Below are 72,089 nucleotides of genomic sequence, written 5' to 3' on the forward strand. Positions count from 1 at the left end.
GTAAAGGCCATGACAAACAAAGAAGTAGAAGGCCGAAGCTCAGCTTTGAGGAACTTCTAGCTAAATATGAGAAGATAGGAGAAGCAAATGTCACCAATCGGCCAAAGAAGGTCCATTCATCAAAATTGCCTCCAAAGCGCAAGTCTCAATAGTAGAATCGGCAAGGAGATAAACCTCACGCAGCAGTAACATATTCTCCTTTTATGCAGCCAATTCCCATGTCGTATGGACCACAACCCACATATTTTTATCCTTATTCATCTTTCGGTTGGTTTGATGAAGAAGCATATCACTACAGCAGACACATGCTTTGTCGAGTGTAATTGCACTCGGCAAAGAAGGCTTTGCACTCGGCAAAGCCTTTGCCGAGTGCTGCACTCGGCAAAGAGCTGTCGGCATATACCCTCACGGCAAAGGCTTCTTTGCCGAGTGCCGCATGTCGGGCACTCGGCAAAGAATTTCCCAAGTGCCACGACGGCACTCGGCAAAGAAAAGCCGCCGTGATGGCCAGGTCACAGTGACGGCCCCTTTGCCGAGTGCCACACGTCAGCACTCGGCAAAGAAATATGTTTTTTAGTTTTTTAAAAAAAATGCTTTGCCGAGTGCCTGAATCTGGCACTCGGCAAATCTTGTTTCTTTGGAGTTTCTTTGCCGAGTGCTGTAGGTAGGCACTCGGCAAAGCAATTTGTTTTTTTTTTTTGAATTTTCTTTGCTGAGTGCCTTGACAATGGCACTCGGCAAAGCTGGGAAGCTTAGTGTCCCAGATTCCCAGCTTTGCTGAGTGTCATGGTCATGACACTCGGCAAAGAAGTGAAAAAATTCAATTTTTTTTGGTTTTTAGTCTTCCATCGTTGCAAATAAGATATACATCATATATATATAACACAACTATATATCACACAAATATATACAAATGTATATCACAATCCACCACAAACACAAACATAGCATACAAGTATCACAATCTCGACTCCCAAGTCCAAAGTCCAAACACACAAGCATAGTTCACAAAGTTCACAAGTGCATTATATCACAACGGCTGCCATTTGAAGCTCACAGCGACGGTCCGAGCTGGGATGGCCCAAAGTGCGATCCCGGCGACCCTCCGAGGTGGTTCGACGCCGCCCCCGATTGATGCTGCACAAAATAGAAGAGATTGCACGTGAGCAACAAGAGAAGAGATAAATATGCAAGATAAATATCCGCCACTACCACCACCACCACCACATCACCGCCATCACCAACACTTCACCACCAACACTTCACCACCACCACCACATCACCATCATGACCACCACCACACCACCACCACCACCATGAGCACCACAACACCGTGACCACCACCACCAACACCACACCACCACCACCACCATGACCACCACAGCACCATGACCACCACACCACCACTAGGTTTCCCTAGGTTTCACTAGGTTTCTCTAAGTTTTAGCATAGAAAGTAAAACTTCATACTTATACTCACCAGGGTAGAATCAGGACGTTGTGGAGGTGGATCTGGAGCAAGCAGCGTCTGTGGGATCGCCCAACCTTGTTGCTGGCCAATTTGCTACATAAACTTGATCATCTCAGCCATCTGCCGCTGATCTTGCTCCCGCTGGGTCTCCAAAGCCTGCAGCCTTTGCTGCTCGACCTCCCGCTTGGCCTGCAGTTCCTGCACCTAGGCCTGCAGCATTTGACCCCAATGTTTCAATAATGCATAGGTAAGATATGTAAAAGTCAAAGAACAACGAATGAAACAGGAATGCTTACCTAGAGTGCCGACACCACGGTCGGCCGTTGGCGTATGGACACGCTTGAGCTCGTGCTCGCTGCTCGGAGCTGGTGGAGAGGAGGAGTAGAGGCCGTGTCGAGGACGCCGTCGCCAATCCAGAACCGCCCATGCTTCTTGCCTTGCCCCACCGTCATCACGAGCTGAGGATCAAGGCGTCCTTGGTTCTTGGATCGTAGCCCAACCCATGGACTGACCTTGCCGCCTCCATGTACGAAGAGAGGCGGGTGTGGACGCTGGAGTTGGTGTACGCCTGAACCGGGGCATCTGGATCGTACTCGATGTCGGCCGTCGCCTTGCCCATGTGAGCCAGAGCATATGCCTTGAGTTGACCAACTGGCTGGCCACCGTGTGCATCCGACTACGAGAAAGACAACAACATGTGGTTAGAAATGATGCAAAATTGAGCGTGGCTAGATTAGAGCAACGGCGGAGACTTACATATGCCTTTGCATATTTGCTGAGGCTGCGGCTGCCCTAATGGTGAGGTACACCTGGCATCTGCAAATGCCTGTCGTGGGCCTCCTCGTGCTTCTTCTGCTAGTCCCTGTCCAACCAGGTGTCCACAATATATTCCTAGCAATCGGGGTGGGTGGCGCACCAGCTTGGAATCGCCTATAGGACATCAAGTAGACGACATATCAGAAGATCAAATTAGGCATACTTAATCTCAAAAGAAATGAATATTCATGTTTTGTATTTACCTGTATGTACAACTCCCTTGTCAGCGTCATCCGTCTTGCCTCCTCTTTGTTGACACGCCTGAGTAGGAACTTGGCGTTGTAGTCTATGCGGGCCTGGATGCGGGACTCGTAGTGCAAGTCCGTGGCGCGCCTTTTACAGGAAGCATAAGCCACCTGATACGCACTTTCCTCCTGTCCCTCCTAGATTCTGAAGAAGTCCTACATAAAGACACGAGGTATCCATTATTTTATTTCAAGAATGTCCAATGAATGCGAGGAATTGAGGAATGTAGTGCAAGAAAGACTTACCCACAACTCCCTAATCACCCGATCTGCCTTGTTTCTACATCGGATGCCATTATGATCTGGAGCATCTTGCACGAGGGCATAGTGGTCGAACGTCCAGGCTGGCTCCCAATCCTGATCTCCTTTCCTAACCAGGCCAGGGAAGTGTTCCTTGCATAGAAGTCCCAGGATGCCATTCTCATTGTGTGACGGGGCCGCCTGGTCCACAAGCACCCTGCACAAGTGGTCCACAATAGTTATTAGTTGTCATTATGGTTTTTCAACATATCAAATGAAGAACATATGAAGTTACTTACTTATCGCCCTCGGGTGCAATCAGTGGGCGCCTCTCAACAGGTATCGGTCGCTTCGGGAGCTTTGTGGGACCTCGCTGGTAGGGCTTCGACGTACCAGAGGAAGTGGAACCCCCTACCGTTGCCGCCTCCTCGTCCTCCGTCGCTAGAACCGCCTCCTCATCCTCCGTCAGTGGACCCCCGTCCCCGTCCACCGTGTGCTGAAGGTCGTCGTCGTGCACAGGGTCGCATGAGGAGCTGCGCCCGTGGTCAGTCAACAGCTCCTGCCTGGGCCTGCCTCTCGGCCTCCTTGGCCTCTCTGACGCCTCCGCCTCCTCAGTCGCCGCCATGTCCCTCCGGTTGGCGTAACCCGAGGGGCAGCTCCTCCTAGTGGGCCCCATCACCTGCAATTAAAAAGAGTAAACCAGTAAGTACAGATAAACGAGACGTACTTAGTAAGAGATGCAAAATAAAGAAAATGTAATTACAAAATAACATAGTATTACATGTATTTCTAATATTCTTCATGATCGGGATTATCTGGACGATAGGTATCGTCATCACTATCAAGATTGTCCAAATCCTCAACAACCTTATCCTCATCGTTGTCATTGTCTAGTCGTAGTCCGTCAAGTATTTCCAAGTCCATTTCGATCTCTCCGGTTAAGTCTATCTCAAGCATCCCTGGTAGCCCCTCTTCTTGTTGATAGAACTCTCCGTCATGCGTTTACACACTATGCCAAGCATCCCTGGTACCACCATGTGCGATAAGATCCCCAAGCATCCATAAATGAATTCATCCATTTGTACATATCCATACCATGCATCTACACACTATGCCAAGAAAATTTTTTAGAGCATCCCTTTTTTCCGAGATGACTCTACAATAAATCTTTTCTAAAAATTGTTTCAAAGATAACCTATATCTATTAACTAAAAAAGTGTTATATCGGGCCAAGGTAGCCACGAAATAGAGCCGCCGCCTAGGGTACAGCCGCCGCCACTTGCCTGCTCCTTGCTCCGCCACCACCGCCGTCACGCCTAGGGCCCTCTTCTTCCTCTCTGGTGCGTCTGTCGGAGACCAAAAGGGGAGGGGACCCATCCTTTTCTCGTAGTTTTCTATTGTCTTAGGGTTGAATCCAAATAATTTTTCAGCGAAATCAGATGATTTTCAGTCGGGATCATGTGTCCTGCGATGATTTCCGTGATTGCCATGACGAGATCGCCGTTGCAGACGTCGATTTCATGGGCGGACGGCCAATTTGAGGCCTTTTATCTGTAGGGGGAGGGGTGCTTCTAGGAGCCCCATACGAGGACAGCGACTCCAAGCCATCGATCTCATTGTCAATGGCCGCGGAAAAGAAATCAAGGTCTCCAGATGATGATTCTGCATCCTATGTCGCACCCGACGATGCAACTGTCGATATTGTTTCAGCGATTTAGATGTGTTTTCGACTGGTTCCAAAACGTTGGATCTTGCGGCAAGTCCAATGTTTTGGGGTTTGTCGTTGGATTCGGCATAATGACTGTACTTTGGCTCCGGCATTCGAAGGAAGCTATTGGGGAAGAAGACGATGGAAGAATCTAGAAAGAATTATGCATTTTTTATTTTTTATTTATTCATGTGTAATTTGGGAATGTACTGTGCCAAGATTTAATATAAGTTCCCTTTCCCTTCGCAAAAAAAGATAACCTATCTCTAGAAATTGATTTCTAGATGAGGTTGATGTATATAGCCATCCCTAAAAGTGCCATATATTTTGAGAGGTGGTTGAAAACACTAACATCCTGTAAAAATCGATTTTCAAAAGTTTATTTTTTTTGTGTTGCTCCTCTTTTAAGAGACTGGCCATATTGTCTACCGCTTCTAAAAAAGTCGAATGAAGACAAAATTTGTATCAAGGTTGTAGAGCTTTTGAAAAATCAAGTCCAATGAAGACATCTACAACTTTATTGTTGATGACTTTTTCGTATAAAATCATTTAAGCTTTCAAAATTATTTTTCTTAGATTTTGAAATTGATTTCTTTGATTATGAAATTTTTTTTTTTTTGCATTTTTCAAACCACCTCAGAAGGAAGCACACCCTAAACTAAAGTTTTAGTGCTCGATGAATCTAAAATTTTATAGTTCATTTTTTTCATTTAAAATTGTTTAGGGGCTGAAGTATTCAATAGGTGGAACCATGGAAACTAGTTTAAAAAAATGTATTTTTGGAACCTGAATTTTTTTAAAACTTGATATATATCTAGTGCATCTATATATTTACTCACATGCAAAACTTAGATTTTGTCTTCTAGTATACATGCACATGAATTTTGTTATTTTCATATTAACTTTTAAAAAATGACTTTGCATCTCAACATTTTTTTTAGTTCATATATGGATGCACTACATATGTGTTAAGTTTCAAAAATTTTAAAGTTACGTAAGTGTATTTTTTAAACTAGTTTCTATATTTTCAACTAATAGGTCGGAGATTTTCCTCATGTATTCCCCCGGATAAGGAGAGTTCCTTCAGCCACGGATAAGGAGAGTTCCTTCAGCCACACCATGCCTTCGGAAGGTCCTACTCGGACGTCTGAGGGCATGCGTGGTGCCAACCAAGACATGCTGTCTGGAACAACCAAACAGCCTGATCTCCATTTTTGCAGCATGTGGCACGAAGTTACTAACCAAGACACTGGTGGTGTCATCTTCGATTCGATCGGAGGAATGTGCCGATCGACGTTGACAAGAGCACTAGCATAGAAGTGTGCTTACGACCAAGGGTTGACGACTCTTGACGTACAGCTGGGCGCATCAAAAAAATGTGTGCTACGTACATGACGGGCGGAGCCCGCGGTGCCGCCACTGACGATATCGGCGTGCGCCGTGCGCGTACCATCCCGGGTCCGGACTCCGGACGCCTCGAGCAGCAGGCCCTGCTTCACTCACGCGCGCACCCGGCTGTTCCGGTCAATACACGACGACGACGCAAAAGGTACCAGATAGCACTTTGGAAGTGGCTCGTTCTTTCTGCCTTGCTGTCTCACCGTTCTGGTCTTCGATTCCTTGACATACGGCTACCGTTGGTCGTCGCTCACCTGCTTTATTTTCCGGTCAAAGAAAAAGCCTGATCTAGCTACACGATCGTATTAGTGCCTATGTATCCACCACGGGCAGGGGAGACATTCCATGCAACCATGAGAAACATCTAGCAAAACATACTTGCACAAGTTTCAATAAATTTAAAATGGCGCACACTTATAGTACACACACACACATATATATATATATATATATATATATAGAGAGAGAGAGAGAGAGAGAGATATACGTTCTCACAAAAGTTAAGATACAAAGTCATTTTGTCGAAATTCATACTAAAGTAACAAATAGAAGTTTCAAATAACGTTTGGACATGCCTTAGGTTAAGATGTGTATGGTTTCCGCCGAATATTTTGCCGTGTACCCACACCTTTGATGGTTGTTCACACGCAGCACTACATGATCTAGTCACGACAGCACAAAAGCATTTCTAGAAGTACCTCGATTAGATTTATAGTGATCATTTTATCAACAGCCTCTAACACCAAACATATATAAAAACTAACCATTTCCAGGGTCGGCTTTACAATCGTTCCTAATAATCGATTTCCATGGATTTTCTATGCTAGATCGAATTTTAAGATCGGTCGTCCCTTAAAAACGTATTTCTACAAACTAAAAATCGGTCATACAAAATAGTAAAAATACAGGAGAAACCCTATTTCAACCCCTAAACGATCTTAAATAGAAAAAACTTCATCTACAATGTTTTGGATTTTGTTAAGCACTACAACATTGATATATGATATGTCTCTATATGATGTTATTTGAAAAATTCAAAATTTTGAATTTCAAAATCTAAGACTTTGATATGTATATTTGAGCACCTAAATGGTCTCAAATTAAAAAAAAATGTCAACTATAAAGTATTGGATTAGATCTCATTGATTCTGCAACTTTGATATGAAGTTAATTTTCATCGTACTTTATTCTAAAAAATATGATTTTTTTCCTCAACACCTATTTCTATAGGGGTGATTGGAAACGCTAGCTGTCCTAGAATCTAGACGTGGTTGGTGACAGAAATCTGATTTCCAGAGACGGTTTGTCTCTGAAACCATCTCTATTGATCTAACTGCCTCTAAAAAATATTTGTGTAGCAACTGAGTATATCTAGTTCGATGCACGCGGCATGGTAGCAATTCTAGTATGGCTAGTGATGAGAAAAAGACAAATGCTTTCCTTAATCTTAAGGACAGTTTCATTGCTTCAACTAGAATATGGCGCTATATTTGAAAAGAGATGGGGAAAAGAAAAAACCAAGTCTCATATAAGAAAAATGTTTTTTTTTGCTCATATAAGACAAATGTTTTGTGAAGAAAACAAATGGACTAGACATTACCCGATTTCACATTGGAAGGGGTGGTGTCTTCCTGATAGAACAGAGAATCAAGTGGCTAATAATTCAAATCGATTAGGCTAGCTTATTCGATCTTTACTATTCACAATGCCATGAACTGAAAAAATATTCTCCAAATATAAAGCAACAGTGCCATAGTCTAAATTTTAGCTACAACACCACACCTTGAATTGGAGCTATATCAATTTTAACATGAGCAGTCTTCACACATATGAACCCCAACAATCCTGTCAAAACAGTGTCGAAAATCAAATCTGAAACTGGAATCAAGATTCAACATTCTTTACCTTTGGAAAGCCACAAATTCCCCAGGTCTCTAAAGCAAAGACTACAAATAAAGTGCACATACATGTACCTTGATGTGGATTGAAGTAGAGTCAAAAACTTTGAAAAGTTTTGGCAGTAGCTCCCCTCCAAGCCACGGTCGCAAAAGAACAGAGTTCCTCTATACTCATGTGCTTCCAAGGTGGATGAAGACGACCCTTCTTTGTGACAGCAATAATAATCAGTTACATGAATGGTACTCCATTATAAGTATTTCAAAATCAATTAAAATGTTGTGGCATCATAATGTGTTGCCTCTTCCTTCTTGCATGCATGGTACTCCATTATAAGCAAAGTAACTTGGATTGGTTGGTACTCCATTATCTTCGCTTTCTATCTACTTTCATAAAGGCGGACGATCGACCTAAAGTCTTTGGTCCAAAAATTTAAATAAACTGATGACTACTCCACTACTATAAATCTCCTGTGTTCAGCATGACTATATATATGCGCAATGCAAGCTACTCTAGCAACTACTCCATAAGCATCATCAGCTAATTAAGAGCGCATGCATGCATAATACTGCTTTCTGAAAAGAAAACAGAGCTAGCTACCTCTTGGCTCTTGCTAAAAACGTCATCCTAGCTAACATGATGGCCTCGACGTCTGCTTACACCAATCCACCACTGATAAACGCCTTGTCCCTCGTTGTTATCATGTGCTGCGCCACAAATTTGCCGTACGCAGCGATGGCGGCGGGCGGCCGCCGTGAGGCCTCTACGGTCTCCGGCGGGGACGACGTCGCCCAGGACATGGCGATGAGGGCGCGGTACGAGAGGTGGGTGGCGAAGCACGGACGCACGTACAAGGACCACGCCGAGAAGGCGCGGCGGTACGAGGTGTTCAGGTCCAACGCCGAGTTCGTCGACTCCTACAACGCGGCGGCGGTGGGGGCGCGGGGCAAGAGCAGCAAGTCGAGCCCACGGCTGGCGACGAACAAGTTCTCCGACCTCACCAGCGAGGAATTTGAGGCCATGTACCTTAACGACAACGTCGGCAAAGTCGGACGGCTCATCAGTAAGCGCATCAATGGCAGCATACCGGGGTTCATGTACGGGAGCCTCTCGGAGTCGGACGTTCCGGCTAGCAGGAACTGGACAGCCATGGGAGCCGTCACCGCTGTCAAGGACCAAACCGATCAGTGTGGTCAGGACAGAGGATCTCTCTCTCCATATATATATCTAGCTATAGCTAGCAATTTCCGTTCATAATAATCTTATTAGCATGTTCGTAACAATCTTTCTGCATGCAATGTAAACATGCATCAGCGTCTTGCTGGGCGTTCTCGGCGGTGGCGGCCGTGGAGGGCATCCACGCGATCAGGACCGGCCACCTGGTCTCCCTCTCGGAGCAGCAGCTGCTGGACTGCTCCACCGGAAGGAAGAACCGCGGCTGCAACAAGGGCGACATGGAGGAGGCCTTCCTGTACATCGCCGGGCAAGAGCATCGCCGTCGTCGGAACCACAGCCGCGTCGTCCCCTCGGCCACCAGCGGTGTGTTCTGGAACGGCGGGCTCAGCGAGGAGTCCGCCTACCCGTACCTAGCCGTGAAGAGCAACTGCAGAGCGTTGACGAAGCCGGCCGTCGCCGCCATCCGCGGCTTCCAGTACGTGCCCGCCAACAACGAGACCGCGCTCCGGCTGGCCGTCTCCAGGCAGCCTGTGTCCGTGGCGCTCGACGCCACGGATTTACTGTTCCAGTTCTACTCGAGTGGGGTCTATGCTGACGCGGCTGGCGTCGTCAGCTGTAAGAATAGTAGCCTCAACCATGCCCTCACCGCGGTGGGGTACGGCACAGATGAGCACGGCACTAGGTATTGGTTGATGAAGAACTCCTGGGGAACCGGCTGGGGCGAGAGGGGCTATGTCAAGATCGCAAGGGACGTGGCAACCGATGCAGCAGGCGTTTGCGGCCTCGCTGTGCAGGCCTCCTATCCCGTCGCCTGAATGCCTGATTGATGATGATGATCACATATGAAATCCCATTGGGCATGGGGCTAGACTATCCCTAGTCAATGCATAGACGCCCACCAACAAGGATAATAATAAAAAAAAAGACCAAAAATGTCATTACTCTGATACGGCCCCAAATTAACTTAAAGGTGTATTTTTCTTTTTAATTAACATAAACTGAAGTTGTTGGTGTCACTGTCGAAATGATTTGTAGAGATACCTCTGTCTCTATAAATCATAGATTTATAAAGATGACTGGACCGTCCCTACACTACGGGAGAGACAAAATTCCCCGAGTGTCGCTGGCTTCCCCGAGTGCTAAAAATCGGGCACTCAGGAAAGAGAATCTTCCCCGAGTGTTGCACTCGAGGAAGAATTGCACTCAGGGAAGAGAGGCTTTCCCGAGTGCCGCAGAGATCTTGGCACTCGGTAAAGATCAGCACTCGGCAAAGGCCCTCTTCCCCGAGTGCAACACTCGGGGAAGATCGGCACTCGGCAAAGAAACATGTTACTTGACGGTTCACCCCACCCACGCCGTTAAAACTTAAAAAAACAAAAATTCTTCCCCGAGTGCCAGGGAAGGCACTCGGGGAAGAGGCCCTTTCCCGAGTGTCAGAACAGGACACTCGGGGAAGAGGCTGCCTTCCCCGAGTGCTCTGTCCTGGCACTCGGGAAAGGGCATCTTCCCCGAGTGCCAGGGAAGGCACTCGGGGAAGATTTTTTGTTTTTTTTTTTTGTTTTTTCACCTCATTTTTTTGTGAGGCCTTCCCACATTATTTGAAACTGTCTGTTCAAATTTGGGACAATTTTCACTTTTTTTGTTATATTTCGTTAGTTTTTTTCGTTTCGTTGAATTTTTTTGCATACTTCGAATTTGAACTGCAGGTGCATGAAATAATAGAATTTGGTGATTCAAAAAATTATATTAATGATATTTGGTGTATGTTGATGCCTTATCCAGGAACTCGCATGAAATGTCGAGCATCTTGTTGACGTAACATGACGAACAACTTGCGGGAAAAGTGTATTTAAATTATATAAAATCCGAACGAAGTCCGAAAATCGCGAAACTTGTCTGGGCGTCGTGTTATCGCATGTAGAGGCTATGATAAAAAAATCGAAAAGGTTTCGACGAAGTTGCGATGTCGGATGCCTAAAACCCAGACATCTCCGCATGCCTCTACAAGTGATCACATGCGGAGATGTCTAGGTTTTAGGCATCCGACATCGCAACTTGCTCGAAACCTTCTCGATTTTTTCTCGTAGCCTCTACATGCGATAACACGACGCCCAGACAAGTTTCGTGATTTTCGGACTTCGTTCGGATTTTATATAATTTAAAAACACTTTTCTTGCAAGTTGTTCGTCATGTTACGTCAACAAGATGCTCGACATTTCATGCGAGTTCCTGGATAAGGCCTCAACATACACCAAATATCATTAATATAATTTTTTGAATCACCAAATTCTATTATTTCATGCACCTGCAGTTCAAATTTGAAGTATGCAAAAAAATTCAACGAAACAAAAAAAACTAACGAAATATAACAAAAAAAATCAAAATTGTCCCAAATTTGAATAAGGAGTTTTAACTAATGTGGGAAGGCCTCACAAAAAAAATTATGCACAAAAAACAAAAAAAACAAAAATTCTTCCCCGAGTGCCTTTCCTACCACTCGGGGAAAAGGCCCTTTCCCGAGTGCTAGGACAGGGCACTCGAGGAAGACTTAAAAAAAAAAGCCCAGCAGGCCTTATCTAAACCTAACCGGCCACCCCACACCCACACCCGCCGCCGCTGCCGCTCGCTGGCCCAGCGCCACCGCGCCCCCGCAGCCCCCGCCGCCGCCACAGCTTGCCCCCCGGGCCGCGCGCCCCCCGCTGCTGCCGCAGCTAGCCCCCCGCGCCGCGCGCCCCCGCAGCCCCCGCAGCCCCTGCCGGCGCGCGCTCTCTCTCTCTCTCTCTGCCTGCGACGACTGGGCTACGCCTCCGCCGCCGCCGCCCTGCGTCAGGAGCCAGAGGTCTTCGTTGGACCCTTCGCCCACGACGAGCGTCCGCCAAGTTTTCCCGCTCGCACCATTTCCCTTCTCTTCCTGATGTGCTAAACCGAGCACCCAAAACCTAACTTAATCGGCTGTGCATGTGCACACCCATGTCCTTCACCGGTTCCATCCCTGTCCGTAGGCTGACGGCGACGGCGATGGCGGAGGCGATGGAGAGGAGGAAGTGCGCGGCAGTCGTGGTACTGGGCGACATCGGTCGCAGCCCGCGGATGCAGTACCACTCCCTCTCGCTCGATAACCAGGTCCGCTCCTCCTAAATCCACCATCTCGTTTTAGCAGTGTTTCGGTTAAATTGGGCAGGGCTGCACTCGAACCGTCTCTCCAGCTTGCTGCGCGCAGTTGATTGCTTCCGCAGTAGCAAAAAATTATCTATTGGCCATGGAAAGATTTTGGAGTGACGTGAAGGAAGGAATAGTCCTTACAGTTACCTATCCGATGTTCAGAACACCAAGCATGCAATACAGGAGGGGAAAGAGATAGCCATGAATGACACGGCAACTAATGCCAAGAAGTTTGAGGAGCAGAGATGTCTAAATCATTGATACAAATTATACAACACATTTCTTTTCTTTGAGTGCAAAGATCTTGTAGAGTTCCAGACATCACAAATCTCTTACTTAGTAAAGATAATTTTGAGCATACAGTAATCCAAATAGACCTCCATACATTATTATTTTTTACATTCATCAGAGGTATATTTTTCTGAAAAAAATAAAGATAGTCATATGATAATTTCATTAGTGAGAGAGATTAATCAAGGAAAGAGAGAGTACATATATAGGAATAAAGTACTGCCTATGAATTAGCATATACCTGAAAATCAACAACTCTGTGTAAATATAGAAATCATAGAAAGGAGGGAGAGAATCCAAGGTAGCATGTATCGCTTGATTGACATGGAAGAAGTCACATTATAGTCAAAATATATTTCTGGTAATCCATTTTACCCTGATCGTTTATCTTCTGTTAAGATTAACATAACATATATAACTTGGTATTCCAGAATTTTGTTCCTTTACTTGAAAATATGTGTTAATATAGTAACTTGTTCTGTATTCTATAGGTTTGAGAAGCACTTTGGGCAGATGGCTGATGGTGCCTTTTGTGTTACAAAAGCAATGCAGCATGAGCTTGCTCAAAATTGGGGAATCAGGTAGACTGATCAAACTTAAACATAGTTTTCTCCATATATATGAAGGACTGCTGTTCACATTCTCTAGTCTGCAATTCCAGGGCGACAGTTCTTTATGATCAATCTCCTGATTTTTTCCACCCTGCTTCATTGATGGAGAAACATGGGGTGAGCATTTATTTTGAGTTTTCATTCCTCCTTCCAGTACCACATGTGACCTGAAGACACGTAATAGTTGTTTAGCAGGCTAGGGAATTCCATCTGTAGTGCTATGGGCAATGCTGATTGCATATCAGTGGGTATGTTTTTTCTTTAGTTAACCAGAGCATTTTGATGTTTTGTGCTTATTTCACTTCAATTTATTTCTTGTTGCCTGATCATACCACCACCACCACATCGTCTAGAGTCTACTCCGGTGAGTATGAGTACGGATGTTTTACTTTCTTTGCTCATGCTTAGTGTCAAACCTAGTGATGGCCTTCGTGCCGGATTTGTTGATGTGCCGGCCTTCGTGCCGGAAATGTGGTTGTCGGCCTTCGTGCCGACGTTTTTCTTGCAGGTTTTGGAAACCTCCCCGTGCAGGGGAGGTGCTGCCGAAATTTTCAACTTTTCTTTAAACTCCTTACATTTTTATCTTGTCACTCACGTGCAATCTCCTCTCTTTTTTACAGCATCAATCGGGGGCGGCGTCGAACCATGTCGAAGGGTCGCCGGCATCGCACGTCGGGCCATCCCCACCTGGACCGTCGCCAGGATCGCACGCTAGGGCGTCCCACCCCTCATAGTCGCCGTGAGCCGCCTTCGGAGTCGTTTTTATGTATTGAACTTGTGAACTTGGAATAGTGTGTACTTTTGAACGTGTGGTTTGTAATATATTGTGGATTTCGGACAAATTTGGTCGTTTGTGATATATAAATGTGGTTTGTGACATATTGGTGTTGATTTGTGGTTTGTGATATATATATATATATATGCTTTGTTGTTTACATGGAAAAGCAAAAAACAAAAAAAAGAATTTTAGAGGTGGCTTCCCCGAGTGCCTGTGCTGTGGCACTCGGGAAAGAGGGAATTTTTATAAAAAAAACAAATTTCTTCCCCGAGTGCTTGAGCTGTGGCACTCGGGGAAGAGTATTTAAAAAACATTTCAAAAATCTTTCCCGAGTGTTGCACTCGGGGAAGAAAATAAAAAAAAAACGACATCGGCCGTCGGCCAACGGCGTTTAAGTCTTCCCCGAGTGCCAACACGGCACTCGTCAAAGCCTTCCCCGAGTGCACGATTTTTGACACTGGGGGAAGGCGACTTTCCCGTGAGAGGATTAGCCGGAGGCTCTTCCCCGAGTGTTGCACTCGGGGAAGGCTTCCCCGAGTGCAACTGGCACTCGGGGAAGCCAGCAGTTCCTGTAGTGCTAAAAATCAAATTTTAGAAATCACAACTACCGGAAACTGGCACTTTGCCGACACTACTGGAGGCCGCGGCTTTGCTGAGTGTTTTTACACTCGGCAAAGAGCCCTTTGCACTCGGCAAAGGCTTTGCCGAGTGTAGCACTCGGCAAAGTCCGCTCGGCAAAATTTTTCTCAGCAAAGGGTCTTTGCCGAGTGCTTTTTATCGGGGCACTCGGCAAAATAAAAAACAATTTTGCCGAGTGCTTGGGGCGGCACTCGGCAAAATATTTTCGGTCGTTCCACATCGGCCGTTAACGGTTATTTTGCCGAGGGCCTGACCCAGCACTCGGCAAAAAAAATTTTTTTTTTAAATTACTTTGCCGAGTGCCCAAGTCTAGGCACTCGGCAAAGTTTTTTAATTATTTTTTTTAAAAATTACTTTGCCGAGTGCCCCTGTCCAGGCACTCGGCAAATTTTTTTTATTTTTTTTAAAAAATTACTTTGCCGAGTGCCCCAGCCCAGGCACTCGGCAAAGAATTTCTGGATTTTTTTAAAAAAAATACTTTGCCGAGTGCCCCTGACCGGGCACTCGGCAAAGTTTTTTTTTATTTTTGTAAAAAAATAATTTGCCGAGTGCCCCAGCCTAGGCACTCGGCAAAGAATTTTTGGATTTTTTTAAAAAAATACTTTGCCGAGTGCCCCTGCCCGGGCACTCGACAAAGTTTTTTTTTATTTTTTTAAAAAAATTACTTTGCCGAGTGCCCTAGCCTAGGCACTCGGCAAAGAATTTCTGGATTTTTTAAAAAAATACTTTGCCGAGTGCCCCTGCCCGGGCACTCGGCAAAGTTTTTTTATTTTTTTTTTAAATACTTTGCCGAGTGCCCCAGCCTAGGCACTCGGCAAAGAATTTCTGGAATTTTTTTGGAAAAAACTTTGCCGAGTGCCTTGTCCATGGCACTCGGCAAAGACCCCGAGAATTGTAATTTTTTTTACATTCCATTGTAACAGACAATATATATATATATATATACACACACACATCAATCATCACATCTATATCACCAACATGCATTATATATCACAAGCACACGCATATTTAATAAATCCATCACAAATTCACCAAAGTTCAACATCACAAGTTTATTATTACAAGTTCGACATCACAAAGTTCAACATCTCTACTGCGGCGACGGAAACTGCAGGTGTGGCTCCCTGGACAGCGGTGAAGGACCGGACTGCGGCGAAGGGTTGACGTGATCAGCCGCCGGTGACACGCTAGCGGGATTGTTTGAACCCGCCGACGGAGGCTGCACAAAAGAGAAGAGATTGCATATGTTAGACTAAAAATTGAAAATTTCGGCAGCACCTCCCCTGCACTGGGAGGTTTCCAACCTGCAAGAAACAACGGCATCCGACGTCACAATTTGCTCGAAACCTTTAAAAATTTTTACCACAGCCTCCACATGTGATAACACGACGCCTCGACAAGTTTCATGATTTTCGGACTTCGTTTGCATTTTATATAATTTAAAATCACATTTCCGGCAAGTACCTCGACATGTTACGTCAACGAGATACTCGAGATTTCATGTGACTTTCTGGATACGGCCTAAACATACCCTAAATATCATGAGTATCAATTTTTGGATGACCAAAGTCCATTATTCCATGTACCTGCAATTTAAATTTGAAATATCCCAAACAATTAGACGAAACGAAATAAACTAATGAAATATATCAAAAAAGTCAAAATTGCCCCAAATTTTAAAATAGAGTTTTAAATACTGTCACAAGGCCATAGAAAAAAATTTGGGCCCAAAATCAAAAAAAAAATTTGCCGAGTGCCATGGGGGGGCACTTGGCAAAGTGGGCTTTGCCGAGTGCCGGCCCAGAAGGCACTTGGCAAAGCTGATTTTCAAAAATAAATTTTTTTTTTGCCGAGTGCCTGACGCTGGCACTCGGCAAAATAAGTTTTAAAAAATTAAAAAAAAAAATTTGCCGAGTGCCCAAGGTTTACACTCGGCAAAATAAGTTTTTAAAAATAATAAAAAAAAATTTGCCGAGTGCCATCCGTTAGGCACTCGGCAAAGTCTGACGGTAGATGCCCGCCATCACGGGCCGGCCACCTTTTGCCGAGTGGGACTTTTGCCGAGTGCCGCGGCACTCAGCAAAGCCTAGATTTGCCGAGAGCCAGGCTTTGCCGAGTGCATGGCGCTCGGCAAAGCCACCTTTGCCGAGTGCTTTATTTTGCCGAGTGCGGCACTCGGCAAAATTTTTCTTTGCCGAGTGTCCCGATAAAAAGCACTCGGCAAAGTCTCAAGCACTCGGCAAAGTACAGTTTTTTAGTAGTGCGAGTGCCGGAAGCTTTGCCGAGTGTATTTTATCGGGCACTCGGCAAAGACGGCTTTGCCGAGTGTTTTTTTCGGCACTCGGCAAAGATGGCTTTGCCGAGTGTTTTTTTTTTGCACTCGGCAAAGATGTATTTTGCCGAGTGCCATTTTTTGGCACTCGGCAAAATGCGTCTTTGCCGAGTGCCTTTTTTCAAAATACGTCTTTGCCGAGTACCTTTTTTGGCACTCGGCAAAGAGGCATTTTGCCGTGTGTATTTTTTTTGGCCCTCGGCAAATTATTTTTTCAAAGCAATTTTGAGGCCCGAAATGAATTCAAATAAAAAACTTTTCAACTACAAAGTTGCATTAACTTCTCAAGATCTACAAAGTTTATTTTGATCATTTCTTCATTTGACAAAACGACAATAACGTTGTTCATAAAATCTACATCTCTCTCATATGTCTCATATTAGTTTCATGAAAGTAGAAGAGGGATATATAAAATTTGTAAATAATGTTACTACCACTATGTTGGATGAACAAATGACCAAAATAAACTTTGTAGATCTTGAGAAGTTATGAAATTTTGTAGTTGGCAACATTTTGATTTGAAATCATCTTGTCATGCAAAAACGGCGTTTGAATTTGAAAATTTAAATTTTTCAAAAGACCTCGGATGGAAAAACTTCCTAAACGAAAATTGTAGATCTCCAAAAGTTATGAAACTATGTAGTTGACAACTTTTTGATTTGAAATCATCTTATCATGCAAAATTACGTTTGAATTTCTCAAATTTAAAATTCAAATTTTTCAAACGACCTCGGATGGAAAAACTTCCTAAATGAAAATTGTAGATCTCGAAAAGTTATGAAAGTTTATGGTTGACCACTTTTTGATTTGAATTCGTTTAGGGCCTCAAACAAGCAATTTACTCTTGATTTAGTATAATATACGATGATAGATAACGGAATTTAGACACAAGTGACAGTGTAGTGCAGTGGTAGAGCAGCAGACACGCGAGGGAGAGGTCGTGAGTTCGAATCCCACCGGCCGCGTTAGCCACGAATTTTGTGCAAAAAATGCAGCGACTTCGATGGCCGGTGGCGCTAGATGGACGAGCGCTGGCCGATGGCGGCCTTCCCTGAAAAATTTTTTTTGCTATTATTTTTTGGTTTTTTCGCATTTTCATTTTACCGAGTGTAAATCTTTGCCAAGTGCTTTTCCGGCACTCGGCAAAGGCTTTACCGAGTGCCCGACAAAAAGCACTCGGCAAAGGCTTCTTTGCCGATTAATTCTTTGCCGAGTGCGGCACTCGACAAAGCCTTTGCCGAGTGTATTTCGGGCTTTGCCGAGTGCCACAGACACTCGGCAAAGTGCCGATTTCCAGTAGTGCAAGTAGGAAAAAACATTTTTTTTGAATGTGGAGAAACCCAACAGAAGTAAAATGGTTACGTGGTTATATCTCACAAAACACGCATACATGCTGCCGTGGGGGTTCAAAATCGCAATTTCCAGCATTGCGCGTACCTCTCCCAACCACTTCCACCCTAAAGTCACTTTTGACTAAAGTCTAGATACGTTATATTCACTTTATTGGATTTTGAAATAATTTCTGAAGACCTCAAACGAATTCAAATGAAAAAAGGCTTCAATTGAAAAGTTATAGATATTGCAATACAACTTTTTTTTTGTTTCTCTATCCGAGGTCGTTTAAAATTTTTGAATTCCAATATGTGAGGACTTCAAATTAATTTTTGGGACCATAGATTATTTCAAATAAAAAGTTTCTCAATTGTGATGTTTTATATCTTTTCAAGATCTATTACTTTGGTTTTCATCATTTATCCATATGATGTCGTTTGAAAAATAAAAAAATGAATTTTAAATGTGAGAATTTCAAATAGAATTTGTGGGATTTCAATGATTTCCTATGAGAAAATTGTCAACTACAAGGTTGTAGATCTCTTCGACATATACAAGTTTAATAAAGTTTCTCTTCATCTAACTTCATTGGTAAAGGTTATGAATTTTACTATATGATGCACGTATTTTTTGAGATGACTGTACATCCATTCTCCTCAAAAATTTGATTTTTATAGGCAGACCGGCTTGGGAACCCTTTTTAGAGGCGGGTTTTAATGATAGAGTCGACTCTGCTAAAAAAAGCCTCCATTACTAAAAACCAATTGTGTAGAAGTGAATACTTGTACAGGGTATCCCTTGTAAACTATATATTGTCCTGGTCAACCATGCCCTCTTCCTAGTCAGCCCTCCACTCTCCTTACCAGTCAACAACCAGAAGCTCGCCCCTTTCCCCCCTGATCTCCTCAACCATAACAAAGTGCCACCTTAGCCACAACCCTGTTATATTATTGTGCTACTCATTCCTAATGTCTGAGCCACCCTTCTGGAAAGGGGATGTCTATCTAGATTTGAGTCTTTTGAGGGTTGTTGACACATTTGTTTGGCCCAAATGATATTAATCCAACGGTGCCTACTACATTTTCCAGTTGCGATGAGCTCACTGTCATGCAACTCATACCTCCCCGCTGCTAGAAACCTGCCATCTCCACAACCCTCTCCCATCACGCTCACGGGGCGGCCTTAGTAGTAACACCACCCAACTAGAATCCTCGACACCACAAACAGTCTAAGCCTATCATGGCATTGCAGCCCTACCCACTAATCGTTGCATCCATCAGACTATCCTGCCACTGACAACCTTCACATAATCTTATGTTGTTCAGTGAAAAGCCCACACGAAAAAGCCACCCTCTAAATTCTAAACCCTGACCAAACTAGTTGAGAGTTTGAATCACACAAAAACCAAACGATCAAGAGCTCGATGTTGAGGGTCATTCAACATTTTGCTTGGAAAAAGCTGTAGTTGTAGCCCTGTTTTGTACATAGCGCGTGGATGCCACCCGTGGTGAGTTGTGTCATCCCTTCTCCTTATGATGCCATACCTGCCCTCCATAATCTCCCTTTTGATACATATTGTGCATTGAAGATCATCCTTGTATTGTGTCAATCCATCAATGTTTCTCACAAAGCAAACAACCTCACTACGCCAGATTTGGACATCACTACTGGCCTCATCACTGTCGGATTTGTGAGAACTGGTAGTAATGTACCTTCACTGCCGGTTATGAGCTCGAAAATGAGAAAATGATTGGGGCTAGGTTAAAACGGGCAGTGAAGCACCACATCACTGCCGGTTTGTGGCTTGAACCGGCAGTATTTTAGTGGCCACTCATCACTGCCGGTTCAAACCACAAACCGGTAGTGATTGGGCTCTATCACTGTCGGTTCTAGCCAAGAACCGACGGTGATAAGCCTACAACACAAAAAGGCTACAGCCGTCCTCTTCTTCCTCCTCTCTTCCATCCCGAGAACAGAGGCGCGCGTTTGGGCCCTTCCTTCCATTGCTGCAGTTGCTCTTCACCATGAAGCTAGCGCTTGGATTTTGAAGAATGGCTTGATCTTTTTGCTTTAAGGTTAGTAACAAACATCCACTCCTTTGATTTAGTTGCTTAATTAGCTTCGTTTTGATGGCTACATTGCTTCATTCTCATTATAGTTCTTTCTCCATTCTAGAGAGCACTTTTCCAATTGGATATTTGTGCAAGGCTCAAATTGTGGTGAATCCATCATCCAAACGGTTGGTGTCTATGAACACATTTAAATTCATGACTAATTATTCCATGGTGGTCAAGATCATTATTGTTAGTATGTGATGCTATAATTAGTTCTTAGAAGTAGAGTAGAATAGTTGTTCTTCAATATTGTGCAATAATTGTTTTTTACTACGATTTTCAATTTACAGGGTCGGGGCTACCAATTTAATTTTTTCAATAATTAGTGTACAATAATGTTTTCCAAAAATGGTACTTTCGAGCTACAATTATTGTTCATGAAGCTCAATTTCTTATTAATTCTTTGTAATTATTGTCTCAATATTTTTTTGTGTACAGAGATGGATCGAGAGTGGATGCATCTATCCCGAATGGACAAGCGGTACATGCATGGCGTCAGCCAGTTTATCACTGATGCCAAAGCCCATGCTGAGAATGGGAACCCTGTCTTCTGCCCATGCAAAGATTACAAGAATCAAAGGAACTTTTATCAAATTGAGTCTATACGATCACACTTGATTACCAGGGGGTTCATGCCAAACTATATGATATGGACTATGCATGGCGAGGTTGGTGTGAATGTTCTGCAGAAAAACGATGATGATGTGGACATGCATGACGTAGCCATCCACGATGGTGATGAGGAACCCAGTGTCAACATAGAACCTATGCCCACAGTTAATAATGTGTTTAGGAACACGCTAGCTGACGACACCGAGGATAACGATGGCATTTCTCAGCTGCTACGTAATGTAGAGACCGGATGTCTTAGTCAAAGATAGCTGAGAAAGCTAGAGAAAATAATACAAGATGGCAAAACACCATTGTATAGGGATTGTCCAATGAGCAAACTGGAAGCCGACATCATGCTGTTAGAGTTCAAATCGACAAACGGATTGAGTGATAAAGGCTTCGATCAGTTGTTAGGTATAATAAGGAAAATGCTCCCAGAAAAAATGAGTTGCCAGAAAAGACATACTTGGCCAAGCAAATGATCTGCCCCATCGGCCTCAAGGTTGAAAAAATCCACACGTGTACCAATGATGGCATATTGTACCGTGGAGAAAAATACAAAGACTTGGACAAGTGCCCCAAGTGTGGAGCTCCACGGTACAAGGAAGGGCCGTCAGATGAGGGTACCAAGACCAGAGGATGTCCCATAAAGGTCATTTGGTATTTCCCTATAGCTCCCTGGGTGCATAGGCTGTTTGGATGTGCAAAGTCAGCCAAGCTATTGCGCTGGCATGGCGAAGAGCGTAAGAAAGATACAATGATGAGGCACCCCGCTGATGGGCATGACTGAAGGACTATCAATACTATGTTCTATATGGACATCGGTGGAGAGGTAAGGCACCTTTGGTTTGCTTTGAGCACAGATGGGATGAATCCTTTCGACTAGGTTAGAAGCAATCATAGCACCTAGTCAGTGATGCTCTGTATATACAATCTTCCACCTTGGGTCTGTATGAAGCGGTCGTACATCCAGATGCCACGACTGATCCAAGGGCCAAGACAACTTGGGAATGACATCGATGTGTTTCTAGAACCAATGATCGATGAGCTAGTGGAGATGTTTGAAAAGGGTGTGCTAGATGTTTGGGATGAGTACAAAAAGGAACATGTCACGATCAAGGGAGTACTTATCGCTACAATCACCGACCTGCCAGGTCGAGGTTCGTTGTCCAGAGAGAAGACAAAAGGCTATACTGGATGTGTCGAGTGCTTGGACGACACCGATATGGTAAATCTGCCAAATAATTCAAAGATAGTTTATATGGGACACTGTAGGTTCCTACCTAAGGATCACCCTTACTGCATGAATAGAAAAGATTTCAACGGTACTATTGAGAAACGCTTTGCTCCAAAATATCGAGACGGGTCTGCGATACTTCAAGAACTCAACAAACTGGAGGTTATCCTTGGGAAGGGGGACAATGCAGTAGCAGCGCCTGATGGGAGCATTTGGAAGAAAAAATATGTACTCTGGAAACTACCTTACTGGCCATTTCTACGTGTATGCCACTGTCTTGATCCCATGCACATCACTAAAAATGTGTGCGCTAACACTCTTAACACCTTGATGGACACTAGTGGGACATCGAAGGATTCACTAGCCACAGGCCAGGACATGCAACACTTGGAAATCAGGAAGGAGCTGCATCCTGTGGAGATAGAGAATGGCCAGTTCAAACTTCCGGTTGCGTCATGGACATTGAAGAAGGAAGAAAAGTGTGTGCTTATTTCATTCTTCAATGAACTCAAAGTTCCGACGGGCTACTGTGCGAACCCGAAGAGGCTAGTGAACATGAGAGAACTCAAGTTCAACTATGGCCCTATGAAGGCCCATGACTATCATGTCATTATGACTCAGCTGCTCCCTGTTGCCCTACGGGGTATCATCCCCCCAAAGGTCCGCGCCCCCGATCATAAAGCTTTGCTCGTTCTTCAACGCAATCTCAAAAAAGGTCATTGATGTGTCCACGCTACAACAGCTGTAGTGGGACATAGCCGAAACTCTTGTTAGGCTTGAGATGCATTTCCCGTCGACTTACTTTGATATCTCATTGCATGTGCTCATTCATCTTGTTGACCAAATTAGAGGCCTTGGCCCAATGTACCTGCATCAGATGTTCCCTTTCGAAAGATTGATGAAAGTTTTTAGGAGGTATGTTAGGAACAAATTCAGGCTAGAAGGGGGCATGGTTGAAGGACGGTCAATGGAGGAGGCCATTGAGTTCTGCACATATTATCTAGACATCAAAAGGGTCGGAGTTCTAGAATCTCAGCACGAGGGAAGACTACGTGGCAAAGGAACGATTGGGGAGAAATATGTTATAGTAGACGACCCTATTTCTTTTAGATAGGTACAGTTTGCTATTCTCTAGCAAGCCAAGGGTGTGATGCCATACATTGACAAGCACAGGCAATCACTGCAAACTCTGTATCTAAGCAGGTCACAGGCTTGGGTAGATAAAAAACATAAGAAGGAATTTGTCAACTGGTTGCGACGTCGCTTGCTTGGAATAAAGTTGGGTAATCAACTAGATGCCTTAGCCAAGGGACCTTCGAGTACATATCTTAAGTACCAAGGGTATGAGATCAATGGATTCACATTTTACACAAAAAAGCAAGATGGAAAGAGCACATGCCAAAATTGTGGTGTTCGTTTTGATGCTCACGACGAAAATGGCAACGTGCAGGCTACATACTATGGTTTCATAGAGGAGATATGGGAGCTAGCCTATGGTCCATTGAAGGCAGCTCTTTTTCGCTGCCAGTGGGTCCGCCTTGAGGAAATCAACACTGACAGCGAAGGGTTCACTACCGTTGATCTCACTAAGACCGCATACAGAGATGACCCCTTCATCCTTGCAAGAGATGTTATGCAAGTCATCTATGCAAGGGACAACAAGACAAAAGGAAGGTTAAAAGTAGTCCTAGAAGGGAAAAGGAAGATTGTCGATGTCGATGGAGTGATGGACGATGAAGACTACAGGGGCTATTAGGAAATGCCTCCATTCAGGGCGAACGTACCCCTACATATCATTCAAGAGGGTGATGAACCTGCTTACGTACGGCTTGATCACAATGAGGCCCTCATTGTTGATGCACCTAAAGATAGTTAGATTATTGTTAACTATGTAATCATTATGCACATAACTGTGAAGGATGTTTGATCCTGATGAAACTCTCATCTCCTCTCTCTCCTCCTCGTTAATACTCTGCCAACTCAGCAAATATGCCGATGTATCATTTCTAAACTTTACTCTCTGCATTTAAACACTAGCTAAATATAAATATAAATGTATATGTCTAGACTTCCGATTGAAGGACATTGGGCGGCCATTCTCTTCTGAGCTACTACTACTAGTGAGGGATCCATAGCTCCTCGACGCCACTGGTCCCCAACCAGTTTGTAGTCCCTGCTCGCAATGCCGACTATGGGCTGGGCTCCTTCGAGTATTGCGAGCAGGGACTACAAACTGGTTGGGGACCAGTGGTGCCGAGGAGCTGTGGATCCCTCACTACTAGTAGTAGCTCAGAAGAGAATGGCCGTCCCAATGTCCTTCTATCAGAAGTCTAGACATATATATTATAAAATTGAAACAAAAAATTTGGGCCGCCTGGGACTCGAACACGGGTCTCGGGGTAAACTTGCGGAGTATTAAACATTGAGGTAGTCAGAGGAATTCGAAAGAAAGAGAAAAGTTATACTACTTAACCCCAAACTGGTACAGCCACATCACTGCCAGTTTGAGGATTGGCCCGGCAGTGATGGTTCCTCATCACTGTCGGTTTAGAATTACAACCGGCAGTGATGAGCAATTTCCCAAAGTCATTTAATAATTTATAAAATTAAAACAAAAAATTTAGGCCGCCTGAGACTCGAACACGGGTCTTGGGGGCTAAGCTGCGGAGTCTTAACCATTGAGACAGTCGGTGGTATTTGAAAGAAATGGAAAAGTTATCCTACTTAACCCCTTACTGCTACACCCACATCACTGCCGATTTGAGGATGCACCTGGCAGTGATAATTCCACATCACTATCGATTTAGAGTTAAAAACCGACAGTGATAGCTCCATTCACTGTCGGTTTTTAAACTAAAACCGACAGTGATGTGTAGATGCTCCTCACATGCCAACAGTGCTCCCACTGACCACAACAGTTGGAACACTGCTCCCACCTACCCCGACAACTTTAGTTCAGAATAAAAATGTACCACGGCTGCTAGCCCCTATAAAATGGCCCTCGGCCAGGAGCTAGCCTCTCCATGCATGTTGGTTTGAGCCAGGCTTTATCAGCCATGATATAATGTTTTTCTCTCATAATAAACCACAGATATCGTTATGCATCGTAGTCCACCAAAATGGTGCACACAAGAGGTACTAGAAGAATGCTACTGAAGATAGAGCAACGCCGAAGATTGGAGATGCCACGAGGTTCACAGAGCCATCCGTTGTGGTGTGCATCTGGAAAAAGGCCATGTACAGACAAGGCGGATTCATCGATGCCACCTTGTCATCTCCAACCGGTATAGCTCGTAGACCACCTCGGTGCTGCTGTTTGCCCCTAGTTGGTGCTAGAAGAATGCTACTGAGGTGGTTACATTATAATGAGTTGATACACATTGATTGTAACATTGACCTGTACGCAAATAGGTCATTGTTATCGTATATGGACTTTTAGTGTAAGGTCTTTGTTATCGTATATGTAATTTATTTCTAATATTTTTGTTATTTTTTATGTATTTCATTACTATCTAAATAAATATATCATTGTTGTTAAAACTTTCCCACTATACTATCTAAATAAATATATCATTTACATATATGCACCTTCACTATCGGTTCTACTTAAAAACCGATAGTGATGTCCATGCCCCCCTATATAAAACAAACTGCCCGCCACATACATCGATCCTACCCACCCACGAACTCTCACAGTCTCATTTCTCACATTTCACTCTCACTTCTCAAGAAACCCACTCTCTCTACGTGATTTGGTCATGACTCCTGCATTTTTCAATGGTATTGATATGTTGTTTTCTCCAATATTCTATCTATATTTTACTTGGAAGAATTTTTTATGCATATATTTTATGTTCATATTTTTTGGCATTTTATCGATCAGGTGGTATGAACAACGGACCTCCCCCACCACAAGAACCATGTTTCCACCCTAGCGATGAGCCATTCGCTCCTAATGTGACCATTCCACGGTTCCCTATTCCAGCTATTGTATGAAATATTTTCCAACATCTTTTGTTTTTTGATGCTAACAAATAAGTGTAATTAGTTTAATATCATTATTGCACACATATATGCCGCAGACTATATCCCCAATAGATTGGCTATGAACAACACTTAGCTGGTTCTTTATCTCGGACATCGTCGAGAACACAACATCTAATGCAAGTGGTCGGCTATGGACGTGTGAACTCAGTTTTTCCATCCCTTTGAGGGGTGCAAATCATCGGGACCATATCCACAAGACAGGAAGACAGAGCCCGGATGTGATAAGCGCCCAATTCAGTGTCGTGCGCATCTGTTTAGAGACACTTCAATGTGTTTGCTATGATATGCCTAATTTCTCGCACTTCAAGGCACTTGCTTTGAATGCTGGTGATATCCTCGTCCCGCAAGCAAGCGAATGGTTTGCGAGCTACAACCGTGCGGATGTGGTAAAATGGTCACTTATACCTAAGTCATGGTTATTTGTTGTTTATTATTGTAATAACATTCTCTAATTTTTTTTCTTTTTCTCCACATGCAGATTTCGCTCCAGGACCTTACCTATGCTGCATGTGGCTTGTGGGCCGTTCTAGACCAAGCTACGAAGCAACTCGGGTACGATTGGGACTTCTGCAATGGTAACCTCGACCAGCTCACTATAGAAGGACGCCAGTACTGCATAAGGATTACTAACAGGGGTAGTGGTCGTTCAGTAGGTTACATCTATGGCCGACCATTCTTTTGATATTATGAGGCATGAGAGAGTGCACTCATACGGGCATTGGACTTCATCGATACAAGCGGATACATAATCCGTGATATCAATTACCATATATGGCTACAGAGGCATGTTAGTGTACGTGGCCCGATCGAACCCGGTAGTGATTCCGATAGTAATTAATGTTTATTAGGTTGTTTTCAAGGTCGTAGTTTAATTGGGTTCTAATTTTAATTTGTACGGCTTTGTGTGTTTAATTATTGTCATGCATGTAATTCGTGTAACATTTGTTGGGCAACTAAAAATATACATTCCGATGTCATATTCATCTCAAACTTTTTCTTAGGCCTGCACGTGACACGTGTGAAGGAAACACCAAGTTTGGGATTTTCTAGAGATGGTTTGCTACTTTTCTGAGGTTTAATTGAATTTCCGCGCGACGACACCAATTAATTATAGGTTGAACTGAGTCTACCCACGAAAAGATCCGGAATGGTGCCAAACTTTTACATAGGCTCTAATGTGCCATAGGGATATGAATTTTGTGGAGGTGGATAACAAAATCTATTGGGTCCAAGATGAAATTCACCCTCTTTTGTCTCATTCGACACAGAGAAAAATATAATAAATAAAAAAACTAATCAAAAAAACCTCAGATCCTATGTGGGGTCTTAATTTGGGTGTACATGCTTGCCAAAAAAATTCAAGCCATTTTGATATAGGCGGAGTATACATGCTTCACAGAGGTACATGTGCCTTTTCATCGAACCATGACTATACACATAGGTTATCATGGTTTGTGCTTCCTAGGCATTCCGGTGTCGTATTCATCTCAAACTTTTTCTTAGGCTTGCATGTGCCACGTGTGAAGGAAACACCAAGTTTGGGATTTTTTGGAGATGGTTTGCTACTTTCTGAGGTTTAATTGAATTTCCACGCAACGACACCGATTAATTATAGGTTGAACTGAGTCTACCCACGAAAAGATCTAGAATGGTGCCAAACTTTTACACAGGCTCTAATGTGCCCTAGGGATAAGAATTTTGTGGAGGTGGATGACAAAATCTATTGGGTCCAAGATGAAATTCACCCTATTTTGTCTCATTCGGCACACAGAAAAATTTAATAAATAAAAAACTGATCAGAAAAACCTACGATCCTACGTGGGGTCTTAATTTGGGTGTATAAGCTTGCCAAAAAAAATTTAAACCATTTTGACATAGGAATACATATGGTTCTATTTATTTAGTATATAATTTTTTTTTAATATATATAAACATCACTGTCGGTTTCAAAAAACCGGCATTGATGAGAATAAACTGACAGTGATACTGGTTATCACTGTCGGTTTATTTTGAAAACCGGCAGTGATATATAAAAAAATAAAAAGATTGTGCCAGCCCTCGGGTTCGAGCACGGGTCTCGGGCTATAGAGTTTAGAGACTTAACCGCTGCGCTAGTATATGATGTGTGACAAGGGTTATTTACTTTTTCCATTTGACCTTTAGGCCACTTAAATAATTATAAAATAGAACAAAAAAATTTGGGCCGTCTGGGACTCGAACACGGGTCTCAGGGGCTAAGTTGAGGGGTCTTAACCGTTGCGCCAGTACGAGGAGTTTGAAAGAAAACGGAAAGTTATCCTACTTAACACCTAACTTAACAAGTAACTGCTACAGCACATCACTGCCGGTTTGGGGAGTGACCCGGCAGTGATGTACCACATCACTGTCGGTTTACAAGCAGAACCGACAGTGATAAGATATTTTTCGAAATAAATTAATAATTTATAAAACAGAACCAAAAAATTTGGGCCACTTGGGACTCAAACACGGGTCTCGGGGGGCTAAGTTGAGGGGTCTTAATCGTTGCGCCAGTAGGAGGAGTTTGAAAGAAAATAGAAAGTTATCCTACTTAACACCTAACTTAACACCTAACTGCTACAGCACATCACTGCTGGTTTGGGGAGTGACTCGGCAGTGATGCACCCCATCACTGTCGGTTTACAAGCAGAACCGGCAGTGATGAGCTACTGGTATAAAAGAGGAGGCGCGGGTTGAAATTATCCAAATTCATTTCAACCCGCACCAACCCCTCCCCCCGCGTTGCCGGAGCACCACCCCGCGCCAGAGCACTGCCCCACGCTGTTCACCGCCCCACGCTAGAGCACCGCCCCACGCCATCCACCGCCCCAAGCCAGAGCACCGCGCCATCCATGCCAAGCCGAAGCACCACGCCATGCCATCCACCGCCCTAAGCCAGAGCACTACACCGTCCGTGCCAAGCCAGAGCACCGCGCCGTCTGTCCCACCGCCGAGGCCTTCAGGAGCATGTGGACAGCTACTTTCCCACCCCCACGGTGAGTGCGTGGCTCACTACCCGCTCCGTGTCTGATGAAATGTCCCACGGCTGCTTACTTGAATCAGTAGAGGCTTTTCATTTACGTACAACTTATTGTTTGATATGATAATTTACTTGCCATAATTTATGTTACTGCTACTTTATTGCAATGCTAGCATATAGTTTGATCATGAATGTCTAGTCTATAGTGCCACCGATGCTCAATGTTTTTGGATGTGAGGATGGAGTATATATATTTTAGACCTATAGAACTAATATATGTCCAAACTTGTCATGGAATTCTCCATGCTATCAGCATAAAGATGCATAATTATTAACTTATGCAAGATTACAAGTAATACATAGTTATGTAGCCTTGTGCATTAAACTAGGAATATTTTCCAACAATCCTATCTTATTATGAGTTTTTGCATGTCACTTTCCTAGGATAGTATGAGATGCATATTTGCCCCTACCAACCATGTAAGTTTCAGATCAAAGTATCACTAATTTGGAAAGATGCTTACCTGCACTGATACTTGTGAAAGAACCTCGCGCCGATGGTTGGGGGATTTATAGTGAGGCTGAAGACTCTGAGACATCTCTAGGAGTATATCCAAAAGTCTTAAACTGGCTCTCTAAATCATCATTTGGTTTTTAACGAATAAAAAATATTCTTTATATCTTTCCTACATCTAACAACTATTACTAAGGCACATGAATAGTTGTTTTCCAAACACTCCTATCTATGCAATGGTTGTGTGTTATTCGTAAATATATTAAATTTTATAAGAATACATCATGTTTGAATGACAGCCTAATTTACTTAAATGTATAGGCAACCATGGCATGGTATGTAGTGCATGTTGGTCACATGCTTGGGATTTATTGAACCTGGGAAGATTGCTATGCTCAAGTCAATCGCTACCCTGGTAATTTGCACAAAAAATACAACACAGAAGCTGAAGCTTTGAGGGCCTACTATAGTCATCCAGCCTACCTTGCAAACCATGGGCAACCGGCCTACTATGGTCCAATGAATGCAAACCATGGCCATCCGCTGGCACTGGAGATCGAAGAGAAGCCACCCGTCGGAGATGTGAAGATTAGGAGAAATGCTCCTTGGTCTTGGAAAGATGTCATGCTTTTATTTATGGCTATGGTCATCGCTTTTCTTATTTGGAAGTTGATGTAGGCTTAGTTTCGTAGAACAGTTGGTGGACTTTGTTCTATGTGGTCAATCAAACAATGAATTTGTTCTAGGTGAACATATGCTATTATTTGACTTTGTTGTATGTGGACTTATTATTAGACTTTGCATTAAGCATATTATATATATATATGAACATATGCTATTAGTAGTTGTTCGCGGCCAAAACTAACCACGATCGTGTCATAGCCATGCCTCATCGTCGCCTGTTACCCCGTCACCGAAGAATAGATCAGCAACAAGAAGTGGCTGATATCGTTGGGACGGGAGAGCCGCATGATCCGACAAACGGTGAAGGTGTCAATCAGGTCGGTGAGAACGAGCAGCCATGGACCCCGTCCGGCCTGCTCAATCTAGGTCAAAATGACCAAGATGACCAGGTAATTTTGGTATCATGTGACTATGTAGCCACACACGCTAATCAATTGAGAGGGTCATAGCTTACTTGGTGTCTCTAGCAGGAGCCTCCATCGGCCGAGGAGCCAGAGGGTTCGGGTAGTAGGAAGGCAAGATCCAGGCGAGGCGTGTCAAAGATTCCTGTTGGTAGGAATGCACACTGGCACATTACTGAGTTCGATGAATTAGGGGATCCACTCTCACCGCCTATAGCTTTGACCAAATACAAGACTATCATCAGGTTACTTGTTAGGGACTTTATCCCGATTAGGTACAGGAAGTGGATGGAGGGTTCCCAAAAGTGAGAAGGATTACATATGGGATGTCAAGATCCTAGAGTATTTCACTTTCCCAACCGAGTATGACAGGGAGTTAGTCAAGAAAAAAGGAAAAGAAATCATGGGGACATGCTTCAAGAATTTCAAAGGGACATTGTACAAGAATTTTGTCCTCCAAAATAAAGAGCCAGATTTCAATGGTGGACAGTTTAGCAAGCAGAAGGACTTCTGGCAGGATTTCAAGGAATACAGGTTATCCAAGAAGTACTTAGCACTAAGTAGGAAGAATAAGGAGAACTCGTAGAAAGCGATGAATCCTCATCATCTTGGCTCTCGTGGCTATGCCAAAAAGATGCTAGATTTTGAAGCAGAACTTCAAAAGATGGATCGCCTTGCTGAGGAAGGCGTTCAGGTTGAGACAGCCGATTAGGAGCCCAGATCGGTATTATATTGTATGGGGAGGAATGTATGGCACGCCGAGGACAGGAGCTTTAGCTCCACAAATGAACCCATGAGCGAACTCATCCAGAGGATCTCCTAGATAACTGAGGAGGTGAATCAAGGGACTCGCACTTCTAATAGGGAGAAAGACGTGCTCACCCAAGCACTCGGAACCAAGGAGCACCCTGGTCATACTAGAGAAACCGATGTTGTTCCTTCGAAACTAACATTCCCCCAAGAATCTAACACTTACCGGAGCCGCTCGAGGGGCATCACTGAACCCGTCAATGTCAAGTTGTACATCCGTCAGGAATGGACAAAGGACAAGGTGACGCTTGGCTAGGCCTGGCCTGCGGGAGACGGGACAATTAATGGTCGTCCAATTCCATAGGGGTACGCTCGCATCACCATTGACAGAATACTTGATAAGAAGTTTAACAAGATACCCATTGAGTACCCCATAGCGGAAGATAGGCCAAAACTTGGTCAAAACAAGGGCTCTCAAGTGGCCTGGCACAAGCGCTTCGTTAAGCTTGACCATTAATTATCCTCTAATGATGAGGATGACTGGGAGTCTTCGCCCACCCACGATGATCACTCACCATCTCCCAACAGAGATCTCTCCCCTCCTCATCCGGAGCCATCGCCCCCGAGAAGACAGAGGTCTCCTTCTATTCCTCCTCATCCGACTCCATCTTCATCAGCCCCGAGAAAAGAGACTCCTCCTCCTCCTCCTTCCCCTCCTCCTCCATCTTCATTAGCGCTGGGAAAACAGAATTCTCATCATCATCCTCCTCCTCCACCTAAGCCCAAAACAAGATTAAGGACATCCTCGTAGTCGCAGAAAAGGTCCTTGGATTCGGTCGCTAATGGTCCCAAAGTGGACCAACAGAAAAGAAAAAGGTCGTTCAATGGCAGCGTTACCACCTTGATGAAAGAAAAATTTACAGCACACATCTCGAAGGAAGATTATGTTAGTTTCTTCAATCTCTGTGCCTCACTGCCTTCATATTTGTTGAAGTCCGAATTAGAAAGGCAAACACAGAATAAATACGCTACAACAAGAGATGAAGAAATACACAATAAAGATTTAAGGAACATACAGAAGTACGTCGAAGACAACCCAGGATTAACCGTGGAACAGGCCGCGAACATCTATTATGATGTACAAGGGACGGGAACACCGGCAATGAAGTATAAAAGGGGCAATCTTTTGGTTCCTGATGATGAGTATAAAAATTTGACAACATATATGCACCAGTTGCATGAATATTACATGGCTCAAGCAATAGAGATGGACGACTTTGGTTTTGAGGTTATTATCTATTCGCCACATGTTTTCCATTATCCTAAAGAAGAGAAGTTTGATGTTGAGTGGGAGTGCTTGTTCCAGCTATACCAGAAACGCTCTCTCGATGTTCAAATATTGACGTTGTGGACTATGTAAGTACCCTACATGCACGATATTACAATTAACTACTCTCTCGAGACAAATTGTTAACTTTTGAGCACTTCCCATGATTTTATATAGGTGTATAGCAAAATTTTGCATTCTAAAAAGCAAATGGGATTACATAGGCTTCTTGGACCCCTTGCGAGTCAATGAGAGGACATGTCTAGGCCTCTATGGATGTGACGTGGAAGACCTAAAACAGAGATTGATTGCTATTTTCGACGAATTCACGATGAAGAAGAAAACCCACATACTTCTAGCCTACAACTGCGAGTATGTGTTCTCGGCTTTTAATTTTATGCTTCTTTTTTCGTTAAGATTATTTGATAATTAGGATTCTGTGATTGTAGCAACCATTTCGTCTTCATTTGTGTCAATTTTGCCAAAAATCTGATCGAGGTATGGGACTCGAAGAAAAAACCATTTCATCATCTAGATGCACTGGTGGCAGTGCTGAATTAGTAAGCGATCCTAACAACATATTGTTTTCTAATCACACATACCACTTTCTCATGTTTCTCTCTTTAATGTTGCTCAGTGTCCGAAGAAGACATATCGGTGGGACGTCGATCCCATTCAAGGTTGTTGAAATGGAGGGGAAGTACCTGTCACAGCCGGCGGGAAACAATGAATGCAAGTTTTATGTAATGTGGGCAATGCTTCGCTACATCGGCGGGAAATCGGAAGAAGCCGATAAGTTGGTCTGTATAATCCCCATTTCATTTATGTCTATTAATAATTCAACAAAATGATTTATTGTTTCTATTTGGATACCATCTTTTTTGAACGACAGCGCAAGAAATATAACCACCAAAGGCTGTTAGACATGGAGATCGTCGCACTGCAATTGGAGCTCGCAAAATTCATCTTAGCCAAGGTATTGGAAAAAGATGGAGTATTTTCCATTGCACAATCCGTGAGGTACAAGGACCAGTATGGCCCAGAGCGGCTCGCCAAATTATTGTAAGAAGTCCGAGAAGCATTGCACAATCTGTGAAGTCCGAGAACATTTCTTTTTTATTTTGAGAGATCGAGATCTTGATAAGAACATTTGAACTGTAACCGTAACATTTGTAATGTTTAATATTGATGGACCTGTCATCTATGTAGCGTATATAAAGCGAAACCCAATTCCACGAAAAAATATAAATTAAAATCAATTATAAAATAATAAAATATGAATGGGCCATCACTGCCGGTTAGCAACGAACAGATAGTGTTATCGTAACCATCACTGCCGGTTATCAACAAACCGCCAGTGTTGTCATGCAAAACACTGCTGGCTTGAGCCATGAACCGATAGTGTTGGCTTGCTCAACACTGCCGGCTTGAGCCATGAACCGACAGTGTAGGCTTGCTCAACACTGTTGGCTTGAGCCAAGAACCGACACTCTTGAAGCAACCATCACTATCAGTTGGGACTACAAACTGGCAGTGTTGTTCAACTAGACACTATCGGGTGGAGCCAGAAACCGACACTGTTTCCTGTAGATCAGTGTCGGTTTTTAAGAACCGATAGTGATGTCAACCCCCCATCATTGCTGGTATGTCACTGTCGGTTCAGAATCTGGCAGTGAAGGAGGTTTTTGAACCGACAGTGATGTCCAGATCTAGGGTAGTGCCTATTGGCCATGAGTTCCAAGGCCATGCCACCTCCATCACTTCAAGAAATGTTGTGGTGTTGTAAACCTACAAGGACCCATTTGTACCTCAGCTTCTCGTGTTGAGGCACTTAGCGACACTTTCTCTATATGATAGGCGCGCCTTTGTTCACCATTTCATGGGATCATGTATCTTTTCACTAAGGTGTACCTTGGTCATCGTCATTTGCAGGAGCTCACCGAGTTTTGTCTTGGTGGAAAGCAGGGGGCACGACGAAGGCGAGGACGCTTCCTTTGTCCCTCCCTCGGCTGAGAGCAAAGAGGGGATGGAAGGAGCTGATGGTCAGAAGCGAGGATGGTCTGGTCTAGGTGGTCCCCCCACTCAAGAATGCAACTAGGCGTTAGCTGGGGACGATGTAACTATATGACCGGATTGCCCTTGGGCTTGTGGAATATGCAGCGAGTTTGGAAAAGGTACGGGGGCAATACTGTTTTCTATAATGGCCGCTGGAGCCTATAAATACTGCCCTCAAGCGGCTTTGATGGGAAGGATGAATAGTGATATTTTGTACCCCATACTCCTTTCGCTTGCTCTTATTTCATGATTCCCGTTCCCATCTAGGCCTACGTTCATTCATCAACCAGCGGGTGTTTGAAGATTCCGGTCTACAACAACAATTACTAAGTTTCGCCCTGCAAATCTGGGATAGATCGATACATATTTGGTAACTTTCTAAGATTCAGCAAAAGGCTTTCGTGGAATGAAGTTGGATCTATTCACTTTCTTATATATTGAGAAGATAATAAGGAGTGTCTCGAATTGATACTGAAAGATTTGTTCTATTGTTTCAGCTTCAAACCTAAGCAACTGCTCTTCAAAAGTTTCATAAACCTTCTCAATGGCAAGGTTTCTTGATCACCTCATCTTATTTATTACAAGCTGCTGGTTAAACATGCCAGATCCACAATACAGCTGTTGTGAGCATAAAGAAGCCACACGTTCAACTCCTACTATTGTACCTGTTGGTTTTTGCCACATCACTCCTACCAACATTGATGATGATGATGACGCTGCTTCTTCCCCTCACTACATGGAACCACCAAGAGGCGAATAATGCATGATTCCTTACTCGCATAATTAGTAGTTTCTTAAGCTATAATGATTGTTGTATATTGATTAAGAACTTCGTGATTCTTTTAGCTTCTATTTGTGGCACATCCCTCACTTTTGTCACACCGCGTAACAATCTTAGAGATATAATAGTTTTCCTTAGTTGCTATTGTGTCACTAGTGCCAAACAAATCTAAGAGATACAAAGCTGGCATGTGAATAGCACTAATAATAGATGGGCCCTACTTGTGGTAGGACATAATTAATAGTTATCATACTGCCAAACAATCTTAGAGATAGAAAGTTGTTGCCTGGTTGTCACTGCCTCACTACTGAATAATCATAGAGATAGAAAGATGATGTTGAAACTTTACTTGTAGATGGACTCAGTGGCACAACTCATTGATATCACACTGCCAAATAATCTCAGATACACAACTATTTCATAAATGCTACTAGTAAATGTGCCTTACTTGCATTGTCGCCTAATAGTATTGTAGTTTTACTAGTAGAGAACTAGAAAATCTTAGAGATAGAAAGCTAGTATTTGAATGCTACCAGTAGATGGGCCCACTCATAAAAAAAGCACATAATTCATTGTCATGGAACTTTTTTTTCTCGAAAATGCAGGAGAACCGCGCTTCATTGTACTAAGAAGATAAAAGGGGGGGTAAGAACCCATACAACACAACACACACAAAACACATTGCAGCAGTTGCTGCTGCTACTAGGAAGCTAACGCGCCTTAGACATAGAAAAAATGACCAAAAAAGAGAGAGAGAGAGGACGCTAACCACCCAGAGCGAGGGCATCCAAGAGGGATAATCCTCGAGCCCCCGCCAAAGACCACGACCTTCTGTCATCTTCCGCTACAGCAAGAGCGCCTGCAACACTTGGGGCTGCACCATAAAAAACACAACTGTTGCGGTGTCTCCATAAGGTCCAAGGTCCAAGGTCCCAGGATCACAAGAGAGTTGATTCCTTTCCTTGCCATGTCACTAGCAGCACTGTTTACTCTCTTCCACCATGAGTGAAAGGATATTTCTGTGGACTACGGGGAAAGGGCTTGGAGTCCCATCCGAGAAAAGAAGCGGAACCAGAATTCTCTTGCAAAGACACACTGAACTAAGAGGTGATCAATGGTTTCTGCAGCCTGATCACACAAAGGGCAGTGCTCAGGATGAGGTAGTCCATGGCGTGCAAGGTGATCCGCTGTCCAACAACGGTTGTGAGCCACCAACCAAACGAAGAAGCGGCATTTGGGCAGCGCCTAGGTCTTCCAAATTCTTTCACAGGGCTCAAAAGGTATAGACCCCACAAAAAAATCCCTTGTATGCAGTCTTGGCCGAATACTTTCCATCTGAGGAAAACTGCCAAATATGCCTATCTTCAACACCCGGTTGCAAAGAGAAATCAGACAGGACGTCCCAAAGGAGGAGGAAGTCAACCATTACACCGACTGTGCGAGCCCCTTTTATATCAGAAATCCAAGTCTGGTTGGTAAGGGCATCCTGGACAGTTCGTTGTTTGGTCCTCCTTTTAGGGATAGCGGCGAAAAGATGAGCTGCAAGATCTGTGATACATTGGCCATGGAGCCAACGGTCTATCCAGAAAAGGGTGTTCGCTCCATTCCCAACTTCGGAGTAAACAGCCACTGCAAAGAAGGCTCTAACTTGATCTGGCACATGAATTGGAAGATTAGCCCATGGGTGATATGGTTCTATTTTTTTGTAACCAGGCCCATCTCATTCGCAATGCCCAGCCAAGGGATTTAAGGTCTGAAATTCATAGACCCCCAAGTTCTTTAGGGATACAAACCTTACCCCAAGCAATAAGACAATGCCCTCCTTTTGCATCTCTACGGCCTCTCCAAAGGAACCCACACCGAATTTTATCCACTGCTTTAATAGCCCAAGGTGGAAAGTCGATGGCCATAATTAGATAGACGAGCATACCAGTGAGCACAAACTGAACCTGAACCATTCTTCCAACCTTGGTCATCAAATCTGCCTTCCAGGCAGGAAGCTGATTAGCAATACGGTCGATAATAGGCTGAATTTGAGCCTTGGTAAGCTTCTTCACAGCGAGAGGCAGTCCCAAATATCTGCATGGGAAGTCAATGAGTGCACAGGGCAGCAGGTTTTGCACTGCTGCAAGCTCCACATCACCACATCTGATGGGCAATACATTGCTCTTTTGTAAGTTTGTCTTGAGCCCCGTTGCTTCTCCAAATAAATTGAGGATATCCAAGGTTACAGCAATGTCACTAGCTTCTGGATGGAGGAACATAACCACATCGTCCGCATAAATGGATATTATGTGGTGTAAGCTGCGCCTAGATAGTGGCTGCAGCAAGCCTTCATTTTCAGCCTTTAAAATCATGTGCCCCAATACATCCATAACCAGGATGAACAACATCGGGGAGAGGGGGTCGCCTTGCTGAAGCCCTCGTCGATGTGCAATCCTTTCACCTGGGATCCCATTTAACAAGACTTGAGTTGAAGAAGAGGATAGCAGCCCACTGATTATATCCTGCCAAATTTGTCCAAAACCGAGCTGCTGCAATATCTCAAGTAGGAAGGGCTAGGATACAGAATCAAATGCCTTCGAAATATCCAACTTGAGTAAAATTCAGGGCTGCTTCTGCTAATGAAGGAACCTTGCTGTTTGTTGCACTAGCATGAAGTTATCCTGTATAAAATGCCCTTTTATGAAGGCGCTTTGGTAAGGAGAGACAATCTGTTGCAGCCTAGGGGCAAGACGATTAGCAAGCAGCTTTGTTACTAGCTTGGCGAAGCTGTGGACCAAGCTTATGGGCCTGAAATCCTTGGGTTGTTCAGCACCTTCTTTTTTGGGGAGAAGGGTGATGTAAGCTGAATTCAGAGCTTCAAAATTTACCATCTTCCTACTCCATACCGTTGAAATTGCTACCATGATGTCTTCTTTTATAATAGTCCAGCATGATTTGTAGAAACGACCTGTGTACCCGTCCGGCCCGGGGGCCTTATCTGAAGGTAACTGCTGGATCGTCCTCCACACCTCATCTTCGGTGAAGGGAAGATCAAGCTCTGACATGTCTTGCGCATTAATTCCCAAATCAGCCAAGTTGATTGTGTGCTCTCTAGCTGTATAGATTCCCAGCAGGTTTTCATAAAAATCGTCAATGACTGAAGCCTTGTCCTCATGGCTGGTGCAAATTCGATCACCTGAAATAAGTTTCCCAATAAAATTCTTCCTTTTTCCAGTGCCGGGCGTGCATATGGAAGATTCTTGTATTAGCATCACCATCTTTGAGCCAGCTGATCCTTGAGCGTAATCGAGCCATTGTGCGCTTGAGGGATGCAAGGGCCAAGCTGTGCTTCTTCAGATTGTTCTTGAGCCAAACTTCTCCAGGGGAAAGCTGACGGTTATCTTGGGTGATCTCGAACTGATGCAAAATCTCTCTTGCCAAAGCAAGCTGAAAGCTAACCTGTCCCACCTCCTTGTCACTCCAACTCTGCAGGCCCTTGGTAATAGCTTTGAACTTCTTGTTCAGAGTTAAAAAAGGGCATGGACCAGCAGGGACTGAAGTCCAAGTTGAAGCAACAGCCTCCTGAAAACCATCGAGTTTAGTCCAAAAGGATTCAAAGTGAAATCTGGGTCGTCATGGTTTATTATCTTTGAGGCCTAGCAGGAGAGGGCAATGATCAGAATCATCTGAAGCCAAACTTTGAAGCAAGAAGTTGGGAAATTTCTCCTCCGAGTCAACTGAACATAACACTCGATCCAGTTTCACCAGGGTAGGAGAGTTTTGCTGGTTTGACCATGTGTACTTGCGACCATGCAGCGGTATCTCTTTAAGAGCCAAATCATTGATAAACCTCCTAAAACGACCCATCATTGCCCTATTATAATTGGTATTATTCTTGTCTTCATCCCTGTAAATTAGATTGAAATCCCCAGCCACCATCCATGGTCCCGGGCATGCTGCACGAATATCCCGTAATTACTGAAGAAACTAAATTTTGTCCTAATTACCTTGGGGTCCATAAACACAAGTAAACCACCAAGACTGCCCATTTTCTGGGGAGAACTGAACTATTACACTATGATTGTCAACCCGTTGAGCTACGGAAAAACCAATATGTCGTCTCCAAGAAACCAAGATTCCTTCGCTGGCACCAACAGAGGGGGCAGCAACGAAGTATGAGAATTCTGAGCCTAGGGTAGATAGTATAATTCTGCGAGATATACCTGTGATTTTGGTTTCCTGAATACACACAATGTCCGACCGAGTTGAGTCCATAATAGAGCGTACAGAGTCTTGCCTGGGGATAGAATTTAATCCCCTAACATTCCAAATTAGAATTTTTTTCAGGATCCATAAATACATGATCAAAGGCGACCACCCATGCATCAGACAATTAACTCAACATTTCCAATTCCTCCCCCTGCCAAAGTTCATTAGGCAGGGACTAACAAAACAAGGCAGCTAGTGCTTGAAGCTGTGAATCAGATATGGGTTGCCCAAATAATTTTGCATAATCATCTAGAGCCTGTTGGTCAATACCTTTATTTTCATCAAGGATGCCTAGAGATCGCATTGCCTTCTTCTTCGTCCTCCCGTCCAGGTCATTCAGAGGAAATTCCACAGCAGCCCCAGCAAGCCGACGACTACGATGCGGTGTGGCCCCGGACAACTGGGACTTGTATCTTTGCTTGTTGATTACCGGCATCGGGAGCAGGGCATCTGTACACCGAGCAAGGCTATTGAGGAAGGCAGCTCGGGCTTCCGAAGACGGGAGACTCCTAGCCCAGGGCAGAGTCACCAATGGGACTACAACACCCAGGACTTGGGTCTACTATTCAGGGCCCCCCAAATCCGAGCCAACTGCGGTATGGGTGCCAGAGGGGGTCGGAGACCCTGGCTGATGCGCTTCTGAGGGGGGCCGGTCATCCACTCCTTGGACCGCACTAGGGAAGGAGACCGAGGATGGAGATGCTACTGTCGCTACCACATCCCCGGCCGTCGTGGGATCAATTCTTCTAGTTTCCAAATCCAGAATCTCTAGGCACGGGCGTGGGGAGGACCCACGACGGCAGCCGGAGCGCTGTCGCTGCCATGAGCGGAGATAGCGCCTGGAATAGACCCAGAGCCACTTAGTCGAAGACTTATATTGTAGATAAGGCGGTGGCAGGGGTGTTCATGGGGATCATGGGGAGGCCGGTAAGACCGTCGCCTCCTCAAACAATAGGGGTGAGCGTGGTGAGGACGGCCTTTCTATTGCCCCATCAACGCCCAACACACCCTGTAAATCTGAAACCACACCCAGGCCGAACTTTTTAAGCCCATTAGGAGACACCAAATTCCCACCAGGAACCAATTCACTTACGGCCCAGGGGAGGGCTGATTGCTCCTCAACCACAAAGGACATAAGCACGGGAGAAGATGCCGAGGGGGCCAGCAAGTCTGGCTCGGCCCCACTGATGGCTAAAGGGCTTCCACAATTAAGTTTCTGCAAACTGTCAACCATCTCCACCTCCTCATTATTTTTTGTCGGGGACACGGTGCATTGACGGCTGCCGCTTAGGGGCACCCGCACGTCATCAATGGTCATGGATGCTTGGGTTGCTACGCACAGCTCCTTGGAAACAGCCGAAGCCGCAACAGCCTTGAGTGAGGGGCCTCCACTTTCCTAGGCAGGCGTGCGGCCCAAAGCGCCGCTGCCGGTCTCCCTGCCATCTGCCAAACCAAAAGCAGAGGGGGCGGCAGAGGAGCCAAGAAACGACGTCGCTGCCATGAAGAGCCATCCTCCCTACTGTCATCACTGCCGCTGTCTCCATTGGAAGGAGGGGCATCAGGAAGAATCACAACTGAAGCATGAACGTCAATGGGATATGCCAGAATCCTCTTCACTGGAGGGTCTTCCACGACGGTTGATGGGGGTTTAGTAACCCATAGTTCCTTATAACGTGGAATTGAACTTAAATCTGAGCACCACACCGAGCACCGAAAGGTGGACAAATCAAGAGTATCTGAATGCACGTGATCAATCCAGGCATAGGGCTTAGGAATTGTTCCACTATTGAAGTTTCCCAAACATGGGTAGGAATGCCACGGAGCTCAATGTCGACTAGGCATGGTAGAGTCCTCCCAATCGCGCCAGCTAGTCTGCTCCATCGTTTGCACAGAAGGCTGAATTCCGGCGAGCGTAGAGGCTGTCGTAGACTGACCAAACGATCCACCGATTCGGCATCTGGGAGAAAGAGCAGGTAGGTAGACGAAGAGGCACGACGCAGGACCAATGAAGCTGCCTCAACCTCCAACCTGGTTGCAATCGCTGCTGCAATAGCATTAGCCGGCGCAAGAGGGGTAGAGCCGATGACTGTCATGACCACCGCCCGCGCAAGGTCTTCCTCCGCATGAGCCACCTAATCACTCCAACTGATGATGCAAGGAGGAGGCATCTCAGGGGCTTGATCTTGTAAGGTCATCAGAGTGGGTGCAACGTCCGGTGCGGGGGCAGCTGCTAGAGATGAGTCCGAGCGCCCGGTGTCCTCCCACCATCGGTGACGTGGATGTCGTCGTCGATGCTGCCGACCAGCCCGGCCATCAGCACCATCAGCGTGAGGCGCTACTGATGATGAATCCATCATGCCGCTCGGACCAGTTGCCGGAGTCGCCGCACCACACACCGAGCCCGCCGGGATAGACCGTTGCGGGGGGTAGTGATAGCAGGCTCCTAGGCCAAGGAGATTCGCCGCCAGACAGACCTGCGCTCGGGCTGGGAGGTACGTCCACCTCGCACCATCCTAGGGAACACGTAGGATCGGTGTCCCAGGGAGCGGCAGCGGAAACACCTCACCTGCAGATGGCACCGAGCAGCAGTGTGTGTGGCGGAGAAACAATTGAAGCACTTTCCAACAAGATCAGCAGGGACCCGGTGGCGAGAACGAGTAGAACACCGCCGATCCAGATGCTCCCTGCCAAACCTGAACCTTTGCCACCCTTCGGGGTCAGGACGAGAGGCCCTGCACTGCCTAACGAAGCGCACGTGCCCAGCAGCAGAATGAGGCAAAGCACAACCGACCTTACATGCAGGAGCAGGTATCTGGCCAAGAGGCGGCCGACCCGCCGCGGCATACGCCGCCGAGGTGCTCGCTTCCGAGCCCGCCGCGTCACTCATTGTCGAGGCGCCCACTGCTGAGCCCGCGGAGGCACTCCCTGCCGAGGCGCCCTTTGCCGAACCCTCCGCGGCGCCTGACGCCGAGAACGTGCCTGAGCCTACTGCACCGTCGCTAGGGGAAGCCCAATCCGTGTTGGATAGGAGGACTTCCAGATAGGATGGGGGCGGCCCGTAGTCGTCCAAAGAAGCCGGGCTGGAGTCGCCCCAGCGCTCCTGCTTGGAGCGACCGCATGTGGAGGGGAGGAAGGTTCCAGAGAGGACAAGGAGGGGGTGGAGACCGACGTCCTGGGAGAAGAACCGGGGTTGGTGGCCGCCGGGCTCGGAGTGATCTCCGGCGTGGGGTTGAGGGGAGGCGGGACGTCGGGAGGGGAGTTGGAGAGACAGAGAGCCATGGAAGTGTAATTCGGTGGTGATAGGCGACTGAGTTATTCATTGTCATGGAACTACCTATCTTAAAGATAGAAAGCATCTTTATATTAATTAAGAAGAATAAAAAATTAGGAGGCACCCTTACAATGCCCCTAGAAAATCTTGGAGATAGAAAAGTTGGTATTTGATTGTTACTAGTAGATGGGCCCACTCATAAAGGCACATAATTCATTATGGTGGAACTACCTATCTTAAAGATAGAAAGCATCTTTATATTAGGAACAATAAAAAATAGTTTAGAAACCTTACAATGCGCCTCCCTCTCCACTCACACACACAAGGCAAGGTTTCATTAAGGTACCTCATAATCTTAGAGATAAAAAGTTGGTATCTAAATGTGACTAGTATTAGTTTTCAATCTCTAAGATCGTTTACCATAGCAAAGCGATGATAATTAAATAGCACATTTCATCTCTAAGATTGTCTGAGTTATAAAGTACCTAGCTTTGTATCTTAAAGATTGTGTTTCATAAGACACTGAGAACCAAGCAACATCTTTCTATCTGTAAGATTGTTTGTCTATGTCTGTGTATCACTGCCAAACAATGTTATAGATATAAAATTATTAGGCAAACGTTATTAGTAGATGGGCCCCACTCTTAGCGGCACATACTTACAACTATTACCCTTTTAAACAATTTAGTGAAACATAGAAAGCTACTGCTTTGCTATTGCATCACTGCCCAACAACCTTAGAGATAGAAAGCTTCCAAGTCTTAACATTATATGGGTGTGGGCCCACATGCAGTGGCACATCTTGTGGACAGACTCAGTCTGGAAAGAGAGAGAGAGAGAGAGAGAGGGAGGGAGGGAGGGAGGGAGGGAGAGCAATGAGATGAAATGCATGCAAACAAGAAAAGAGTGCATGTACTGCTATACCTCTCTCTCTCTCTCTCTCTCACTGATTTTGAGAGCAAGAATTAGTTTCTGTTACTGCAGCCCCCAAGGCCTATAAATCCAACACCTTCCTGGCTTGCTTTGACACACTTGTGGATCTGAGAGCATTTTGTAGCATTCAGTAGCATTCTCAATGGGGAATTTTCCCTTGATGCTTTGCCTATTTCTCAAAGCATTTTGTAGTATCGTCAGCATGCTGGTTTGGTGAACATTGATATGCAGCTCTCTTGCGTGTTCGAGAATCGAGATGGTTTTTGGTGAGCATTTCCTGCTGTGATTTTGTTGGTTTTTGGGGTCTCGTGTAGGTGAATTCATCAGCATTGAGGGTTTATTGTTCTCTCTGGATAGTATACCCTGATTAAGTTCTTGATCATTCATTAACATGTTTTCGCAATTTCAGTTTCATGTTTGAGGAAGGTTAGGATTGTTTTGCAACCCTTCCGGATTGTTGTGCATCTGAAAGTTTGCATAGCTTTGTGGTAAAAGAATTGGTCTTTATTTTTTCTGAGGAATGAATTCCTCTGGCATCTGATGCTCTAGGGCCATAACTCACTAAAGCTTGCAACTTTACTGCTGTCCTACCTGACTAAACTTCCCTATGGAATAAATGCTGAAGCTGTTTTCTTTTCCTGCTTTGGTTGGTGTTGATCATCGTGGACATAGCAGAGGAGGTGTCTCCCATGGAGATGGCTAACATGAAGCCAGAGGAGATTACCCACCCTCCCATCATGGATCAGCTGGCTGGAATGGAGTACTGTGTAGACTCCAACCCATCCTGGGGTAAGTACTCAGGTGTCTAAGCTTGCATGATTCATTCACCTAGCTGTGTTATGTCTTTATGGCACTAAATCTCTGTAATCTGTTTGATGGCGCAGGAGGGTGTATTATGCTGGGTTTCCAGCATTTCATCCTTTGCTTGGGGACGGCAGTGATGATCCCCACCTTGCTGGTTCCCCTCATGGGAGGAAATGCCGTAAGAATCCTTTCATTGTTCAACTTTGTCACTGTGAATAGATGATGCGCTATCTGATTGTTTTGTGTCATATTGGTGTAATGGTATTTATCTCCAAACAGAATTTGAAAATTGAATGGTTAGATTGGATTCTAGTTTATCAATGTCATTTGAAAGCAGAAAGAGTTGTCTTTGAAATCGTCATGTCCAGTGTAAATGTGTAATAAGGGTTACTGGTATTGGTAGTGTTATTATTTTCATTTCACATGCACTTCAGTACATATATATCTGGTAGTACTTAGTGTTAGAGAACTGATAGCTTTTATGTTTAAAACTAATATATCTCCTGTTGTGTTCACACTAGTGTATGACTTGCATGTGTCCAGAATTCATCTTTTTCGATAATGACCTCTTTATGCACTGTTTTTCAGTGATAAAATATATCCTGAATGTTTGTCCGTTTGTTTGCTTCCAGCATGACAAGGCAATTGTGGTACAGACAGTGCTGTTTGTGACTGGCATAAATACACTGCTGCAAACTCTGTTTGGAACTCGCCTGCCTACGGTTATTGGTGGATCATATGCATTTGTAATCCCAGTCATATCAATAATCAGTGATCCCTGGCTGATGCAAATTGCTGATGACCACACGGTAAGCATGCAATGTTTACAGTTCTTCTAACTAATTAGTGTATTAGTATTCATCTCACATGTTTTCTCTTGTTGCAGAGGTTCAAAGTAGCCATGAGAGCCATACAGGGGGCCCAGATAATATCCTCCTGCATTCAGATAGTGCTTGGCTACAGCCAGTTGTGGGGGTTATGCTGCAGGTACAGACCAGTCATTCATTCAGTTGATGTGTCATGTGATCTAATGTTCAAATACTCGTCTGTCCCTGTCATATACTACTAATTCTATCGTCTTAGGGAAGTAGTCATTGTTCCTTTGTATGTGCAACTTTTGGCTTTATATTTGTTGATATTGGGGCTATTTGACCGATCAGTAGGTTATTCGCTGTTATTTATACTAGCACTGGGCCTTTGATGATCTACTTTGGGTTCTCAATTTGAGAAGTGGGCATCACTTTCAGGAAAAGTGATGGGATATGGCAGCAACCTTCGGACTGACGATAGGAATCTTAAAATGTTGTTTTGATATCACTGTTGCAGGTTCTTCAGCCCACTTGGGATGGTTCCAGTTGTTGCACTAGTAGGGATTGGCCTTTTTGAGAGAGGATTCCCAGTGGTAAAAGATCTTACTAGTACTATTTCTTTGCTGAGTCATCATGTTGTTAACACTGACAATTTGCTCTTATCCTTTCGAATAATATATTTGATGTCTCAGATAGCAACCTGCGCGGAAATCGGTCTTCCGATGCTCGTCCTGTTTGTTGCACTTTCACAATATCTGAAGCATGTACAAATGTGCCATTTCCCAATATTCGAGAGGTTCTCAGTGCTAATCTCCATAGCACTGGTTTGGTTATATGCCCAAATCCTCAATGTCAGTGGAGCATACAAGCATAGTCCGGTGCTCACTCAGCTCAACTGCCGAACTGACCGTGCCAATCTCATCACAACTGCACCATGGTCTGTAGACTGATGTCTCCTCCCACTGTTCTATATATTTTCATCTCATCATTTCACACTTATGGAATTTATATACTTGTTTGAACATTTTCTCAGGATTAGGCTTCCATACCCGCTGCAGTGGGGTCCGCCGACTTTCAGCGCAGACCATTCATTTGGTATGATGGCTGCTGTGGTGGTGTCCTTGATAGAGGTAATTAACAGAATAACACTCCATTGTCCATTGTACCATGTAATGTTCAGTTAGTTGACATCATGCTGATCTGATTTGTCTGAAAAATATTTTGAGCATTGCAGTCTACGGCAGCATTTCAGGCTGCTGCCCGTTTGGCAAGCGCGACGCCTCCACCGCCATTTGTTTTGAGCAGGGGCATTGGATGCCAGGTTAGTTAGTTCTTGCCATGTGCTAGCTAGGAAACAAAGACAAAAAATATTTAGCTGGAAATTCCTCCGTTGAGAAGAAGATTATTATTTATTTTCTCCTCTTTCTTGTGACGTAAATGTGTGAAAAATCAGGGAATCGGGCTGCTGTTCGACGGGTTATTTGGTACTGTGAGCGGCTCTACCGTCTCTGTGTGAGTGTTTCTGCTTCTTTGTCACGCCAAGTTTGCATGAACCAATTTTCCAGTGTCATGCCAATGCCATGCTCTTGTGTATATTACTTTACTTTGCCCAACTCAGGGAGAACGTCGGTCTCCTAGGATCAACAAGGATTGGCAGCAGAAGAGTAATCCAGATTTCTGCTATTTTCATGATCTTCTTCTCCATCCTAGGTAGAATATTATTTCCAGCAAAGTAAATAAAACGATACTGTACCAAGCTTTAATTTCTCTGTTGTTGAACACATGTTATGTTATATGATCTTTTAGGGCGATTCGGAGCATTGTTCGCTTCGATTCCATTCATACTGTTTGCTGCCATGTACTGCGTGTTGTTTGGCTATGTTGGTACGTACTTACTTTACTTGCAGATGTCAAAAGGAAATTTTTATGTCTCCATAGTTTGTTACTGCCTTTGCTACTTCCCCAGATTTCGGCTCTCCGAAAAAAAAGAACTGTTGCCTTACTTAATTGAGCGGCAGAGCTCCTACCTTTTATTTTAAAAAAAAAGATTTCAGCTCTCCAAAGTCCAAACCAACCCCTTTGTTTTGGTGTTGTCAGGTGCTGTGGGGCTCTCCTTTATGCAGTTCACAAACATGAACTCGACGCGCAACTTCTTCGTCCTCGGCATCTCACTCTACCTTGGCATCTCCATCCCGAACTACTTCCACCAGTTCACGACGAGCTATCGCCGTGAACCGGTGCACACTAGAGCTGGATGGGTATGTGATGACTGATCCTTCTCCCAGCTTAGCTGAAAACTTTGATCTCTGAAGTCTGAACTAGACCTTAATCGTTTTTGTGCATGCAACATGCAGTTCAACGACCTCATCAACACCGTCTTCTCGTCGCCGGCCACCGTCGGGTTCATCGTCTCGATGGTGCTGGACAACACCCTGCAGGCGAGGAACAGAGACAGGGACCGTGGGATGCCATGGTGGGCGAGGTTCCGGACGTTCCGCGGCGACAGCCGGACTGTGGAGTTCTACAATCTGCCGTTCAGTCTTAACCGCTTCTTCCCGGCTTCGTGAGTCAACAGTAGTCTTAACTATGGTTTGGCTTCCATAGATATTAGAGAAGAAGAGGAGTTAGGACTAGTGGAGGCAGAAGAAGGCATTGTACTCCCTCCAATTTATATTATAAGACGTTTTGGCTTTTCTAGATACATTGCTTTCGGATCTGTCGTCGGAATGGAGAGCCTACATGATAAGAAACTGCTGTCGTATCTGTTGGGATGTTCCTTCATTCAAGCTGGGGTGGTTATGCTTGTACATACTTCGTTTGGTTGTCGGAAATGAGCAATGAGAATCCATTATATATTTCGGGTTCACTTTCTTGCTCTTGCGTAATTTTTTTAGCATTCGGTTATGAATTATGAAAGCATTTAAAAAACACTGTTTACATGAAGAGAGAGCCGCATTTTTTAGTATTCAACACTCAAGCAATAATCCTTTTTTTTTGACGGAAATGGTCTAAGTATTACTTTGTTATATATAATGAGGTGGGCTCATTTAGCAGCTCAATGTCATATTGTCATGGAACTAAAAAGTCATGTGCTCATGTACCAATTTTAATATGGGTAGAACATTCATGTATCACTGGCTGCGGTTGCTAAATGTGTTATTACTGTTTTGGTGACTAGTGAAATGCACTCCCTAGCGTATTTAGTGGGGGGTTTGGTTTGAGAAAAAGTGGTAAGATCCGCTTATTTTTTCATCCGGAACAGTGCTTTTCTCTCACAAATTCCTCCAGCATTCCTCCAAACCATCCAAATTCCTCCAGCATTCAGACAAGCGAACAGGCCAGCATTAGTTCATTATTCTTATTTGGTGCAATCACTCCACTGCTTATTATACTTGTACTAATTATTAGCTTGTGAGAATGAGGTAATCATGAATTAACTTATTCCATTATGCAAATCAAACAGAAAAGTGAGAAATGGGAAGATGACGAACAACATCATTCCTCAAACCAAACGTCCTATAAAAGTTTGAACAATGATTTTATTTTATTTATTTACAATGTACATTGAAACAATATAGAATTCTACAATGCTCTTAAAAGTAGTTGATACAGCAAACTTAATCGCGTGTTCTTTACATTGGAGTAATTAAATAAATCTTATAAGATCTGAAGCAAAAAAAAAGAGTAGATCTTAGAAGTTCAAACTTTTTTATTGTAATTTTTAAACAATTTCTCGTGAATATTACTAGCCTTGTGAAAAATATGCTGCGTCAGCTGATGAAGTGTAAGGGCAAAAACAAAAAGGGGAGGGGGGGGGGGGGAGGGGGGACTAAAACATCCGACATGCAGGAATCGAACCAGGGGACATAAGGATTCATCTGCACCAGCTATATTCCTCCACTCTACCAACTGAGCTAAGGTCGGTTTAAGAAAAATGCTACTCGGCTTTATAATATACTTAGGACATCTTTGTTTATGAAAAACACTCCTCCGCTCTACAATGCTCTACTGAGAATACAAGTTTTCATGAACTTAGATCATGGAGCTCCTTCTTTCCTCGTATCGTTGCTACGCTAGTTGTTTCTGAATTAAACTACTACCATGTAAAATGCTGCCAACAATTATTTTATTGGTCAAACTTTGTAGGTACCTCACACGTAAATTTATACTCCCTCCGGTTTCCTAAAGGATGTCGTTTTGAACAGCAACACGGTCTCTAAAAGACAACTTTGACCGTTACTTTTTGCTATAAAATATTTATAAAATATAGTCAATATATACTTTTATGGAACTATATTTCGACATAAATCTACTTACATCACTTTCATATTTTTAAATTCAACCCAAAATAGTTTATTTGTAGTTAAAGTTTAAAATGTTTGACTTAAGACAACCTCAAAACAAACATCCTTTAAGAAATTGGAGGGAGGAGGTGTCATGTGAACTAGCCACACTACCGGAGACCGGCTCTTTGCGGAGTGCCAAGTGGATTGCCGAGTGTTTTTTTTCGGGTACTCGGCAAAGAGTTTCTTTACCGAGTGCGGAAAAAAACACTCGGCAAAAAAAAACACTCGGCAAAGAAGCTCTTTGCCGAGTATTTTTTTGACACTCGGCAAACAAGCTTCTTTGCCGAGTGTTTTTTTTACACTCGGCAAAGAAGCTCTTTGCTGAGTGTTTTTTTTGACACTCGGCAAAGAAGCTTCTTTGCCGAGTGTTTTTTTTTTTACACTCGGCAAAGAAGCTCTTTGCCGAGTGTTTTTTGACACTAGGCAAAGAAAATTTCAAAGCACATTTTGAAGCAGTAAATTAATTCAAATGAAAAAGTTTTCAACTACAAAGTTGTATAACTCATCATGATGTACAATGTTTGTTTTGGTCTTTTCTTCATATGACAAAGTGAAAGTAAATTTGTTCACAAATCTAACATATCTCTCTTGTAGTTTATGAAACTACAAGAGAGATATATAAGATTTGTGAACAATGTTAGAACGACCATGTCAGATGAATAGATGACCAAACAACCAAAATAAACTTTGTAGATCTCGAAAAGTTATGAAACTTTGTAATTGGCAACTTTTTAATTTGAAATCATCTTGTCATGCAAAACTGTGTTTGAATTTCAAAATTTTAAAATTCGAACTTTTCAAACGACCTCGGATGGAAAAACAACCAAAATAAACTCTATAGATCTCGAAAAGTTATGAAACATTGTAGTTGGCAACTTTTTGATTTGAAATCATCTTGTCATGCAAAACTGCGTTTGAATTTCAAATTTTTGAAATTCAAATTTTGTAAACGACATCGGATGGAAAAACTTCCTAAACCAAAAGTGTAGATCTCAAAAAATTATGAAACTTTGTAGTTTACAACTTTTTTATTGAAATTCGTTTAGGGCCTTAAACAAGCAATTTACACTCGGTTTAGTATAATATGTGGGGAACCAAAACGGAATCTAGACATAGGTGGCAGTGTGGTTCTGTGGTTAGAGGAGAGGTCGCCGGTTCGAATCCCGCCGGCCTCGTAGCCACAAATTTTATGCGAAAAATGCCGGAGATGGGCCAGACAGATGGGCCAGGCGCTGACCGGTGGGGGCCTCCACCGATTAAAAAAATTCTTATTTTTTCGGGTTTTTTTTGTTCCAACTTTGCCGAGTGTCAGGCACTCGACAAAGGATTTGCCGAGTGCCCGACAAAAGACACTCGGCAAAGACGCCTTTGCCGGCCCATTTTTTGCCGAGTGCAGCACTCGGCAAAGCCTTTGCCGAATGCAAATTGGGCTTTGCCGAGTGCCCCTGGACTCGGCAAAGCCACTGAGTCCGGTAGTACCAGTTGATAGGCATATCCACTGGCTTATAGCCTATTGGTGGATCTAGAAATAAATGTTAGGAGGGGCTCATTCAACTTTCATCTCTAGCCTCTCCTTTCAAGTTTTCACAAGTTGTTGTTTTACCTCTAGTCTCATGCAATGGTGGGAGGGATATTCTTCGAGTCTCATCTCACCCGGTGCACGTAAAATTATGATAAATTGTTGGAGTAAGAGTCTATTGGAGACACGAAAGATATAATCCCTCCATAATGGTAATTTAAGACGTTTTGGACAAGGTTTGGGTCAAATGTTGGGAATATAAATTATGAATAACTTTTAAGTTGTTGAGTTGGAAATATGAAAATCGTGAAAAGTACTTTCATAAAAAATATACATATATCACTTTCTAATAAATATTTTATAAAAATAAGAAGTTAGAGTTATGCTTTAGAGGTCATGTCACTGTCCAAAACGACTTCGATTACCAGTACTGAGGGCAAAGAGAATGTTAGTTGAATGGCTCTGTAAATAAAATTCCCATAAAGATACAGAGATCGAAAATAGAGTCAACTTGTTAGCTCATATGAACTTCTAAAAATATAAAAATAAAATATACTAACATGCTAGTATAACATGTAAGCATAGACACATGAATCATAGAAAAGTATTTGAGTTAAGCTCTCCATGAAGAGCTAACATTATCATGGCAAAATATTCGGTGCAAAACCACATGTTCATTCAATCGTGAAACCCCAATGAAAAACATAATCAAAAGTTTTCAAATTTTTGAAACTGTGCACATCCGTTGTGCATTTATCGATAAATATTACCACAAAATTTGAGGTTTAAATAAAAATTCAAACAAAAATAACAAATTTGAAGTGCATATGCATTAGAAGACAAATTCCTAAAATTTTTGTCTTCTAGTGCATATGCATCTCAAATTTTTTATTTTTGTAAGAATTTTTCTTGATAAAGTTTGAATATCAAATTTTGTGGTAGTGTTCGCACTACTACATGATTGATTAACCGCGACGACGGCCAGAGGCCTCCGTGGCGGACTCCATTTTTAGCCTGTCACGGTAAATCGATCGATTAACGGAGGCGGGCATTTTCTTATTTGTCAAGACGGGCACTTTTGCCCGCCTTGGAAAATCAATTTTTCGAGGCGGGCACCATAAAATGCTCGCCATGATTAACCGTGGCGGACATTTTAAGGTGCCCGCATCGGAAAATCGATTTTCTAAGGCGGGCACGGAAAAAGGCCCGCCTCCTAAAAAAACAGGCCCAGCTCCCGGCCCATCTCAGCCCGTACACGCTCCTCGTATATATATACATCGCTAGGGTTTCCTTCACTCACAGCCCACCGCCGCTCGGCGCGTCCTCTCCCTCACCCCCGACGCCGCTCCCTCTCCCTCACCTCTCTCCCTCTCCCTCACCAGATCTGGCGGCCTCACTCCGTCGCCATCTCCTACCTCCGGCGGCAACGCCCCATCTCCTCCTTCCTACCTTTGGTGGCGGCGCCCAATCTCCCTCCTACCTCAGGCGCGGACGGAGGCGCTCCCGGCAGCGCAGGCGTCGGCGGCCCTCCGGCATCTCCTCCCTCCGGCAGATCCTGGCGGCTCAGTTGCGGGCGGTGCCTGGCGCAGACCGCCTCTCCCCATGGCGGCGGCGGCGACGTGGATCTCGGTGGTGGATCTCCCCACGGCGGCAACGGCCCCCTCCTCCCTGCGCACGACGGTGGCCGTGGTGGTGAGCGGCGCATGCCCGTGCTGTAGGTACAAATCCCTCTCTCCATCGCCCTCACTCTTTCCTCTCTTCCTTCTTCATCTTCTCTCTCTTTCTCCTAGGGCTGAAGATCCGGCGGCGTGGAGGTGCATGTCGATCCGGCATGGAGGAGGTCGGCCGTGGCCAGATCTGGCGAGGAAGAGGTCGGGTACGCCTAGATCCGGCGACGGCGGCAGCGCTGCAGCCCTGGATGGGCTCAGCGGGCCCATGGATGGGCTCAGCGGGCCTGTCCAGGGTTTTCTTTTCTTTTTTTTTTGTTTTTTTTTTTGAAATTATTAACCGCGGCGGGCACATCTAAGGCGTCTGCCGCATTAAATCATTAACCGCGGTGGACAAAGTGGTCCGCCGTGGGAAGGCCATGATTTACCGTGACCTCTTCGCGGTGGCGGACGGCTTTGCCCGCCGTGGTAAACCAAAAACGTCCGCCGCGGAAGTGTTTTTCTGTAGTAATTCATCAATAGATGCACTATTTATGTGCGTAGTTTCAATTTTTTTGTGAAAGCTTCTAATTATGTTTTTTCAATGGGGTTTACGATTGCACCGAAGATGTAGTTTGCATCGACTATTTTGCCACTTATCATTCTCTCTCCTTACTTGATAAAATATTCTATAAGCTACCACTGTTGGTCTGTTGCATCTGTCTTAGAGTTGAGTTGAGACATGCTAGTTATGCTCAGTGCTGTTGTTTTTCCTTTTCAATATCCTTCCTCCATCCCAAAATACTTCAACTTACAAATTTTATCTTAACACATAGTTGACCTTCTCACTTCCTAATACAACTTTCTCCCCTCCCAATACATCTTTTTATTTTTCCAATTCATTTCTATTTCTCTCTCTCTCTCTCTCTCTCTCTCTCTCTCTCTCTCTCTCTCTCTCTCTCTCTCTCACCATATCTTTTACTCATTCTAAATTCTTGGGTCAGTCTTAGTAGTGAGTTTCATAGTGTTGTTACCATGATTGACACATTGATTTTTATGCTCATCAAATGTTCTTCATACCAGGAGAAATAACAACATCGAGAGCATGACAATGGAACCAGAGGATCTAATGTTTCAGCTATTACAAGAAATTACAGATGATTTCTCTGAGGAGAGACGAATTGGTGCAGGATCATATGGAGATGTTTACAAGGTCAGACTTGAGCATGCATGGTCTTTTTACAAACTGTGGTGCATTGCTTCAGAACAATATACCTATACGACATGATGTTAGTGTTACTGCAAATGCAAAGTAGGCAACCAGCTGACATAAAAACTTATTGCTGTGTGCCCAGCTGCCCGAGGCCCCAAGCCATATTCTGATGTGGTTATAAGTTGTAGTTAGAAAAGGTCAATTTGCGTTATTGGGTACTAACGGAACATCTTTAACAGGGAGTGACTAAAAATGGGGAGGATGTTGCTGTGAAGATGCTTAAAGAAATTCTACAACTTGATGATCAGCAGTTCACAAACGAGTTTCGTAACCTCAAGATGGTTAAGCATCAGAATATTGTGCAGATTCTTGGCTACTGCTATGAAACAAAGAAAACACCTACAAAGTATAATGGAAAGACGGTGCTCGCTGAAAAGACATACAGAGCCCTCTGCTTCGAGTATTTGCGCAATGGGAGCCTCGAAAAGCATCTTTCTGGTATGGTTATGCTCATTTTACTATATCTTTGAAGAAAGCCTTTTCTGTATATATATACTAGCAATTGATTGATCGATTGGTAATCACCTCGTTTGCTACCACAGATGAGTTTCATGGATTTGATTGGCACACTAGGTACAAAATTATTAAGGGGACCTGTGAAGGTTTGAAACATATTCATGAGGAGCTGGCGGAAACTCTTTACCACTTGGACCTAAAACCTGAAAATATATTGCTAGATAAGAACATGGTGCCAAAAATTGCAGATTTTGGTTTGTCGAGGATCTTTGGTAAAGAACTAGCTCGGACCACACGAAGTCCTGTAGGAACACTCACTACTACAAAAGCGTTTGTAGCAACGGGACAATTTTTTTGTAGAGGCGGCTGGTGATGGAGACACCCCTACAGTGGGCGTGCTCGGGACCCACGGGACCAGCCGCCCCTACAAATGGCACAGTAGGGGCGGCTGGTGATACAAGCCGCCCCTACAAATGGGTCGATTTATAGGAGCGGCTGGTATTACCAGCCGCCGCTGCTGTGTCTATTTGTAGGGGCGGCTGAATCACAGCTGCCCCTACAAATGTCCACTGTATATATAGTGTGTCTCCCCCTCCTCTCTCAGTCTCTCTCACCTTCGCTCCCTCTATCCCTCAACGCGGACAGAGCAGCGGCGGCGCCTGGCACGAGCGGGCGCGGCGGCTGCGGCCGCCTTTCTCCACCTCCCCCCCCCCCCCCATCGCATCATTCTGTGCCGATCGGTGCCTCGCCGCTAGCTCACACCTCGCCGGTGTGCCTCCCACCCCACCAGCCGGCACGAAGCGCGGCGTTAATATCTCCCCCTCCCATCTTCAGGTATCCTTCGCCCCCGATCCCCAATTCCTCCTCCGGATTTCGCATTCAGCACACAGCGCAGGTGAGCCCCCCCCCCATCCACCCTTCCCTCCCCCTCTCCCTCCCCGTCCTCGATGGATCCAGATCTGAGCCCCCTCGCGCTCTCAGATCTCTCTGCCCCCGATCTCCTCCTCTCCGGGGGGTAGCGAGTGCGTGATCTGCCCGACCGGCCCGCGTGGTCGTGGCTCGCAATTCGTTGTGTGGCTAGGGTTTGTGGGGAGAGATCTGAGCGGGGAATGAATGAATGAACGGGGTGATGATTGTGCAAGTGGTGAAGGAAGGGGGGCCGCCACGGAGGGAAATATGGGGCTCGCGTTCGGGAAGCTCTTCAGCTGGCTCTTCGCCAAGGAGATGCGGATCCTCATGGTCGGCCTCGACGCCGCCGGTAAAGCCACCATCCTCTACAAGCTCAAGCTCGGCGAGATCGTCACCACCATCCCCACCATCGGTGAGCCCCACTCGTGTGCCTTTCATACGTTGTTGGATCATGTTTGATTCCTACGTTGGTGGATATGTTCGATTCGGTTGTGAAAGAATGCTCTGTTAATATTTCTCTTTTCACAATGGATCGATTGCTCTGCAAGTGGAAGGATTATTATAAGCTTCTGATTTTGTGATGTTCGATTGCTAGATCTGAGCGCCATTGATTTTGTTATTCTGTGGTCTTTCACATAAAAATCATAGTCACCGTGAAATGTTATTACGATTACTAGAAAGTTTAATAGATGAAATTTGTTGTTTCATTTATCTGGACTAAACTGTCCACCTAAAAGTCATGGAATATTTGTTATAATCTGGTATAAATAAATGTGTATTGTCATTGAGTTTCAGTACAATCGCAGAAAAGAATAAGTCATGATGGAGTTGTGCATGAAAAATATATGTTCTGATCGAATTTGAATTGTAAATTTAATTTTTTTTTACAGAAAAATGTTCGCCCCTACAAACAAGTATTATAGGGGCGGCTGGTACTACTGTCGTCCCTACAAATTGATTTTGTAGAGGCAGCTGGTTTTACCAGCCGACCCTGAAATCAATTTGTAGGGGCGGCTGATAACAACAGCCGCCTCTACAAATCGATTTGTAGGGACGGTATGCGAACTGCTCCTACAAATCGGTGATTTGTAGCCACGCTTTGGTAGGGGCGGCTGGCGAAACTGCTCCTACAAATGCCCATGAGCCGCCCCTACAAAAGGTTTATGTAGTAGTGACTGTAAGTTGAATGCCTGATTTGGACATATCTTATTTCTAATACATCGAAAGTGACTTCTGAATTACTAATCTCATTTGTATGTGATGCAAGTGCAGTGGATACCCGCCACCAGAACACATCGAGAGAGGTGAAATTTCAAAACGGTTTGACATATACAGCTTAGATGTCATGATGATAAAGATACTGACAGGACCTGAGGGCTACTCCAACTGTGCATACATGCAAAACGATGGTTTTATTGATCTGGTGAGAAATGATATTTGTTTTTTTTTTGTTATTAAAAGTATCAATTCAGTAAATAAACCAAATTAAAAGCATGGAAATATGCTGCAACTGAATTGATTGATTGATGGAGGGAGATTATATATATATATATATATATATATATATATATATATATATATATATATATATATATATATATATATGCGTTCATCCTATGGTTAAACTTATAGAATCAATGCGTACCGTAGGATGACCGTTGACCGGACCTTAATCAATTAATCAATCAGCACGCCAACAGGAGGACCAGAGGCTGACTGCTAAACATAAGGCCTAAGCCCAATACCACTAACCTGCCTGTGTAACACAAACGTTACACATTTACATCCAGATGGTATCAACCCATGCTGACAGTTTATTTCGCAGGTACAAAAGAACTGGAGGAACAGGTTGCAGGCAACATGGAGTGGTTCATCGCTAGATGGCACTGAACTGCGTGGAGGAAGACAGCCAGGAAAGGCCCGACATAGTGAAGATCATTGATGCACTGAATGAGATCGAAAGAAACATCAGCAAGGTAAGTCATATAAATGGTGATTTCTTTTTGAATAAAAATCCTTTGTAAATGAAAAAGTCGGAACATTAAGTCACCAAATCATTTCACTATGTGTTCTATTATGTTTACAATGTTTGTCCAGTTTGTTAGGAGCTGCAGTTCCATAATATTTTTTTTCTGCATTAAAAACCATAATAATAAAGTGTAGTTTCTCTATCTTGTAAACCTAAAACTCATGAGGTGGAATAAAACAGTTAATAGGGACAATGCTCAGTTTCATTAGTGTGTATATGTTTTCTTTTGCCTGCAATTTTAAGCCATATTTGTGATATGTCTCTAAAGTTTATTGCTTTGAATTAGTTATTTAATTGGTTCGCACATAAAGTCAAAGTGTTGTACTCAACTTTATAAAAATCTTAGTTGGTGCCGCCATATAACCAGATGTCAAGTTCTTTCCCTTTTAATATGCACTGCCTGATTAAATTAGTTACATTTTACTTGGTTCGCACCTAAAGTCATAGTATTCTACTGAGTACCCAAACAACTTCATCAAAATCCTTAGTTGGTACTTCCATATATCCAGATGTCAAGTTCTTTCCTTTAATGTACACTGCCTGAATAAACACAACATACTTCTACAAGTTGAGCCAATCAAGCTTCAGTTCCCGGAAGAGGCAGACAGTTCACAGATTGCATGCTCGCTGCAGCTAACCAACAACACAGATAAACATGTTATCTTTAGGCTGGTGACCAAGAATCCAGAGTATTTCAAGGGTTCCTTCTGTGGCGTTGTAACTAGGGGTGAAAAGTACTCTCTTGCTGTGACTAGGTGCAACAAGCTGCTGAAACCACAAGTGGACAGAGATGAGTACTTAACCCTGGAGAGCAGCATGGCAAGCGATCACGAAATACAGTATGCAATATCTGATCATGTGGACAGTCACACACGTTTCTTTGTGGAAGCCATAGAAACGGGCCGTGAGATACATCGAGCAAAATTGACAGTTTCTTATATACCAGCACAAGGGAAGGCCCCAACTAAGGTGAGTTCCTTGACATACAAAATTCATGAATTATCCTGGTCTCGACTGAACTCCTTCGTCTCCAATTGCCAGAGCGCATTTATAAAAAAGAGAAGCATCCATGATAATTTTCTTTACGTTCAGGGAGCAGTACAAAAGCTACATAGGCAGAAGATACCGGCTTTGTTCATGAAAGTGGACATCCACAAAGCTTTTGACTCGGTAAATTGGGGGTACTTGCTAGAGATTCTACAGGCTCTGGGCTTCGGACCACGCTAGCGTGAATGGATCTCTATTCTATTCCGTACATCCGCCTCGAAAGCCTTGCTCAATGGGTGGCAAGGACTCACTTTTAGCCATGCTAGACGCGTCCAGCAGGGAGATCCGCTTTCACCCATGCTCTTCATTCTGGCTATGGACCCGCTTCAACGCTTGCTTGACCAAGCAACCCAACATGGGATACTCGCCCCCTTACCCATCATGGCGGTAAAATAGAGAACCTCTATGTATGCCGACGATGCGGCTATTTTCATCAACCCAATAAAAGAGGATGTAGAAGCTGTCAAAATTATTCTCCAAGCATTCGGCACCTTCTCAGGACTCCATATTAATCTAGAAAAAAGCTCCGTGCATCTAATCAGATGTGAAAATGACGATCTAGACCAAGTCCTATCACCCTTCACCGATACTTGAGGTGACTTCCCATGCAAATATTTAGGGCTGCAACTCCACACCAGATCACTACAAAAGGTCCATGTGCAACCTCTCATTGAGCGTATTGGACAAAGGTTACCCAAATGAAAAGAAAGATGGCTAAACAAAGCGGGACACATCACTCTAGTAACTTCAGTCCTCTCCTCCATGCCAACCTACCACCTCACAGTGTTTCCCTTCACTACCGGAGACCGGCTCTTTGCCGAGTGCCAAGTGGTTTGCCGAGTGTTGTTTTTCGGGCACTCGGCAAAGACGCCTTTGCCGACTGTTTTTTTTTTTTTTTGACACTCGGCAAAGAGGCTCTTTTGCCGAGTGTTTTTTTAACACTCGGCAAAGAGGCTGTTTGCCGAGTGTTTTTTTTACACTCGGCAAAGAGCTTCTTTGCCGAGTGTTATTTTTTTGACACTCGGCAAAGAAAATTTCAAAGCACATTTTGAAGCAGTAAATTAATTCAAATGAAAAAGTTTTCAACTACAAAGTTGTATAACTCATCAAGATGTACAATGTTTGTTTTGGTCTTTTCTTCATACAACAAAGTGAAAATAAATTTGTTCACAAATCTAACATATCTCTCTTGTAGTTTATGAAAGTACAAGAGAGATATATAAGATTTGTGAACAATGTTAGAACGACCATGTCGGATGAACAGATGACCAAACAACCAAAATAAACTTTGTAGATCTCGAAAAGTTATGAAACTTTGTAACCGGCAACTTTTTGATTTGAAAACATCTTGTCATGCAAAACTGCGTTTGAATTTCAAAATTTTAAAATTCGAACTTTTCAAACGACCTCGGATGAAAAAACAACCAAAATAAACTCTGTAGATCTCGAAAAGTTACGAAACATTGTAGTTGACAACTTTTTGATTTGAAAACATCTTGTCATGCAAAACTGTGTTTGAATTTCAAAATTTTAAAATTCAAATTTTGTAAACGACCTCGGATGGAAAAACTTCCTAAACTAAAAGTGCAGATCTCGAAAAGTTATGAAACTTTGTAATTGGCAACTTTTTGATTTGAAAACATCTTGTCATGCAAAACTGTGTTTGAATTTCAAAATTTTAAAATTCGAACTTTTCAAACGACCTCGGATGAAAAAACAACCAAAATAAACTCTGTAGATCTCGAAAAGTTACGAAACATTGTAGTTGACAACTTTTTGATTTGAAAACATCTTGTCATGCAAAACTGTGTTTGAATTTCAAAATTTTAAAATTCAAATTTTGTAAACGACCTCGGATGGAAAAACTTCCTAAACTAAAAGTGTAGATCTCGAAAAGTTATGAAACTTTGTAATTGGCAACTTTTTGATTTGAAAACATCTTGTCATGCAAAACTGCGTTTGAATTTCAAAATTTTAAAATTCGAACTTTTCAAACGACCTCGGATGAAAAAACAACCAAAATAAACTCTGTAGATCTCGAAAAGTTACGAAACATTGTAGTTGACAACTTTTTGATTTGAAAATATCTTGTCATGCAAAACTGTGTTTGAATTTCAAAATTTTAAAATTCAAATTTTGTAAACGACCTCGGATGGAAAAACTTCCTAAACTAAAAGTGTAGATCTCGAAAAGTTATGAAACTTTGTAGTTTACAACTTTTTTATTTGAATTCGTTTAGGGCCTCAAACATGCAATTTACACTCGGTTTAGTATAATATATTGGGAACTAAAACGGAATCTAGACACAAGTGAGAGTGTGGTGTAGTGGTAGAGGAGGTACGTGCACAACGGGAGGTCTCGGGTTCAAATCGCGTCGGCCACGTAGCCATGAAATTCACGCGAAAAATGTCGGAGATGGGTGGGCGCTGGCCGGTGGGGGCCTCCATCGATAAAAAAAATTCCATTTTTTTGGGTAAAAATTCCCATTTTTTCGGGTTTTTTTCGGTTTGAACTTTGCCGAGTGTCGGGCACTCGGCAAAGGCTTTGCCGAGTGCCCAATAAAAGACACTCGGCAAAGTTGGCTTTGCCGTCACTGTTTTTGGCGAGTGCTGTTCGCCGAGTGTTACACTCGGCGAACCATTTGCCGAGTGTTTTATGTCTTTTGCCGAGTGTTTCGGGCACTCGGCAAACTCAAGGAGTCCGGTAGTGCTTGGTGGAATGGGCTAAGAGGTAGATTGACAAAATCAGGAGATCTTTCTTGTGGAAGGGGGAGGAGAATGCCAATGGTGGACACTGCCTGGTTAACTGGCTAACAGTTACCAAACCCAAAGACCTTGGTGGCTTAGGCGTGCCTGACCTTGAAAATTTTGGAAGAGCCCTCCGGTTGTGCTAGCTTTGGCAAGAATGGGTGGAGGACTCCAAGCCTTGGATCGGCTCAGAGCTTCCATGTACTGATGTTGCTCGTCTCCTCTTCAACTCCTCAATCAACATAACTTTGGGTGATGGTGCAAAGACTCGGTTTTGGCGCCATAATTGGCTTGAAGGAGAACATCCAAGTTACCTAGCCCCGAATTTGTTTCAGCTTGTTTCGAGGAAAAACAGAACAGTGCAAGAAGAACTCCGGAACAATAATTGGATGCGCTCGCTAAGAGGGAAAATCATCTCGGCTGTCCACATAGAGGAATTTGTGTCCCTTTGGATACGAATTCAGGACGTGCACCTGCAGCAGGGCGTTCAGGACTCCATCACCTAGCAATGGACCCAGGATGGGACTTACTCCACCCGCTCAGCTTACAGAATTCAATTCAAAGGCTCGCTCGTCCTATTCCATACTGAACTCATTTGGAAAGCACAAGTGGAGAACAAATGCAAGATCTTGGCATGGATTATGGTGCAAGATAAAATTCTTATGGCGCACAACCTACAAAAGAGAGGGTGGCCACACCAAGAACACTGCGTGCTGTGCAACGGTCCCTTGGAAACCGGCCTCCACCTATGTCTATGTTGCCCTTTTGCTAAGGCGGTTTGGGGTCAAATCCTCTCTTCGGAAAACTTCACTCAGCTGCAACAACAGCCCCAGGCAGACCCCATCCATATCAGAGCATGGTGGGAAGAGACGGCAAGGAAAGTGCCGAAATCTGAACATAGACGACGAAACGGGGTAGTAATCTACACCTTTTGGAATATTTGGAAAGAGAGAAATAGGAGAATTTTCAACAACGAGATAGAAACGGTGCCGCAAGTAGCCGCAAGGATAAAGGAAGACATAGAGCAAAGGAAGAGAGCACTCGCTTAGGTTTAGCTGCTGTTTCCCCTTGGGGGGGTGTTTCCCTCTTATCCCTGCTTCAGGGGGCTTTAAACCCTCATCTGGAGTGTCTTTGCTTGTACATAAACTCTCTTTCCCTATCTTAATTGAAAGGCAGAGCTCCTGCCACTGCGTTAAAAAAATGAATTATCCAGGTAGCACTTGATGGCATATAATTGTATATACACATCTGACTCTTTCTGTAATGTGAATGTATGATGCATATTTTTCATATAGAACTTAACAATAAGAACATGAAACAACAATTGGTGGTCATAATAGCACCAAAGAACTTTACTAGCTCAGAATAAAATCATCGTGTGGCATAGGTATTGTTATTTAAAATCTGAAAGCAGATTGCCAATTTCGGTGAAGGTATAGTTTATGTAATGTAAGCAAACTGGTATATTGCTGAATTTGATTTATATAACATGCTGGTCGAACTTTGTTAAAATTGACCTCTAATATATGAGAATTACAGAGATTGATAACCTATGAGTGTAAGACTGATGTTTAGATCCAAAAAGAAATAAATGGTTTCATAATAATTTAACTGTTTTTGTTTGAATGACATGTTTACATATTATTAGTAGAAGTGTCACGCTCGGAGACTGTGTTAGGGTCTGAAGACAACTTAAATTATATAGTAAGAAGTGCGATTGTTCAATGTGTTGATAAATCAACTGAAATCTTGCAGCTTCCTCATAAAAGGTACTCCAAAACTGTATCTGGGATGACAATGGATAATACAGAGATCCCAGATCAACTCCAGAATTTCAACTTACTGGCAAGTACTAGATGCAATGACCTGGAGTTTTCTGATATACGAGAAACAACATCAGATGTACGGGCCGAACTCATCGTTGGGAGGACAAAAGAAAAAGAGAAAATAATGGCTTCATTACTTGATAGCATGGAACACAAGATCATCCTTCCAATATACGGTATTGGAGGTATTGGGAAGACAACATTTGCAAAATTGATTTACAATAATTTCGAATCATACTCTCGGGCATGGGTTTATGTGTCCTCCAAATTTGACTTGAATAAGATCGGTAACTCTATAATATCACAACTATCTAAAAAGGAGAGCCTAATTTATGACAGAAAGCAGATACATAGTTGCCTTATGAAACTACTTTCAGATAAGAAGGTTATGATTGTTTTAGATTTTTTTTTTCTCGAATACGCAGGAGAGCTGCGTATCATTGTATTAATAGAAGATAAAGGAGTCATACAGAGACCCAAACACACCCACACCCACAAACACAACACCAACACACCTCCACTTACTGACTGGAACTAATCACCTATGCTTGAGAAGAAAACCATGACCAGAGACCCTCTAAACATCAAGAGCTGTGTATCGGGGACAGTCCCCTAGCACCAGCCAAAGACCAAAGGAGGGCTTCCTCCCTAGCAAGGTTCAAAGTTGTAGATAATCTAGGGGTAGCTCCGTTGAAGACACAATCGTTTCGATGTTTCCAGATGGTCCAGGCTCCTAGGATAATGAGGGAATTCAGTCCCTTTCGCGCATCTTCGCTTATTGTCAAGACTGCCTTGTCCCACCAATCATCAAAGGAGGAAACATCTGACTGCGGGGCTAGTGCTGCCAGTCCGATTCTATGTAGGATGTCATACCAGAATTGTCTTGCAAACACACACCCAATGAGAAGGTGCTGGATGTTCTCTTCTTCTTGATCACATAGCAGACAATGGTCCGGATGAGGAAGACCTCTTCGAGCCAACCTGTCAGCTGTCCAGCAGCGATTTTGAGCAACCAGCCACATGAAGAAACGACACTTAGGGGGCGCCCAAGATTTCCAGATGCGCTCAAATGGGGCGAAACTGAGGGCTCCCTCAAAAAGTGCACCATAGGCTGATTTAGCTGTATATTTACCTGAGGCGGACAGCCTCCAAATATGCCTATCAGGGATCCCCTCCTGTACACTTATATCCTCTAGCATATCCCATAGCTCAAGATATTCCATTAAAGCTTGCACAGGTATTCCCCCTTGGATATCTTCTGTCCATTTCATCTCATCAAGAGCAGTCTTCACAGTGTGTTTGCGTGCCCTTCCTTTTGGTACTAGAACATACAGATTGGGTGCAAGATCCTGAATGCTCTTACCAGCCAACCATTTATCCTTCCAAAAAAGGGTATTGGCACCATCACCAATTTCAGTAATAATGGCCAGGGAGAGGAGGCATTCAGCATCCTTGCTGACTTGCAGTGGCAAACTTGCCCAGGGTTTATTAGGTTCAGACTTTTTGAGCCATGGCCATCTTACTCTTAGTGCAATACATAGAGATTTCAGATCAGAAATCCCAAGCCCACCTAGCTCCTTTGCTCGACAAACCTTGGGCCACGCGATGAGACAATGTCCACCTTTTGCTTCCTTGCGTCCTCTCCACACGAACCCTCTTCTGATTTTATCAATGGCCTTAATTGCCCAGGGAGGTAGATCTATAGCCATGGCTAGATAGATCAGCATGGCTGTCAAGACAAATTGCACTTGCACTACCCTACCAGCCCGTGTCATCAAATCTGCCTTCCAACCCGGTAATTGATCCGCGATTCTGTCAATTATTGGCTGGAATTGCTCCTTTGTTAGTTTCTTGAGAGACAAGGGCAAACCCAAATACTTGCATGGAAAATTCATAATTTCACAAGGCAGTAAGCTTTGTATTACAGCCATATCATCCTCCGAGCACTGAATTGGCATCACACTACTCTTCTGAACATTAGTCTTGAGCCCTGACGCATCCCCAAATAGTTGGAGCATGCTTAGAGTCAGAGAGATGTCCCCTGCAGCCGGTCTGAGAAAAAGGGCCACATCATCCGCATAGAGGGAAATTCTATGCTGAATTGGTCTTCTAGATAGGGGTTGTAGCAGCCCTGCCTCAAAAGCCCTTGTAACCATCCAATTTAAAACATCCATGACCAGAATAAAAAGCATCAGAGAGAGGGGATCCCCTTGACGAAGTCCTCTTCTATGTTGGATAAAATCTCCAGGGATACCATTAAGGAGCACCCGAGTGGAAGAAGATACCAATAGACCACACAGAATATCACGCCATCTCGAGCCAAAATCCATTTTATCAAGAACCTCCAGGAGGAATGACCAAGATACAGAATCAAAAGCCTTAGTAATGTCCAGTTTAAGTAGTATTCTGGGCTGCTTTTGGGAGTGCAAGAATCTCGCAGTCTGCTGGACCAACATAAAGTTATCTTGTATGAACCGTTTTTTAATAAAAGCACTTTGATTGGGGGAGACCATCTGATCGAGGTGACTTGCCAATCTGTTCGCAAGCATTTTAGTCACCAACTTAGCGAAGCTGTGAACCAGACTGATGGGCCTAAAATCCTTCACTTGATCAACCTCTGTCGTCTTTGGGATTAAAGTAATACATGCTGAATTTAGCATCCAGAGGTTCCTGAAATTTTTTCCCCAGACAGCCTGCAGGGCAGCCATGAGATTGCCCTTGATCACCACCCAACAAGTTTTATAAAACTTTCCAGTAAATCCATTAGGACCCGGGGCTTTATCTGATGGCATACTTTTAATAGTGTTCCAAACCTCCTCTTCAGAAAAAGGGGTATCCAGAGCCTCCAGATCATACCTGGGTATGTCAAGACTGTCCAGATTAATTGTTCTGCCCCTGTCACTGTCCTCCCCAATCAAATTTGAGTAAAAATCAAAGATTGCAGCAGCCTTTTCTTCATGATTGGTGAGGATATTGTCCCCATCCTTCAGCTTGGCAATAAAGTTCTTCTTCTTTCTATGTCTTGCCTGCCTGTGAAAAAGCCTTGTGTTGGCGTCCCCTTCTTTCAGCCATCCAATTCGAGATCTCAACCTTGCCACTGTCCTCAACAACGAGGTCAAGGCCAAGGCATGTTTCTTGAGGTTGTTACGCAACCATAATTCATTAGACTGGAGGGTTCTGCTATCCTGTGCAATATCAAACTGATGGATGATTTCTTTTGCGAGGGCTAGCTGAGATGTAATATGGCCAATCTTCTTTTGGCTCCAACTTTGGAGGGCTCTAGCTGTTGCTTTGAATTTCTGGGACAGCGTTTGCACAGGGCAGGGAAGGGGTTGCACTGAACTCCACGCTGTCGCAACCGTCTCCAGGAACCCAGCCAGGCTGGGCCAAAAAGATTCAAAATGAAACCGTCTCTTACTTGCAATACTGTTCCGCAGCCCAAGAATAAGTGGGCAATGGTCTGAATCATCTGAAGCCGAGCTCTGGAGAAGGCAATCAGGAAACATCTCTTCCCAATCAAGGGAGCAGAACACCCGATCCAATTTCACCAACGTGGGAGAGGCACTAGAGGGGGAGCTGGACCATGTGAACTTGCGCCCATGGAGAGGTAATTCAGTTACTGCCATATCATTAATCCACCTTCTGAATCTTCCCATCATCGCTCTGTTCAGATTGCTGTTATTTTTGTCTTCATCTTTGTATATGAGGTTGAAGTCTCCTGCTACCACCCAGGGCCCAGTGCACTGACTCCTAATATCCCTGAGCTCTTGCAAGAACTGAATTTTCTCCTGATTATCTTGGGGGCCATACACACAAGTAAGCCACCAAGGGGATTCAGTGGCTGGACAGAATTGGACTGACACACTGTGATTATCCACTCGGCTATCCTGAACAGTACCCAAGCGGCGTCTCCAGGCAATCAGAATTCCTCCACTGGCACCAATAGAAGGGCGGCAAATGAAATTGTTGTCAAAATCGCTTCCAAGCATAGACAAGATAAGTTGACGAGAAATTGCACTCATCTTTGTCTCCTGAAGACAAAGGATGTCAATTCTGGCTGCATCAACAAGCACGCGCACTGCATCTCTTCTTGCTACAGAATTTAGCCCCCTTACATTCCAAAATAAGATGTGTGATGGATTCATTTGGAGACAAACAGAGAACGACCAGGAACTCTAAGAGTAAAATCAAACTACACACTCCACCGGCCCAACAACAAAGTCCTCCTCTGTAGGTGCCCATCCAAAGAGAGCAGCCAGCGCCCTTGTATGGGAGGGTGTAACATGCTGACGAAAACGCTGGGCATAGTCTTCAAGAAGCTGTTGGTCCAATTGCTCCTTCTCATCATCTACATCCAAATCCAGAGCCCGCAACACACGCTTCATCAGATGTGTGGGACAAGCCTTATGCTGATCCACACCCAACCCATTGTTTTAGATGACCTGTGGGAGGAGAATCCATTTCAACTTGAGGATTTGAAGGATATGTTGAATCTTGGTGAGAGTATCAACGGAATTGTTTTAGTAACTACATGCAGTAAACCAATCGCAAAGAAACTTTGTACCAATCATAAGCCATACAAGATAGAATCCTTGTCAGATGACATGTGTTGGGATATAATAAAACAGAGAACTGGCTTCGAATTTAGATATGGCAAAGGACACTTGGAGGGTATAGGAAGGGAGATTTCCAAAAAGTGTGGAGGTATAGCTTTAGCAGCTCAGTCTCTTGGATTCATGTTGCAGTCCAAGACAACGGATCAATGGATGGAAGTGAAAGACAGTGATATCTGGAATAATTCTATTTCTAATGTGCTTGCATCATTGAAGTTAAGTTATAGCAGTATGCCTCCTTGCTTGAAGTCATGCTTTACCTACTGCTCAATGTTTCAGAAAGGTCACAAGATAGCTAAAAACGATCTAATTCACCAATGGATTTCTTTGGGTTTCATCAAACGAACAAAATTACTCTCCACTATGCAGCTTTGCGAAAAGTATATTGTGCAGCTTGTTGGACTATGTTTCCTTCAACATTCAGTGTCACCCATGGTAAGTTATTTTTCTATACTGTTACAACCCATTGTTTTTATCATTTCCGTGAAACAATTGAAAAGAATAAAGAATGGAAGTTTTGATAACCACACCAGTACGAAAATGATTTTTGGGTGGGTAAAATGGATTTCTAGTGGTGGCTATTATGCTCGCCTCTATATATAGGTCTTTGAAAATTGGGTGGTTTTGAAAGGCGGGCAATAATCTGCCTTTGTAAATGATTTTCAAAGGTGGGTGACTTAAGCTGTGTTAGATAATATGCTGCTCTAACATCTTTATTTGTCATAGGAGCATAGTAACAGTGACCGCTCCCTCTCTTTCTTTCTGATAGCACAGCAGTATTTGGGAGTATGGCTATAGTGACATATAGTAGGTAGTATATGTCTATAGTAATACATAGTGGGCAGTAGGTGTTAATGGACAACGCCTCTGTAACTCAGTTGAGCTCACGTGACCCTGTCGCCTGCAATCGCCACAGCCTGCTCATCCATGTTGCCCACTATGGCCTGCTCGCGCACTCGCCCAGTCACCCATGACTCCATGCTTCGCGCTACACTACTGGCTTGGCATGCTTGTAATTTGTATAAGAACCGATGTACACAATCAATGCAAAGTGTTGATTGGTAAGCGCGCGTTGATCCCCCATCGCCTACACTCGCTCCTCTTCCACTGCTCCACATAGACTTTGAACCTGCTCTTCAAGTTCGAGCCCTCCATTCACGACGTGTCGTCTTCTTCTGTGTCGGACATCAGCGACACCGATGGCGCCCTCAGCACTAATCAGAGTCCCCCTCGCCCTTAGCCCCAAGCTCCACCTGCTTCTTCACTACAGATGGTGAACATCAAGTCCCATGTCCTGACGGTCCTCGATCTTGTCAACCCGAACGACCCCGAATGGCATTGCTTCTTCGATTCCGTCATCGGCAAATTCGGGCTTCACTCGCACATAACTACAACTCAATGCCACCCAACGCCTCAACCCGAGTGGCTCATGGTTGATCAGTGTCTGGTCAACTGGCTCTATAATGTTCACTACTACAGAAAGGTTAATCACCACCAGGACATTCACCCACGGTTATGAGACAACAGACGGATGGGCTGGAGGGGCCCTTCTAGTTGACCAACCGGCAGTGATATCAATTTTCACCGCTGACCCGGCATATGATCCAGTGGTAAACACAATGCCAGTCTTTGCCATCGTATCGTATACCGAACCAATGGTAGAATGGTTTTCACCGTCGGCTACTCATGCGATGTGCGACGTGCGAAGAAGATGACAGAGATAATAAGTTTCACCGCTGGTGCCAAGATGGATCGATGCCTCATCGTTAGATCCGGCAGTGAAACAAGCTCCCACTCCCGCAACATTCTCCAGATCGTCTACGCGCTAGGTGCCACCGCGTACTCGGTCTGGGCGGCCATCCTCGACCTCTTCCACGACCACCAGCTTCATCGGGCCACGTACGTTGAAGCTGAGTACCGCATCCTCTATTAGGTCGAGCTCACTGTCAATGGCTACTGCGCCAAACTGAAGTATCCTGCCAACGCTCTTCGTTAACTCGACTAGCCCATCGGTGGGATGTCCCGGGTCTTGAACATGCTCCGCAGTCTCAACACCAAATTTTAGCACACCATCTCTGCCATCACCTCCAAGCAACCTTCCTATCAACTCACTCCTATCTCTTGCTAGAGGAGCTCTACGACTCCCAGCACAACAAGCTCATCATCCACCATGCTCTCATGGAGCGTGGCATCACACAGCCTCCTCCGTTTGTTGGCAACACTGACTCGGGTGATGACAGCAGCACTGGCCCCGTCACTAGCAACACTGGTGGGAACCGCACCAAGAAACATCATGGCCGCGGCAACGACAACCAAGATAGCTCCCGGCGTTGCGCCCTCCTCTTCATCACAGTTGTCTTGGACGGTGGGATTCAACCCATGGACTGGCATTGTTCAGAAATGGCCCATTTCATTCCGAGCACCTACCGCGGATGTCCTGGGGCCATGCCCGGCACTCCTCAGCAGGCTTTCGTTTCTATTGCTCCCTAGTTCTGCGTCAACTCCTCTATGGGCCTACCCCCAGTGCCCCCGGACAGACCGTACCGACTATGTGGGACCCCAACTCCCTTCTCGTCGACTTGGCTAGTGCCGGCGTGCCACCGGCTAGTTGCAGCTCCGGTGACTGGGTTCCTCGATACCGACGTGTCATCCCACATGGCTTCAGGCCCCTGTAATCTCCGTTCTCTAAGCTCTCTCACATCTCTTACTTCTGTTACCGTGGGCAACGACGCCATAATACTAGTCACGCACCAGGTGAAAGGATCTAGATGGCTAGAGAGAGTGAATAGCCTATAAAAAATTACTACAAACTTCACAACACTAGTACAAAGGGAATTAGTAAAATAACAAGTCCTAATAGCCTCTACTTGCACTAGCACTAATTTCACCCAAGCAGGCATCCTACACAATTCTAGTAGCTTTGATTTCTAATTCTAGTCACAAGTACCACACAGGAGCTACTCTTAACAAGAACAACTGGAGCTACAAAGCAAGCAACTAAACTAGTTACAACTATAACTACAAGCTCTAGCTAGCTACCACTACAAGCATCTACCGCACAAGCAAGATATGAATGAACCAACAAGTGTGGAAGTGATATACCGAACTAGCCACGAGCATTTCACTAGAGTTGCTCTTTGCAATCTCTCGTTGGGACGAGCACAAGAGCCGCGCCCCTTACAGTTGCTTGATCGGAGCCGGCAACAATCATTAGTAGCCGCTCAACAATCCCTCCAACTCTAGGCCAACTAGGTGATGGCAAATATCAAGAGTAAGCTGCGGCTCAGCTGGGCCGCGCGAATGAAAGGAAGGTCGAGCGGCCTTCGGGCTGCAGAGGGGAGGCGGGCCAAAAACCAGAGAGAGTGAGGAGAGAGGGAAAAAATTCTTTTCTTTTATTTCAAAAATCATTTTGAATCATTTTTTAAAACACTTTGAAACATTTTGAATTTAGACCAAAACCACTCATTACAAAAATACAAATGCACCAGCATGAATGCACCACAATGTTGCTAAGCCTTATATTTGATTTTAATTTTAACAAAGTTTTTATTTTTCTAAGTTTCAAATGCTCACAAAAATGAATAAATAAATTATTTTCACCTATTTTAAAATGTTGCAAATTTTAGGTTGTTACAATTGTTGTGTTTCCATTTTCTCTCGAGTCAGAATTCATGCATCAACCAGATGGTCTTGGGTCTCCTTGGGGCCCTGCCCATGCTAGAATACTCGTGCTTTCTTCATCCCCATATGTAGAATACCGGTGTTTTCTTCCCCACTTACGCCAGTTCCACCACCTCAAGATGCAGCATCTATCTAATTAATTGAGAAACACCTTTGTCATTGCCTGTTGCTTTCCAGTAGCTGTCCGTGGTGTCACGGTTGGCACACATGCCCATCAAGTATTTCATGTCTCTTTGGTAAAAACAAATTGCACTCCTCCCCCATCTTCACTTTACCTAACTATTGATTTTCAGCAAGTGAAAAACACCA

The 72,089-nt window shown here is 44.1% G+C and overlaps 3 protein-coding genes across 7 annotated transcripts; all 3 read left to right on the top strand.

Annotated features, from left to right (window-relative positions):
- The first annotated feature begins 8,309 nt into the window (after positions 1–8,309).
- Positions 8,310–9,890, top strand: LOC136509311 (senescence-specific cysteine protease SAG39-like). Its single transcript, XM_066504128.1, has 2 exons — positions 8,310–8,965; positions 9,088–9,890. The coding sequence occupies exons 1-2, from the start codon at positions 8,410–8,412 to the stop codon at positions 9,762–9,764; spliced, it is 1,233 nt and encodes a 410-aa protein (XP_066360225.1). The 5' UTR covers positions 8,310–8,409; the 3' UTR covers positions 9,765–9,890.
- Positions 9,891–11,904: 2,014 nt separating this feature from the next.
- LOC136509380 (UDP-glycosyltransferase TURAN-like) lies at positions 11,905–13,892 on the top strand. Of its 5 annotated transcripts, none has more exons than XM_066504197.1 (5): positions 11,905–12,072; positions 12,894–12,983; positions 13,064–13,130; positions 13,198–13,261; positions 13,634–13,892. In XM_066504197.1, exons 2-5 carry the CDS (start codon positions 12,916–12,918, stop codon positions 13,726–13,728), a joined length of 294 nt encoding a protein of 97 aa, XP_066360294.1. In that variant the 5' UTR covers positions 11,905–12,072; positions 12,894–12,915; the 3' UTR covers positions 13,729–13,892. The 5 variants fall into 5 exon arrangements, 2 of the variants coding, with proteins under 2 accessions (XP_066360294.1, XP_066360296.1); XR_010772342.1 differs by having other exon boundaries at positions 11,919–12,072; positions 13,206–13,261; XR_010772341.1 differs by having other exon boundaries at positions 11,922–12,072; positions 13,209–13,261.
- A 30,403-nt stretch (positions 13,893–44,295) lies between these two features.
- On the top strand, positions 44,296–48,524 carry LOC136508193 (nucleobase-ascorbate transporter 2-like). Its single transcript, XM_066502821.1, has 14 exons — positions 44,296–44,341; positions 44,751–44,864; positions 44,960–45,057; positions 45,512–45,688; positions 45,766–45,866; positions 46,206–46,281; positions 46,381–46,625; positions 46,722–46,818; positions 46,923–47,009; positions 47,142–47,200; positions 47,307–47,398; positions 47,495–47,572; positions 47,786–47,946; positions 48,043–48,524. Exons 1-14 carry the CDS (start codon positions 44,332–44,334, stop codon positions 48,253–48,255), a joined length of 1,608 nt encoding a protein of 535 aa, XP_066358918.1. The 5' UTR covers positions 44,296–44,331; the 3' UTR covers positions 48,256–48,524.
- Positions 48,525–72,089: the final 23,565 nt, after the last annotated feature.

Source organism: Miscanthus floridulus, chromosome 15 (genome assembly GCF_019320115.1).
Source record: "Miscanthus floridulus cultivar M001 chromosome 15, ASM1932011v1, whole genome shotgun sequence".
Classification (NCBI taxonomy): domain Eukaryota; kingdom Viridiplantae; phylum Streptophyta; class Magnoliopsida; order Poales; family Poaceae; genus Miscanthus; species Miscanthus floridulus.

Bases quoted from the DNA above. Each gene is read 5' to 3' on its own strand.
- LOC136509311 (XM_066504128.1), top strand. From the start codon at position 8,410: ATGATGGCCTCGACGTCTGCTTACACCAATCCACCACTGATAAACGCC. The intron at 8,966-9,087 runs GTCAGGACAGAG...AACATGCATCAG, and splicing joins GGACCAAACCGATCAGTGTG to CGTCTTGCTGGGCGTTCTCG.
- LOC136509380 (XM_066504197.1), top strand. From the start codon at position 12,916: ATGGCTGATGGTGCCTTTTGTGTTACAAAAGCAATGCAGCATGAGCTT. The intron at 12,984-13,063 runs GTAGACTGATCA...CTGCAATTCCAG, and splicing joins GCTCAAAATTGGGGAATCAG to GGCGACAGTTCTTTATGATC. The intron at 13,262-13,633 runs GTATGTTTTTTC...TCTTTTTTACAG, and splicing joins TGCTGATTGCATATCAGTGG to CATCAATCGGGGGCGGCGTC.
- LOC136508193 (XM_066502821.1), top strand. The intron at 46,819-46,922 runs GTAATTAACAGA...TGAGCATTGCAG, and splicing joins TGGTGGTGTCCTTGATAGAG to TCTACGGCAGCATTTCAGGC. The intron at 47,201-47,306 runs GTGAGTGTTTCT...TGCCCAACTCAG, and splicing joins AGCGGCTCTACCGTCTCTGT to GGAGAACGTCGGTCTCCTAG.